The 68,699-nt window shown below is 59.9% G+C and overlaps 4 protein-coding genes across 6 annotated transcripts in view; all 4 read right to left on the bottom strand.

Moving 5' to 3' along the window:
- MIER2 (MIER family member 2) overlaps window positions 1-416 on the bottom strand; it is a gene marked incomplete at its 3' end in the record, with an annotated part of 11,355 nt that extends 10,939 nt beyond the window's left edge. The window contains exon 1 of the mRNA XM_080713073.1: window positions 329-416. The remainder of the gene's footprint in view (window positions 1-328) is intronic.
- Window positions 417-23,746: 23,330 nt separating this feature from the next.
- On the bottom strand, window positions 23,747-25,006 carry C2CD4C (C2 calcium dependent domain containing 4C; the record flags this gene model as incomplete). Its single annotated transcript, XM_080712549.1, has 1 exon — window positions 23,747-25,006. One exon carries the CDS (start codon window positions 25,004-25,006, stop codon window positions 23,747-23,749), a length of 1,260 nt encoding a protein of 419 aa, XP_080568675.1.
- Window positions 25,007-33,425: 8,419 nt separating this feature from the next.
- SHC2 (SHC adaptor protein 2) lies at window positions 33,426-50,400 on the bottom strand (the record flags this gene model as incomplete). Of its 3 annotated transcripts, none has more annotated exons than XM_080712283.1 (12): window positions 33,426-33,554; window positions 33,869-34,191; window positions 36,017-36,214; window positions 38,964-39,027; window positions 39,464-39,602; window positions 40,618-40,744; window positions 40,832-40,883; window positions 41,005-41,058; window positions 42,298-42,417; window positions 42,506-42,566; window positions 44,019-44,089; window positions 50,044-50,400. In XM_080712283.1, 12 exons carry the CDS (start codon window positions 50,398-50,400, stop codon window positions 33,426-33,428), a joined length of 1,695 nt encoding a protein of 564 aa, XP_080568409.1. The 3 variants fall into 3 exon arrangements, with proteins under 3 accessions (XP_080568409.1, XP_080568408.1, XP_080568410.1); XM_080712282.1 differs by having other exon boundaries at window positions 33,869-34,227; window positions 35,996-36,175; XM_080712284.1 differs by having other exon boundaries at window positions 36,017-36,175.
- Window positions 50,401-52,808: 2,408 nt separating this feature from the next.
- CIMAP1D (CIMAP1 family member D) lies at window positions 52,809-57,776 on the bottom strand (the record flags this gene model as incomplete). Its single annotated transcript, XM_080713072.1, has 4 exons — window positions 52,809-53,293; window positions 55,433-55,546; window positions 56,729-56,836; window positions 57,650-57,776. The coding sequence occupies 4 exons, from the start codon at window positions 57,774-57,776 to the stop codon at window positions 52,809-52,811; spliced, it is 834 nt and encodes a 277-aa protein (XP_080569198.1).
- Window positions 57,777-68,699: the final 10,923 nt, after the last annotated feature.

The raw sequence follows: 68,699 nt of genomic DNA, 5'->3' as shown, positions 1-68,699 counted from the left end.
CCGACCGCGCGGGTGGACTTCGGGGCACGCGGTCTTCCTAAACATAGGAGCTGTGAGCGCTGGGGTGGAGCCGGTGGGGGTGCGGGCAGCCACCCGCAGGGCAGGCGAGGCTGGGGCGGGGACATGCTGCGCCCCCCGCGGGACCCGCACTGGACTTGGGTTTTCCCAAAGGACCAGGGTGTGCTCCCCGTTGGCTCCATGCCTGGTCCTCAGTGGGACAGACAGACAGACAGACACAGACACAGACACAGACACACACACACACGAAAGGGAAGTGGGACTAGCCAGGCCCCGGTGCCCCCGTCCAGACCCCGGGTGAGCAAGGTACCTGCGGCCGTCTGCAGGCGCGGCTCCCTGGGGCACAGGCCGTGGGCGAGGCAGGAGACCACGCGAGGGCTCTGCCTCCCCAGCGAGGAGGCCTGCGGAGAGAGGCAGGGTCAGCGCGCCCCCAGAGGAGAGAGGGAGGGTCAGCGCGCCCCCAGCCGAGGGCGGCAGCCACTCCGCACGCCCAAAGCCTCTCATAGGCCTGCGCGGTGGCATGGGCACCACGTGGTGCCCTCTGAACTTCGCCCGGGCAGCCTCGCCACGCCTGAGCCATGCTCAAGGGGCCACCGGTGTGTGGCTCCATGGAGGGGCACGTGCGGGACAGGGGAACGGGCAGGAAGGGATCATGGAGCCCGGGCGGAGGGCGAGGGTCACGGCTCTTGGAATGTTCTGGAGCTAGAGCGCTGTCCGCTAAAAACCCACGGATTCCACAGTGTGTGTGTGTGTGTGTGTGTGTGCGCGCGCGCGCGCACGCACGCGCTACTGGAGATTGAGCATTCTACCTCTCAGCTACACCCCAGCCCTATTTATTTCTTTATTTATTTATTGCGATACTGAGGGTGGAACCCAGGGGCTTTTCTACCTCCGGGCTACACTCCCAGACCTATTTTATATTTTATTTGGAAGCAGGGTCTCACCGAGTTGCTGAGGGCCTCACTACATGCTGAGGCTGGCTTCGAACCTGCGCGATCCTCCTGTCTCGGCCTCCCAAGCGCAGGGATGGCAAGCGTGCCCACCACGCCCGGCTATAGTTTTTGTTTTGAAACGGGACCTCGCTAGGTTGCCGAGAGTGTCGCTAAGTCGCGGAGGCCTCGAGCCTGCGACCCTCCGGCCTCGGCCCCCAGGTTCGCTCAGCACCGTAGGTGGGCACAGCTTGTGGAAGGTCTCGGCTCACGAAAGCGCACGTACAAGACCCACAGCCAGGGCCGGGCGCTCAAGGCTGGGACCCTCCATCCTCAGCCTGACGAGGCTGAGGTGTACTGGCCGGCGCGAGCCTCTGAAATAAACGGAGTCCAGTGGGTCAGGAACAAGACGAGCCCTCTCGTTTTGCTTGGTAACCTGGCCTTGTACATGGAAATTCGAACTAAAAACGATCTGAACTACAAGTTTAGCGAGGCTGCAAGACACTACGTCAACATGAATACATTTTTAAAATTAGTTAATTAATTAAGTTATTTTTTAGTGGTCCTGGGGTTCCTGGAAGCCCTTCTACCTCCGGGCTACACTCCCAGACCAATTTTCTATTTTATTTGGAAACAGGGTCTCACTGAGTTGCCGAGAGCCTCACTAAGTAGTCGAGGCTGGCTTCGAACCTGCGCGATCCTCCTGTCTCTGCCTCCCAAGCGCGGGGATGACAAGCGTGCGCCGCCACGCCCGGCTCTTTTTTTTTTTTTAACTGGTGATTGGGCTCAGGGGTATCCTACCTAGCTCCAAGCAACAACCCCCCCAGTCCTTTTTATTTTGCAACTTAGTGAGACCCTGTTTCAAAATAAAGAATAAAAAATAGAGCTGGGGTGTAGCTTGAAAGTAGAATGCCCCTGGGCTCCAACCCAGTACCGCAAAAATAAATAAATAAATAAATAAATAAATAAATAAATAAATAAATAAATAAATAAAAATAAAAGGGCTGGGAGTGTGTAGTCCCGGGGTAGAATGCCTCTGGGTTCAACTACCTGTACCACAAAAAAAAAAAAAAAAAAAAAAAAAAAAAAAAATTCCAGTGGCTGGGCATGGTGGTATATGACTGCAATCTGAGTATTTGGGAGGCTGAGACAGGAGGATCACAGTTCGCGGCCAGCCTCAGCTACTTAGCGAGGCCCTTTGCAACTCAGTGAGACCCAGCTTCAAAAGAAAGAATAAAAAATAGGGCAGGAGGTGTAGCTCGGAGGTTGAATGCCCGGGGTTCCATCCCCAGACCCGCAAAACAAACAAATAGGTCTGGGGGTGTGGCTCAGAGGTAGAAGGCCCCTAGGTTCCAGCCCCAGTAACACGAAACCAAAAACCAAAAGCCGTCACAGGCAGGCTGGCCGTGACTCCGCGGGAGCACGGAGGCCAGCGCGCGTGGAGGCCAGCACGCACGGCTGCGCAGCAGAGCCGTGGAGGGGAGCGGGCGCGGGTGGCCCTGGCGGGTCTGTGAGAGCCCGAGGTTCCGCGGGGAGGGACCCGCCCGGCCAGCTTGGTCAGGCCTGGGGCCTGGTGGGCACCCGGAGCCTCTCCTGGACCCTGCCTGGGGGCCGTCTGCGCGGGTTCTCTGCCCCCCCACTGCCCCCCGGCGTCCTGTTCCTCCAGCCAAGCGCCCTCAGCCGGCGGCGGGGACGGCAGTGAGCCCCACTTCTTGGAGGCCTGGGGTCCCCAGCAGTGTCTGAGGAGGGCACGGCCCTGCCCGGCTTGCCCGCTAACGGGGGTTCATGGGCGGCAGGAAGAGTGGCCCGGAGGCGACATCCCGCTCCTGGACCCTCGCGGGGTGCAGACGTCCTGGTGCCCCCGCCCCGTCCCACTGTCTGGTTGGCACCCACGCTGAGCGGCACAGCCTCGGCCCCCACTTCCCCCCTCCCCCAGGACTCGGTGGACTCATCCAGTCCTGGGAGGTGGACGGAGGCACCCACAGGGGGAGCAGGAAGGAGACGCCGCACCTCCGAGCGTGACCCCAGAGGAGGGGCAGGCTCCGGTGAGCGGGAAAGCCCGCAGACCCAGGCCCAGGCGCCTGGTCGCCCGATTCCCACGCCCCAACCTGCAGGGCTGACCCGGACGCCACTGCAGCAGACGCCGCGCGGGGGCTGCACCCACGTGTCCCCCCACGGCTCTTCTAGTGCAGCCGCTCCCCGACCCAGGCCAGGTCTGGACCATGGTGGGCGAACGCTCTCTGCCTGCTGAGGCCAATCGCTGAGTGCGATTCAGTTTCCACCTGGCACCTTTTATTTTTATTATTATTTTTTATTTTTGGTGGTACTGGGGGTGGAACCCAGAGGCTTTCTACCTCCGGGCTATACTCCCAGACCTTTTTTATATTTTATTTGGAAACAGGGTCTCACTAGGTTGCTGAGAGCCTCACTAAGTAGCTGAGGCTGGCTTCGAACCTATGTGATCCTCCTGTCTCAGCCTCCCAAGTGCAGATTACAAGTGTGGGTCACTACGCCCGGCTCACCTGGCACCTTTTAAAACAGCCTCTTTCGGAGCGCAGCCGCCATGCTGTGAGGAAGCCCAAGCCGCACGAAGGCGGGGCGCTCCCGTCCTGGCCAACGGCCGGCTGTGAGGGAGGAAGCCTCCGGGCCTGTCCGCAAAACTGCACCCACACGAGGGACCCTGGGCGCCAACTGCCCAGCTGAGCCCGGTCAACCCTGAGAACAAAACGGCTGCCGTGTTCTGGGGTGACCCAGGCCGCGATCTCTGGGCTCAGAGCCCCCCCACCTGCACCCGGGGCGATCCTGGCACTCCAGCTGCCCGCCTCCTCCCCCGGCTGACCTGGGAAACAGGTTCCGCCTGTCTCCACCCACACAGAGTGACCAGTCTAGCCTGCACACAGATGATACACGGACAGTGCCCGGAGGAGAAACCCGGCACAGCCGTGAGGAACGTAAGCTGGGGCCGTGTGCCTGGGGGCCAGAACAGCTCCCAGCCGGCCCCCAGGCGGCCTCAGGGCACAGAGCACCCGAAGACTCCAGCGCCAGGGGCGCGGGTCCATGCCACACCACAGGTAGGGCGCACAGAGCGGGCGTTGCGCCCTAGGGCGGGAAAAGGCCACAGAGGGTCCGCACAGGAGGGAACCATGGCGTGCTAGGTGTTTGGGTATTAATCTAACCTCTTTGAGAGCAGGAGGAAAGGTTCCCGCCTTCTACCGATTGAAGCAAAAATACAGCAACCAAGAGGTTAATTCTGATTCAGTGTTATTAGATTACCATGGCCACTTTTAGGGTCAAAAACAGCTGACCGCCAGCCCTCTTTTTTTTTTTTTTCCTTTTTTTTGTGGTCCTGGGGTACGCTACCTCTGAGCTGCACCCTCCGGCCCTTTTATTCTGAAACAGGGTCTAATTTACCGCAAGTTGGCCTCAAACCCAGGATCCTCCTGTCTCAGCCTCCCAAGTACTGGGATGACAGGTGTGCACCGTTGTGACTGGCTCATGGCACCCAACATCTCTTTTTTTGGCAGGTCTGGGGTGGAGCCCAGGGGCATTTGACCTCTGAGCTACACCCCCTGCCCTATTTTTTATTCTTTATTTGGAAACTGAGTTTCACTGAGTTTCAGAGGGCCTCGCTAAGTAGCTGAGGCTGGCCGCAAGCCGCGATCCTCCTGTCTCAGCCTCCCGAATGCTGGGGTGACAAGCGTGCGTCCCCACGCCCGGCTTTCATAATGCCCAATATCTACCTGCAAGCAAGGGAGCCAAGACCTGGGGTGCCTTTCTGTTGTGGGGGGTCAACCACTGATTTGCACCGGGGCAGGGGCTGGACGCAGCTCAACATTCTTAGCACCTCTGCTGACTCGCGTGCCCCTCTGATCAGCCTCCATCCCTTCCAGAACAGACCTGGTCTGTTCTACTAGTCGCGGGAACCCTGGGCCTAGCATGGAGCCAGGGGCTTGTGTGTGTTTGTGGGGGGGGGTTCCTAAAAAAATCAAATATACTCAACTGGGCTCAACCCAAACTGCAGAACAGCAGGCACGGGGCAAGTGGCTGGAGGACCAGCTCCCAGGAGGGGAGCCAGCCTCGGCCAGCCAGGAGCACCCGGCCACCCGCCCCAGAGGGGCAGCAGCAGGCACCGGGGCTCCCACCAATGCGGACCCCGTTTCTCTGAATGCCCCAAGAAGGGGCACTAGGTCTGTAAGGACCCTCTGGATCTGGCCACCTAGCACAAGGCAGAAACAGACTGTGGAGGTCCAGCCGGGGGGGAAACCGGGGCCACAGCCGCCCCAGAAGGTCGCTGATGAGAAAGAGCGGCCGGTCCCCCCACGCTGGGCCAGGACACCAGCGCTCATCAGCGCCCCCGACCAGGCCAGGTCTCCGGCCGCCGCGCCTCTGGGGCTGGACACCGGGCCGCCGCTCAGGCCAGCCCTCCGTCCGCGGAGCTGCTGCGCCTTCTTGGGGACCCGAGCTCGGCCAGGCGCTGGCTCAGCGCGGCGTCCAGCGGGAGCCCCGCGCGCGGCCCGGCCCTCTCCCCCTCCCCGGGCGCTGCGGCCACAGCAGCCGCGGGTCGGCGCCCCCCCATCAGCAACACGGCCAAAGTTTCCGCTCGGGGCGGCGCAGGGGGCCGGCCTGGTCCTGGGCAGCCCAGGGCAAGTTCGAGCCAGCACCGCGGCCCCAGAGCCCCCAGACCCCTGAAGTCGGAGATGTCCGCGCTCCCCGGGGGCAGCCCGCCCGGGCCGCCCGCGTCCGTCCACCCGGCCCGCGTCCGTCCACCCCGGCCCGCGTCCGTCCACCCGGCCCGCGTCCGTCCACCCCGGCCCGCGTCCGTCCACCCGGCCCGCGTCCGTCCACCCCGGCCCGCGTCCGTCCACCCCCGCCCGCGTCCGTCCACCCGGCCCGCGTCCGTCCACCCCGGCCCGCGTCCGTCCACCCGGCCCGCGTCCGTCCACCCGGCCGCGCCGGCAAAGTTGGCCGCAGCCGAGGCCACGCCCTCCAGAGGCCACGCCCCCGGCCCCGCCCCGCGCTCCCGGCCCGCGCAGGCGCACTGCGGCCGCGATGTGGCAGCCGAGGGGGGGCCGGGCCGGGGGCGGCCGCCGACGGAGCCCCGCGCCGCTCGGGCCCCAGCCGGGCGGGGCGCCCCGGGCCGGCCCCGGAGGTCCAGGGCGGCGGGCTCCACCCCGGGCCCCGGCGAGGCCGCCCGCGGCGGCGGGGACGCGGGCCCGGGGCGGGGGGCCGGCTCCCCCGGCCCGCTCACTCACCTCCGCCATGGCCGTGTGTGCGCGGGAGGCGGCGGCCGCGCCGGGTTCCCCGGATGAGGGGCCGCGCGCTCATTGGCCGGGGCCCCGGAGGGCGTGTCCGGGGCGGGGCGGGGGCGTGGCCGGGCGGGCGCGCGTAGTAGGTCGGGATGTGCGGAGCCCGGCGGTCGGCTCCGCGGGGCTCGGAGTCTGCGCGCGCGCGTGGTCCCGCCGCGGGGAGGCGGGGGCGCCCGGGGGCGGGCCCGGCGGGAACCGCGACCCTCGCGCGCACCGGGAGGCGACCCGGGAGACCCCCAGGCGGCCCCGCCGTCGGCGGCCTCCGAGGGCCTGCTGCCCGGGGGCCATCCTCCCTTCTGCCTAGGCCACCGGGTGCTGGGGCTCGGTCCTCCCTTCTGCCTAGGCCACCGGGTGCGGGGGCTCGGTCCTCCCTTCTGCCTAGGCCACCGGGTGCGGGGGCTCGGTCCTCCCTTCTGCCTAGGCCACCGGGTGCGGGGGCTCGGTCCTCCCTTCTGCCTAGGCCACCGGGTGCGGGGGCTCGGTCCTCCCTTCTGCCTAGGCCACCGGGTGCGGGGGCTCGGTCCTCCCTTCTGCCTAGGCCACCGGGTGCGGGGGCTCGGTCCTCCCTTCTGCCTAGGCCACCGGGTGCGGGGGCTCGGTCCTCCCTTCTGCCTAGGCCACCGGGTGCGGGGGCTCGGTCCTCCCTTCTGCCTAGGCCACCGGGTGCGGGGGCTCGGTCCTCCCTTCTGCCTAGGCCACCGGGTGCTGGGGCTCGGTCCTCCCTTCTGCCTAGGCCACCGGGTGCTGGGGCTCGGTCCTCCCTTCTGCCTAGGCCACCGGGTGCTGGGGCTCGGTCCTCCCTTCTGCCTAGGCCACCGGGTGCGGGGGCTCGGTCCTCCCTTCTGCCTAGGCCACCGGGTGCGGGGGCTCGGTCCTCCCTTCTGCCTAGGCCACCGGGTGCGGGGGCTCGGTCCTCCCTTCTGCCTAGGCCACCGGGTGCGGGGGCTCGGTCCTCCCTTCTGCCTAGGCCACCGGGTGCGGGGGCTCGGTCCTCCCTTCTGCCTAGGCCACCGGGTGCGGGGGCTCGGTCCTCCCTTCTGCCTAGGCCACCGGGTGCGGGGGCTCGGTCCTCCCTTCTGCCTAGGCCACCGGGTGCGGGGGCTCGGTCCTCCCTTCTGCCTAGGCCACCGGGTGCGGGGGCTCGGTCCTCCCTTCTGCCTAGGCCACCGGGTGCTGGGGCTCGGTCCTCCCTTCTGCCTAGGCCACCGGGTGCTGGGGCTCGGTCCTCCCTTCTGCCTAGGCCACCGGGTGCTGGGGCTCGGTCCTCCCTTCTGCCTAGGCCACCGGGTGCTGGGGCTCGGTCCTCCCTTCTGCCTAGGCCACCGGGTGCTGGGGCTCGGTCCTCCCTTCTGCCTAGGCCACCGGGTGCATCTGCGGCGGGGATTAAGCACCGTCGTGTGCAGCCTTCGGCCTCGCTGGGTGGCCGCGGGTTGGGGGAGCAGGGGCGCGCCAGCAGGTCCCCAGCGTCCTGCAGAGAGGGACACTCACCGCGGGAAGGCTGGGCGCGGGGTGGGTGCAAAGGGCATTTGCAGAGCGGGGGCGCCCTGGGCTGACTGCGGGGGGCGGCGGCGGCACCCTGGCAGGTGCCCAGCCTGGGCATCCCGGCGGCTGCTCTTGGGACGCTCCGCAGCGCTCCTTTCCCTGGCCGGGAGGCCGTGACCCCCCCAGGAGGGAGCCGGGCAGAGGCAGAAGACGGCCATTCCATAAACAAGATGGGCCTGGACTCCTCAAAGATAAAACCGTGGCCGCCCTCCAGCCAAGTCCACGAAGCCCAGTGCCTGGTCCGCGGCCGGGCTTGGCAGAGGTATAATTCGGAATGGAGATACCGCCGGGTCTGTTGACAGAATCCGAGTTCACACGCAGGGGCAGGTGTTGGGTCAGCGTGCGGCGTACTGAAATCAGTAATTGTTGGCTTTACTGGAATCGATAATATTCACGTATTCCAATTTATGAACGAGCCACTCAAGTCAGAGGGCCAGGATGTGTCCAACTTATTTTCAAGTCGTTTAGAAAAATGCACCCTACACGTGCAGACACAGGACGCACGCCGTCAGCCCAGGACTTGGGGCTGAGACGAGGACCAGGGGTGAGGACAGCCTCGGCAGAGTGGCTCCCAGGAACCTGGAGAGAGCCTGCCTAAAAAACACCGGGCGCGGCGGGCGCGCTCGTCACCCCAGCACTCGGGAGGCTGAGGCCGGAGGATCGCGGTTCACCCAGCCTCAGCTACTTAGCGAGGCCCTCCGCAACTCAGTGAGACCGTGTTTCAAAATAAAGAATAAAAAATAGGGCTGGGGTGGAGCTTGGAGGTCGAAGCCCTAGAGTTCCAGACCCAAAACAAAATAAAATAAAAAACAAAAGCCAGGCATGGCGGAGCACCGTTGTAATCCCGATACTTGGGAGGCTGAGACAGGGAGGCTCACAGGCTCAAAGCCAGCCTCTGCAATGTAACGAGACCCCGCTTCTAAATAAGACATAAAATCAGGCTATGGGAATAGCCTGGAGGGAGAATGCCTCTGGGTTCAATCCCTAGCACCAAAAAATAAAAATAAAATTGAGCTGGGGGTGTAACTTGGAGGTAGAATGCCCCCGAGTTCAATCCTTAGTACAGAAGAAAGAAAGAAAGAGAAAATAAAAAAGGGCTAGAGGTTTAACTCAGAAGTAGAATGCCCCAGGACCACAAAAATTAATTGATTGATTACGCTTCACACGCCTGATAGCCACGTGTGGCTCGTGCTTTAATCCTGGAGAGCACAGCTTGATTCATTACAGCTGTGGATTCCATTATTAAAAATAAGAATAGTAAACCGGGCGTGGTGGCGCACGCTTGTCATCCCCGCGCTTGGGAGGCTGAGACAGGAGGATCGCGCAGGTTCGAAGCCAGCCTCAGCTACTTAGTGAGGCTCTCAGCAACTCAGTGAGACCCTGTTTCCAAATAAAATAGAAAATAGGGCTGGGAGTATAGCCCGGAGGTAGAAGAGCCCCTGGGTTCCACCCCCAGTGCCACACACACACACATAAAAAAAAATAAATAAGAATAGCAGCCAAGCGAAATGCAGTGGTGCCACCTGTGATCCCAGTACCCGGGAGGCTGAGACCGGAGGATCGCAGGTTCGAGGACGGCCAGAACAACTTAGCAAGACCTTGTTCCTTTTTTGTCTGAGCAAGATAAAAAATGGAGTGGGGGGTAGAACACTGAGTTCAACCCCCAGTGCCGAATAGCCGGATAGTAATAGCGTTTCTGTACTTCCCCAAAACACACACACACACACACGCGCACACACACACACTCTCTCTCCCCTAGATTATAGCATTCTAGTGTTTAGGGTCATAGATATGCTAATTACACTTGATTATTGGAATAATCAGTTGTAAATAACAGTGATTGATGAGGGCGTCTGTGTATTTATTCCGCTTCTCGTTTCCTCTGAATACCCTCAATTTTTTAATTATACTTTTTTTTTGAGGGGCCTGGCTATCAAAATCAGGACACTTTACCTGCAAGCTACACCCCCCCCCCCCGCCTTTACTTTTATTTTATTTATCTTAGTCCTGGGGATTGAACCCAGGGCTGTTCTGCTTCAGGGCTGTATCTTCAGTCCTTTTCATTTTGAAACAGGGTCTCCCTGGGTGGCAGAGGGCCTCACTAAGTAGCTGAGGCCGCCCGCCAAACCGCGATCCTCCGGTCTCAGCCTCCCGAGTGCTGGGATGGCCGGCCTGCCCGCCGCCCTTGGCCAGCGGAGGATTCTCAAATGGAGGAGGCCCACCTCTGGCCTCTGGCCTCGGGGGCGCTGGAGAGGGTCAAGGGAAGTGGCTTCAGGGGAGAAAAAGAAAGGGCTGCACAAATCGCAGGTAGGATGCGAAAATAAACATTATTATTGTCCTCGGCAGCCGCCTCCTCCTCCTCCTCCTCCTCCTCCTCCTCCTCCTCCTCCTCCTCCGCCCCGCGCCCCGCCCAGGCCCGCGCGGAGCACTCAGGAACACGGAGGAGGGTGCACTTGGTGTTTACTGGGAGCCGGCGGGGTCGGGCCCGGCTGCTCATACTTTCTTGGTGATGGTTTTGGGGGTGGCGAGCTCGTAGAGACGCGGGGACGCCTGGGCCGCCAGGGAGGCCGGCGAGATGTAGTAGGGGTCGTAGCCCTCGTTGAGGTTCTGGCGCACCCTGGGCTGCGCCAGGGACACGATCCGCGGGCTGGCCACCGCTTTCTTGGTGACCTCCAGCACTTCCCAGCGGGGGTCTCGGTCAGGGACGCACTTGTCCGACAGGGCCTTGGGCACTGGAGGGCAGAAGAGAGCCACCGCATCGGGGCTCGGCCTCCGCCCTGGCCGCCAGCGCCCAGGGGAGGCAGTGCACCCGGGAATATCACACGGCCCTGAAAAGGGGGCAGAGCTCCGACACACTGCACTGGGGACGGACCCTGAGGACCTGATGGTCATTTGAGAGAGCCAGTCAAAATTTGGGAGTGTCCAGGGCAGGTGCCTGCAGAGACGGGAAGTGGGTTCATCGATTTGGGGTCGAGGGTGACTGCTAATGGGAATGGGCTTTCTTTTGGGGGTGATAGAATGTTCTAGAATTAGAGAAAAGTAATGGTGGCACAACCCCGAGTATATTAAAAATAGCTTTGTATCGGGCATGGTGGCTGGCGCAAGCCTGAAACCCCAGAACTGGGGAGGCTGAGACCGGAGGGTCACAGGCTCGAGGACAGCCTCACCAAGCGGTGAGACTCTCAATCAGCTAGCGAGACCCAGTTCCAAAATAAAAATAAATAATAAGGAGTTGGGAGGCCGGGCGTGGGGGGCGCACGCTCGTCATCCCGGCATTGGGGAGGCTGAGACCGGAGGATCGCGGTTCGCGGCCAGCCTCAGCTACTTAGCGACACCTTCCGCAACTCAGTGAGACCCTGTTTCAAAATAAAGAATAAAAAATAGGGCAGGGGGTGTGGCTCGGAGGTCAAATGCCCCTGGGTTCCACCCCCAGACCCGCAAAAAGGAGAAAAGGAAGATGGGGGCACGGGTTAGCAGAAAAGGATGTCAAACCCAGACCTTCCAGCCCCCGCCCCAGTGCGGTAGGACGCCCTGGGGTCGGCGCCCGGGCGGACTCACTGGCCAGCTGCAGGAGGCGGTTGTAGTCGGACACGCGGGGCTTGGGCTTCGGCATGGGGTCCCACTCTGCCGCGAGCGTGGCCGGGGGCCTGGGCCTCGCCAGCCGGAGGATGCGTGAGCTGGGCACTGCCGTCCGGGCCGCCCTGGACACCTGGGACACCTGGGCACAGGAACAGAGGGGGAGCCGCGTGCTTCTCCACGAGCCCCGGGGCACATAGGCGCCCAGTGCAAAGGACTGACGGCTGTCATATATAAAGAGCTCCTTCAGACCAACAACAAACCCAGCAGGTGCTGGCGCGGTGGCGCACGCCTGTAATCCCAGTGCTCGGGAGGCCGAGACAAGAGGGTCGCAGGCTTGAGGACGGCCTCGGCAAGCAGCGAGACTCTGCAACCTCTCCAGACTCTCTTTTGTTTATTTATTTATTTATTTATTTATTTATTATTATTTTTTTTTTGGTGGTACTGGGGTTCCTGGAAGCCCTTCTACCTCCGGGCTACCCTCCCAGACCTATTTTTACATTTTTATTTGGAAACAGGGTCTCCTAAGCCAGCGCGCGCGGCTGGCTTCGAACCCGCGCGATCCTCCTGTCTCCGCCTCCCAAGCGCGGGGATGACAAGCGTGCGCCACCACGCCCGGCCTATTTTATTTTTTATTTCAAAACAGGAGCTCACTAAATTCTGGAGGTCGTCACTAAGTAGCTGAGGCTGGCCTCAGACCCGTGATCCTCCTGCCACAGCCTCCCAAGTCCTGGGAGGAAGGGTTGCCGGCCACCACGGCCGTCTTGGGTTGAAACTTTGAATACCTGAGCTTGCTTTTAGACCGAGTGTGAACAGAACATGGTTTTGGAGGTGCGTCAAAGCATCTGCAGTACCATTTGAGAGGAAAACAGATCTTTCTGGAGGAACCGGTGACCCCATCCGCCATGGCGCGCCGGCCCGCACCCCCGCGTCCCGGGGCCCCTCCCAGCGCGCCCCCCGCGCCTGGCCGGCTCCCTACCTCTGACATGCTTATACTCCAGATATTGTTTCGGACCTTGGGGACGGCCAACTCCTTCAGACGGCTGGATGCTTGGTAATCCAGGGTGGACCGCGGGATGGGCCAGATGGGGGTGGTCCTGAGGGGTGCCACATTTTGGCATTTGACCTCCGAGCTCCATCCCCGGCCCTATTTTTCATTCTTTATTTGAAACAGGGTCTCACTGAGTTGCAGAGGGCCCCGCTAAGTAGCTGAGGCCGGCGGCAAATCGCGACCCTCCTGTCTCAGCCTCCCAAGCGCGGGGATGATAAGCGTGCGCCACCACGCCTGGCACTGATTTTCTTCTTTATTTAAAAACAGGGTCAGCCGGGAGTGGGGGCGCACGCTTGTCATCCCCGCGCTTGGGAGGCTGAGACAGGAGGATCGCGCAGGTTCGAAGCCAGCCTCGGCTACTTAGTGAGGCTCTCGGCAACTTAGTGAGACCCTGTTTCCAAATAAAGTATAAAATAGGTCTGGGAGTGTAGCTTAGAGGTAAAAAGCCTCTGGATTCCACCCCCAGTACCACCAAAAAAAAAAAAAAAAAAGAAAGAAAGAAAGAAAACAGGGTCTCACGCCGGGCGTGGGGGCGCACGCTTGTAATCCCACGCTTGGGAGGCCGAGACCGGAGGATCGCGGTTCGCGGCCAGCCTCAGCTACTCAGCGAGGCCCTGTTTCCAAATAAAGAATAAAAAATAGGGCTGAGGGTGTAGGCTGGAGGTAGAATGCCCCTGGGTTCCGTCCCCAGTACCACGATAAAATAAGATAATAAAATAAAAGAGGAGAGCGTCTCCCCGCAGAGCCTGTCCAGGGAAGGCCCGCCCTCGGCCCTCACCTGTTGTTGTTATAATATTCCAGGTAGAACCTCCGGGGCCGGGCCAGCTCCTCCATCCGGCGCGACACGGCTACGCAGAACAGGGAATAGCCCAGGGGCCAAAATGAAGTCGCGGCCCCTCCCGGCCTCGTGACCCCCAGGCGGGAGGGACGGGCTGGGCGCTCGTGGGGGCCGTGGGGGCCGGAGCCACCGCTCGCACCCTCGCTCCTGCCAGCTCTGCCCCGAGGCCAACACCCCCGGGCTGGGAAACTGGGTTCTGGTCCGCGGTTAGCGCAGGCCTAGGGTTTTCGGGCTTTGGGGAGCACTGTGGCTGGGAGTCCGGAGCCTTGGGGGAAGCCTGTATGACTTCCCTCCCAAGGCAAGGGTTCATTTGAAGGGATCCCCGCTCTGAAAGAAGCGCGCTCCCCGGTGCGGGAGGCCCGGGGTCTTTTTTCTTTCTTTTCCTGCTACTGGGGATTGAACCCAGTGGGGTTCTACCTCTGAGCTACACCCCAGCCTCTTTTCGCTTGACTCAGGGCCTCGCTGAGTTGCTGAGGCTGGCCTCGAACTCGTGATCCTCCTGTCTCAGCCTCTCAAATACTGGGATTACAGGTGTGCACGATCCCTCCGTCCCAATTTTTTGAGCGGGGTGGGCGTGAGTTACTGGGGTTTGAGCCACATCCTATCTCTGAGCTATATCCCCAGCTCTTTTGATTTTTTTATTTATATAATTAACCTATTAATTTATTTATTTTGCAGTACTGAGGCTGGAACCTAGGGCATTCTACCTCCCAGCTATATCCCCCAGCCCCGTTTTTTTATTCTTTATTTAAAACGGTCTCACTGAGTCGCAGAGGCCTCACTAAGTAGTAGCTGAGGTTGTCCGCGAACCGCGATCCTCCTGTCTCAGCCTCCCGTGTACTGGGATTACAGGCACGGTGGATCAGGGGGTTTTGCCAAAGCCAATCCTGGCCCCATTTCTGATTTGTTCTAAAGAGAACGTCACCCCAGAACCGGTCTCCGGGGATCGGGCCGTGCGGGGGACACAGTCCCAAGAGAGGGAGGCCCGGGGCCGTCACCCCAGCCCCAGGAGGCCAGCGGTGGACGCACGGACGCGTGTGCAGCCGGGCCCCGGGCCGGGCAGAGGCCGCACCTACCGGGCACGGTGATGGTGAGCGTGGTGTCTTCCACAAAGCGCTCCGTCCAGTACACGGAAGGCCTGAAAATCGGTGCGCAGCTCAGGCCGGCGAGGGGGACCCCATCCAGCTCTGGGGGGCGCCAGGGCCAGGAGGCCCGAGGGGGGGGCGTTCAGAGAAGGGGAGCAGGAAGAGAGGCCGCGCCAGCCCCATCGCGAGCCTCCCCTCCCTGCGCCCCGACGCGGGCAGGAGCGGGAGAGGCGGCGCCCGGCGGACTCACCAGTAGAGGCAGAACTGCAGGTTGGTCTGGCGAGGGGCAATCCAGGCATAACCCGCGCAGCCGCACCCCCTCCTGCGACGCGATGGGTCCCGGCCCCGCCTCCGGCCCCCAGACTTCGCGCCCCCTTTTTTGGTACTGGGGATAAAACCCAGGGACATTCTACCGCCGAGCTGCACCCTCCGCCCTAATCTTTATTTTTATTTTCTGCAGTACCGGGGATGGAACCCTGGGGCATCCCGCCTCCGAGCGACACCCCCAGTTTGACTTTTTTATTCTTTATTCTGAAACAGGGTCCCACTGAGTCGCAGAGGCCTCGCTAAGTAGCTGAGGCTGGCCGCGAACCGCGATCCTCCCGTCTCGGCCTCCCAAGCTCTGGGATGACAAGCGTGCGCCCCCACGCCCGGCTTGTTTTATTTTTCTTTTGAAACAGGGTCTGGTCAGGTTGAGGCGACTCTCACCACTTGCTGAGACCGGCCTCGAGCCTGCGATCCTCCCGTCTCAGCCTCCCAAGTAGTACTGGGATGACAGGCCTGAGCCTCTGCGCCCGGCTCCCGACTCCTTAGGGCCGGGGGAGGACCACCATGCCCTGTGGTCCTCAGCCCTGGTGCCCTGGCCTGTCCCGGCCCTTCCGCTGCCCACGGGGGGCACGGGGGCAGGAGCCGCGCCGGCCCCGGGCCTCACCTGTTCCTCAGGACTTGCCAGTCTGTCTTGGGCTTTGCCAGCTCCAGCAGCCGCCGCTGCCGCTGCCGGCCCCTGCCCCCGGGGGAGGAGAGGCTGGGCGACTTCTGGGTGATGGCCAGCTGGCTGGAGGAGAGCTCGGTGTTGGCCGAGGCCGCGCACCCGCGGCCTCCTCTCCGGCGCCTTCCAGCTCTTCTGCCTCTAGCGCGGCTGCTCTCCCGCTCCGGGGCCTCCTGGGGGACCCTGGCTCCTCCGGCCCGCGCTCACCGCCCTGGCCGAGCCCCCACCCCGCCGCCCCGGCCTCCTCCCTCCGGCTCCATCTCGCTGTGGGCCCCGGCGGAGGAGGCCGCCGAGCGGGAGGCCGAGGGCCTCACCTCATTTCAGGGATGTCGTCGTCCAGCTCCGGCTCCGGCACCTCCAGCTTCAGGAGGGTCTCCCCCGGGTCCCGGCCCTCCGGGGGCTCCTCCCCGGCCATCTCCTCCGGGGGAATCTCCTCCTCTTGGTCGTCCACGCCCGGCTCCCCTCCATAGGGCTCTGAGGAGGCCCGGGGCGCCTTCAGCCGCTGACTGTCGTACACAGAACTCTGGACGGCCGGGGCGCCGCCATCGTCCGCCTCCTTCTCGGGCCCGCGGCCCGCCTCCTGGTTACTGAGGGGTTCCTGCCATTGTTCCCCCATGCGCCAGCCCCCCTCGGACCCTGCTGCCTCGCTCCCTGGACACCCAAATGAGTCTGTGGTCACCGTGACGACGGGAGAATGTCCGGCCCCGGCCCCACGTTCCACCAAAGAAAGCCGGGGTGGGGAGGAGGCCCAGATGTGCGGGCTTCCTCTGCCTCCAGGGTCTCCTCTCTGCGACATCTGCCTGGAGACCTGGGGCGGTGGGTGGGCGCCGCTTTCATGAGACCTTAGGGTGGGCGGGGAGGGATCTGCAGGGGCTTCCAGGCTCCGCCATTCTCTCTCTGTAAAAGGGGACACGAACCTGACTCGGTGGCCCACTCGCACAAGTCCCGCCTGCTCAGGAGGCTGAGGCAGGAGGATCGCGGGTTCAAGGCCAGCCTCTGCGACTTAGGGAGACTCTGTCTCAAAATAAAGATAAAGCCGGGCGCGGCGGTACCAGCCCTTGGGAGATAGGTTGGCGGCCAGTCTCAGCAACTTCAGCGTCGAGACCCTCAGAAACTTAGTGAGACCCTGTTTCAAAATAAAAATAAAAGAAAATAGGTCTCTGGGGGGTGTAGCTCGGAGGTAGAATACCGCTGGGCTCGATCCCAAAACCAGACAGTAACAAACACCACTTATTCACTTATGAGCTGACAGATCTCAGGGCCTGATGGGGCTCACCGGGCTCAGTCAAGGTGCTGGGGTGGCTGGTTCCCCGTGGGGGCCCCGTGTTCCTCGTGTGCCCGTCCTGGGCAGAATTCAGAGCCTGCCACCGAGTCGGCGGGGACCTTGCCAGCTCCCGAAGGCCCCAGTCCCTGTGGCTGAGGCCAGAAGCCACTCTCCTCTCCCCTCTTACTCTCTGACCGGAGCAGATGGGGTCTCAGGCCCTATTTTTTAATCTTTATTTTATTTATTTATTTTTGGTGGTACTGGAGGTGGAACCCAGAGGCTTTCTACCTCCGGGCTATACTCCCAGGCCTATTTTATACTTTTATTTGGAAACAGGGTCTCGCTAAGTTGCCGAGAGCCTCACTAAGTAGCTGAGGCTGGCTTCGAACCGCCATCCTCCTGTCTCAGCCTCCCAAGTACTGGGATTACAAGCGTGCGCCACCACGCCCGGCTCTTTTTTTTTTAATTATTCCGAGGCAAGGTCTTGTTAACTTGCCGAGGGCCTTACTAAATTGCTGAGGCTGGGCTGGCGCCCGCCTCCCCCCTGTCCCAACCTCCCAAGTACCAGGTGTGTACCACCGAGGACTTCGATGCCAGGAGAAGGCGGCGATATCACACCTCGACCACAAGGTGGCGCCCCGCCCAAGGGCATGTCGCCTCGCCGCGGAGGGCGGCAGGGCTGGACCAAGGCTCCTGGAAGATGGAACCCGGGTGACCGCGCACCGCACAGAGGGCAACCCGGCTCCGAGGGGGAGACCCTGCTGAGATGGGCCAGGCCACCTCCAGCTGGGGCCGCATTTGCAAAACTGAGCAAAAGACGCCAAGAAGTCAGAGTTGAACCAAGAGAAGGGCGGAGCCCAGGTGTGGGGGAGCACCCTTGTCATACCAGTACTTGGGAGGCTGGGACAGGAGGATCACGGGTTCGAGGTCAGCCTCAGCAACTTGGGAGGCCCTCTGCAATTTAGTGAAACTCTGTTTCAAAATAACAAATAAGCCTGGCAGTTTGGTGGTGCTTGTAATCCCAGTATTTGGGAGGCTGCTGAGACAGGAGGATGGCATAGGTTCGAAGCCAGCCTCAGCTACTTAGTGAGGCTCTCAGCAACTCAGTGAGACCCTGTTTCCAACTAAAAATATGAAAATAGGTCTGGAAGTGTAGCCCAGAGGTGGAAAAGCTCCTGGGTTCCATTACCAGTACGCCAAAAAATAAATAAATAAAAATAAAATAAATAAAAAATAGAATAGGGCCAGGCTGGGGTATAAATCAGAAGTAGAATGCCCCTGGGTACCATCCCCAGTGCTACTAAAATAATAATCAGCCGGGCGTGGTGGCGCACGCTTGTCATCCCCGCGCTTGGGAGGCAGAGACAGGAGGATGGCGCAGGTTCGAAGCCAGCCGCGCGCGCTGGTTTAGGAGACCCTGTTTCCAAAATGAAAATGTAAAAAATAGGTCTGGGAGTGTAGCCCGGAGGTAGAAGGGCTTCCAGGAACCCCAGTACCACCAAAAAAAAAAAATAAAAAATAATAATCATCATCATCATCATCATCATCACCATTATCATCCCAGTACTTGGGAGGCTGACACAGGATAATCACAGGTTTAAAGTCAACCTCAGATACTTACTGAGGCCTTCTGCACCCTAGTGAGACCCTGTTTCAAAATTAAAAAAAAAAAAAACAAGCCAGCGTGGGGCCGCACGCTTGTAACCCCAGCATTCGGGGGGCTGAGACAGGAGGATGGTGGTTCGCAGACAGCCTCAGCTACTTAGTGAGGCCCTCTGCAATTCAGTGAGACCCTGTTTCAAAGTAAAGAATAAAAAATAGGGCTGGAGGTGTAGATCGGAGGTAGAATGCCCCAGGTTCCATCCCCAGTACTGAAAAAAAGGAAAAGAAAAGAAAATTCCAGTCCTTGGGAGGCTGAGACAGGAGGACAGGCTGGAGGACAGGAACAGCAAATAGGGAGATTCCCACCAACCTCACAAGACCCAGTTTCAAAATAAAAATTACAAAATAGGTCTGGAGCCAGGTGCGGTGGCTCCCACTTGTAATCTCAGTACTTGGAAAGCTAAAACAGGAGGATCGCAGGTTCGCGGCCAGCCTCAGCTGCTTAGTGAGGCCCTCCGCAACTTAGTGAGACCCTGTTTCAAAATAAAGAATAAACCGGGTGTGGCGGGGCACGCTTGTCATCCCAGCATTCCGGAGGCTGAGACAGGAGGATCGCGGTTCGCGGCCAGCCTCAGCTACCTAGTGAGGCCCTCTGCAACTCAGTGAGACCTTGTTTCAAAGTAAAGAATAAAAAATAGGGTAGGGGGTGTAGCTCGGAGGTCGAATGCCCCTGGGTTCCATTTCCAGACCCGCAAAATAAATAAATAAATAAAAATAAAATAAAACTGTGTGCGGCTCAGCGGTAGAATGTCCCTGGGTTCAATCCCCAGCACCGGCCCACCCCCACTATTTTGGATTTAACCCAGCCGTGTAATTAAAGTTCTCACTGAAGTGTCGCCAGGCCCCTGGCACACGCTGCAGCCGTTTCCTGGGTCTGAGACAGTCCGGTTCTGGGGTTTGAAGTCAGACTCACTGGGCTTAACTCGGGGTTATGGAGGGGTCTTGTCGGGGAGTCTGTCCCGGATCCCCGGGCGGCACCCGGAGGGGCCCCGACCCCCGGCCCAGGAGCATCCCGAGCCCCTGCGCCCGGGCCGTGGCCCGCGGAGCCGCCGGTGGGCACTTGGCCAGGTCGGGGCCCCGCGGCTGCGGGAGCTGCAGACGGTCAGAGGTTGTCTTTGTATCTGGCAAGGTTTGGGGTGCGCAGAGCCCGGCACCAGGAGCCAGCACCCCAGACCTGCAGCCTTCTTCCAGAGGGGCTTTGCATCCCAGGCTCCTGTGCGTGTGTTGACACGTGTGCGCGTGTGCTCCTGGGGTTTGCACCCAGGGGTCTCGCTAAATTGCTGAGGCTGGCCTCAGACCAGCCATCCTCCCGCCTCGACCTCCCGAGTGACCGGATGACAGGTGTGTGTCAGGGCTGCGGAGCCCCCCGAGGTCCTCCCCCCAGATGCCCTGCGCGGGCGCTGGCCTCCGGAGGAGGCAGAGGAGGCTGCGCATCCAAATCCTCTGGCGATTCCGTCAAGCAGTCCAGTTCCCATGGAGATGGTGCGGGAGGGAGACTTGAATGACTCTCTCGCCCTGAGGCTAAATTAAGTCCCCAGTGGGGGAGGCGGAAGGAGGGAGGCGAGCGTGAGACAGCGGGGTGGGGGCTGAGAAGGGAGGCCGGGCTCCCGCCACCCAGGACCGCGTTCCTGGGGGACAGGGGAGGAGTGCGGAGGTGGCTTGGGGCTCACCGGTCTGCTGCTTTTTTTTTTTTTTTTTGGTGGCACTGGGGTTCCTGGAAGCCCTTCTACCTCCGGGCTACGTTCCCAGACCTATTTTTACATTTTTATTTGGAAACAGGGTCTCCTAGGCCAGCGCGCGCGGCTGGCTTCGAACCCGCGCGATCCTCCTGTCTCCGCCTCCCAAGCGCGGGGATGACAAGCGTGCCCACCACGCCCGGCTGTCTGCTGCTTTTTGTGTGTGTGTGTGCGCGGTACTGGGGATGGAACCCAGGGGCATCTACCTCCGAGCTCCACCCCCTGCCCTATTTTTATTCTTTCTTTGGAAACCAGGTCTCACTGAGTTGCCGAGGGCCTCGCTAAGCAGCTGAGGCTGTCCGCGAACCGCGATCCCCCCGTCTCAGCCTCCCGAATGCTGGGGTTCCAAGCGTGCGCCCCCGCGCCCGGCTGGCGTTGACATTTTCCTGACTGGAGGTGTCTGCGGCGGGCGGTGACCTCGCTGCCCGCCGTCCGCTGGACGCGGTTCCCTGAGGAGGACGGAGCCTGCCGCCGGCGCGGGGCCGTTTGCCCGGCTCCTCTGGAGACGCGTCTATCTGACGCTCTGCCCCTTTGTAAGCCGGGACTTTGGTCATCTTGTTCTGAGCGGTAATAATGTTTTGTTGTCTGGTGCCTGGCCCCTCGGAGCTCAGGGACAGCCATAAATAAACTCATTTCCTGGACGACGGGCAGTCCCCCCCGGCGGGTTCTTCCCGACACATGCTGAGCGCTTACTGTATGCGGCCAGCGTGTGATGAGCACTTACTGGGTACAGTTAACACTGCGGCCAACGTGGTTTGAGTGCCTGCTGTATGCAGCCAGTACGTATTGAGCTCTCACTGTGTACTGCCAGCGTGCTAAGCCGTGTACAAGTGCGTCCCAGCGCTCGGGAGGCCGAGGCAGGAGGATCGCGCAGGTTCGCAGCCAGCCTCAGCTACTAAGTGAGGCTCCAGCAACTTAGTGAGACCCTGTTTCCAAGTGAAATATAAAAATAGGTCTGGGAGTATAGCCCGGAGGTAGAAAGCCCCTGGGTTCCACCCCCAGTACCACAAAAAAAAAAAAATGGTGGGATCTGGGCGGTTAAGCTTCACAAGATGCCTAGGTACCAGCTAGCTCGCCTACAGAAGACGTCTCGTGAGAGCTGCTTAAGCCACGGGGCAAAACTCCCTTCAGCCAGCACGGGAGAAAACCGTGCCCTGGCGTCACTCCCGGGACCAGCCTGACCATCCCCACCAGAAGCCAAGGCAAGAGAGTGGTCTTCCTGAAGCGTCTGTAGCACACACCAGCAATTTGTCATTGCCACTACCACAGAAATCGATATTGGCAAGGTGAGAAAATCTCCCCAACACCTCACTGAGGCCTGCGTCCGGAAGCGGCAGCTGAGGCCGGGCGCGGGGCGCACGCCTGGAACCCCAGCACTCGGGAGGCTGAGGCCGGAGGATCGCGGTCCAGACCAGCCTCAGCTGCTTAGCGAGGCCCTCTGCAACTCAGTGAGACCCTGACTCAAAATAAAGAATAAAAAATAGGGCTGGGGTGTCGCTCGGAGGTCGAATGGCCCTGGGCTCCATCCCAGTACCGTAAACATACACACACGCACAGAATGCTCGCCGGTAATACACGCGATTGCGTGCACTGTGGTACACACGCCGTCACTCTCCGGTGCACACGTGCGTGTGGCCGGGCTGCGCGGGCCTCCCCGCACACGCACCGCAGCGGGCGCTCACACTGCGGGGAGAGAGCTGCCCGCGGCTGGCCGGCGGCAGAGGCGCGAAGGCGCCGGTTGCCCTGGCAACGCATCAGCCTGGACCAGGCCTGGTGGCTGCTGCTCGCTAGCTCATCTTCCCAGGCGGCGGGCCGTGGGAGGGGCCGCTCGGGACCCTGACTGCACAGGCTCCTGGAGGCTTCTCGAGGCCGACATCTGCGCCCCTGGGGATCAGTGAGCAGAAACAGCCATGGGGGGCGGGGGGACATCCTGGGGGTCAAAGGGGAGCGTCGGTGGGGGGCGGTTAGAGGCACACAGGGCCCTGGGAGGACAGTCAGGATCACAGCCTGCCATAAGGGGGCTCAGCCTGGGGTTGGGGGGATAGGGACTTGCTCTGGGGTCAGAGGGCGGAGACAGGACCCAGCTGGGGTCAGCGGGGAGGGGGGGAGACAGGACCCTGTCCTGGAATTCAGAGGCTGAGACCGGAGGTTCGCGGTTCGCGGTCAGCCTCAGGTCCTTAGCGAGGCCCTTTGCAACTCAGCGAGACCCTGCTTCAAAATAAGGAATAAAAAGTCGGCTGGGGCTGTAGCTCGGAGGTAGAATGCCCCTGGGCTCCATCCCCAGGACTGCAAAAGAGAAAATGAAAGAAAAAATAAGAAAAGAAAAAATAAGGAAAAAGTGGCGAGCCGTCTCACATCGGAGCCCGGGAACACCCCTGTCTCCGGCCTAAGGGATAGCGGGGGCGAAATGTCTACAGGGGTGAGAAGGGACTTCCGGGATCCCGGGATCCCCGCCACCCTCCCTGGAATCCGAGGCAAACTGCTCTTACTGAACAGCCAGGCGAGGAGGCCTCCACCCCCGCGTTCCCGAAACACCTTTATTGCATTAAAAACAGCATGTATAAACAAACACGTTGGGGGGAGGCGTCTGAGTCACCCACAGTCACTTCACGCACGAAGGTATCAAACGGTGCAGGAGTTAGAAAACAGGGACGTCCCCGGGGGGACAGGGGGTGGAGGGGTTTGCCAGAACCGGAGAGGATGCGCTTTACAGGGGGAATTCTGAGAGGCGGCGGGCGTCCAGGGGGCCCCTCTTGCCACCGGAGCCAGGATGCTCCCGGCTGCAGAGAGAAGGGGCCAAGCGCAGAAAGCGGCCCTCCGCCCACCTTGCCCAGGGCGCAGAGTCCCCTCGTGGAGACCCGACAGGGCGCACAGAAGCAGGCAGAAAGGGGGTGACAGCCAAAGACGGGGGACCCCTGGACCCGCCCTGGCCCACCCTGACAGAGCGTGTACAAAGCCCTGCAGAAATCACTGGAGGGGACCCAATGTAACCGGCAACCCTCGGCCACTTAAAAATCCTGGGAAAGTCACCCCACGGCCTGCTGCTGGCGGGGCCGGGGGCCTGGCCCTGCGGCGTGGGGAAGTGGCCACGGGGGCCATCGGATGGCCCACATGCAAAATTATGGACAGAGGGGGGCCGGGTCCTCCCCACCCCAAGCTGAATCCTCGGGCTTCTAGACTCAACAGGCAACTCTGATCCTGCAGCCCAGGGGGGCGGCCGGGGTGGGGGGAGCTGCCCAGAGCCAGCCTGTCCTGGAAGTGGGGGTGCCCCCACAGCCTGTCCTGGGAGTGCCCCCACAGCCTGGAGGGGCACCGCGGGCAGAGCGTGGCATCACAGACCGACAGACAGACAAGTCCTTCTCCAGGGTGTCTGGGCAGAGCCCAGAGGCAGCAGGTCAAGGTGGGGGTGGGCGGGGGGAGGGGAGAGATAGCATTTTGAGAAGAAAACAGAAGGTCCAGCTCAGCTCCGGGAACTAGCGCCCAGCTCTAGGTCCCCGTGGCCAGGGCACCTCGCAATCCCCACACCCACCCCTCTTTCTGGGACTCTGCCTGCAAGGACCGGGGCAGGGTTGATGGTGCCATTTTTTTTTTTAGCCTGGGAGGGGGCTTCCCCAGAAGAAACCATCCTGTGGTCACCATCAAGGGCACCAGCGACAAGCCCAGAGTGTGCTTTGGAGCCCACCTCCCCATCCCAGCGCCCCGGAGCCGAGCTGCGCCCCAGCGGGCAGCGGGGAGGCGGGGGGAGGGGGCTTCACAGGAAGGGGAGCAGGTAGGTGAGCGGCAGCTCCTTCTCCCCCAGCAGCGTGTCCCGCTTGAGGCTACTGCCTTTGTTGACCACCTTGATCCGGAGGGCCAGTTTCCGGACGCTGGCGGGCCCCAGGCCGTCGAAGAAGAAATCCTCGTTGAAGATGGGGTGGCGGCTGTTCTTGATAATTGTGCTCCGCTGCTTCTGGAGTTTGCCGGGCACCAGGCACAGGCCCACACAGCAGTTGATGCTGCGGGCATCGCAGGGCCGGTCGAAGAGGCCCTCGGCGGCCAGCAGGCGCACCCGCAGGCGGGCCTGGGCCGGCTCGTACTCGGCCAGCAGCCGCACGGTGCCCCTCTGGCCCATGCGGACGGTGTGCTCCCCGCGGGGCGCCGGACCCGACTCGGGGCCCGGCTCCGGGGTGGCCCGGCGGGTGAGGCGGCGCCGGACGCCCGGGCTGGTGTCCGGGGTGCTGTCGTCGGCCGACAGGGAGCCGTGCCGGCCCACGGAGTGTTTGAGCTGGCTCACCTTGGCCTGGCCGTCCTGGGCAAAGCCCTTGAGCAGCGACACGGAGCGGGACAGCAGAGGGGACCCGAACGGGGAGGATTCGGCCGAGGACCCCGTGTCGCTCTCCCCGCCGCTGAAGTAGCGGCTGGGGCTCATCAGGGCCCCCCCGGCCTCCCGGGGCCCCCCGTCGCCCCCGTTGGCCCTGGCACCTGCCCGCCGGCGCCCCGCGCCCGGGGAACCCACCTGGGCCAGCGCCCCGTGCTCACTGTGGAAGAGGGACTCTTTGCGCCGGGTGTGGGGGCTCTCGGCCAGCGTGGCGAAGCCGTAGGAGGTCTGAGCCTTGGGCACCGAGGGCAGGGACATGGCGCCCTGGGCCTGGGGGTCGGCGTTGGTGTTCTCCTCGGCCGGCCAGTCCTCGGCGCTCTCGATCTGGATGACATGCCGCGTGGCCGCCTTCAGCAGATTCTTGCTCTCGGCCGCCAGCTTGGCCGGGAGCCGGGGGCTGCGGGGCGCGCGGCGGGGGCCCAGGCTCTGCTCCGACGTGGCGGGGCCCAGCTCGGCCTGGCCCTCCGCCTCTGCGGGGCCCGAGGGCAGCTTCGGGGGGATGAAGAAGTCGGGGATCTTGTCGGGCGTCAGCACGTTGCTGTACAGGGGCCCCTTGCTGGCCTTGTCGCCCGCCTCGCCCCCCGCGCCCCGGGCGGCGCCGTTCTCCCCGGACCCGCGGAGCCGCTCCAGGAACCACATGTTGGTCTTCCTCATGGGGGCGGCGAGGCCGGGAGGGCGGCGTCTGCGGAGGGGCGGGGGTCAGGCCGCGCACCTGGGCACGGGGCCACCTGTCGGCCCTGGGGGTGCCCCAGCACTGCGGCCGGAGCTGGGGTGCAGGCCCCCCCATGGCTGGCGTAACTTCTGAGCCCCGCAGGGAGGCAGGCGCGGGGGCTCCAGCCCCTCCGGGGGCCGGGCGTCGGAAGCCCCCCCCCCAGCCCACCCCTTGGAGGGTCGGGGCGCGCGGTCCCGGGGGAGGGCGCCCCGGCTGGGCGGCCCCGCCCCCGGCCCCCCCACCTGTGGCTTCGCCCGCGACGGCGGGGGCGGGGGCCGGCGGGCTGTGGGACCCCCGCCAGCCCGCGCCCGCCCGCCCCGGGGGTCCCGGCTCACCTGCGGCGGCCGAGGCGGCTCCGGGCTCGCAGGCCCCGGCGCAGCTCGAGAGCGCCGGCGGGTCCGCCCACCGCGCCGTATTCCTCCGAGTGCGGCCGCGAGAGGCGGGGCCTCGGGCGGGGGGCGGGGCCTCGGGCCGGGGGCGGAGTCTCCCGGCACCGGACCGTCCTGTCCCTTAGACAGAGGGTCACCCCGGGCCGAGGCCGGGGGCTGCAGGCGACGCTCCGGACGCGGCGCGGCCGCTCCCATCAGCAGGTGGCCCCATTAATAATAGTAGCGCCGGGCGTGGTGGCGCACGCTCGTCATCCCAGCATTGGGGAGGCTGAGACTGGAGGATCGCGGTTCGCGGGCAGCCTCAGCTACTTAGCGAGGCCCTCTGCAACTCAGTGAGACCCGGTTTCCAAATAAAGAATAAAAAATAGGGCTGGGGGCAGAGCTCGGAGGTAGGATGCCCCTGGGTTCCATCCCCAGTACCGAAAATAATCGTGATAATGATGATAATAATAACTGCAGTAACAGCAGGTCTCCCTCCCTGCCGGTCTTGAAGGACTGTCTCTTCTCCCCGACTTTCACGGCTCCCCTGCAACAGGTGGTCCCATGATGGAACCCAGCTGGCAGATGGTGAACATTTCCCCTCCAGGAATAAGGACCAAGCCCAGCAGCGCGGATCGCTGCTAAATGGGCATCTTAGTGCAGCCCCAGAGCGGAGGGCCCCCTCCAGTGTTTGCTGAGCGCCGAGCCCGGGGTGCTGGCACACCGTGGACGGGAGCCCCCAGCTCTCCAGATGTGCGGGGGAGGCGCAGGTGCCCAGGGAGACGTGTGCGGAAACGGTATGATCGTGGGTGTGACGGGTGGGTGGGCTGTGTCTGTGGAAAGAGAAGGCCCCAGCCAGCCATGCCAGCCGTAGGTGGAGAGATGTTGGCGTCCCCGCCAGGGCTCGGCCCAGGCCGCAGGGCCCCGGAGCCCAGGCGCCTCCTGCCGCTGGAAGAAACCAGAGCACCGGCCGAGCTGGAGCTGTCAGCTGATGTGGGGGCCTATTCAATCGTTGCTTCTCGGGGGCCTCCCATGTTCCAGGGGTGCCCCCAAGTCACGTGGTGACCCCAACACCTGTGGTGCAGTGGGAACAGGGAGGTCCCGGGTGCTCTGTCCCGCGTCCCGGGTGCTCTGTCCCGCAGCAGGTACCTCGGCCTGAGACGGGCTCGCCCTCGGCACCGCACAGATGGGGCCGGAGGGACAGGACCCTGTTGCTACCGTCTCCCCCTCCTCCTCCTTCCCCTCCTCCTCCTCTTTGCGTTACTGAGGATGAAACCCAGGGTCATTGAACCTCCAAGTGACACCCCCAATCCTATTTTTTAGTCTTTATTTTTTCAAAACAGGGTCTCACTGAGTTGCAGAGGGCCTTACTAAGTAGCTGAGGCTGTCCGCGAACCTTCAATCTTCCTGTCTCAACCTCCCAAGTACTGGGATTACAAGTGTGCGCCACCACACCTGGCTTATTTATTTATTTATTTATTTATTTATTATTTATTCTTTGAAACAGGGTCTCACTAAGTTGCTGAGGCCAGCCTCGAACCTGTTATCCTCCTGTCTCATTCTCCCAAGTACTGAGATTGCAGGTATGTGCCACCATGCCAGTTTTTTATTTGCTACTTTATTTATTTATTTTTAGTGGTACTAGGGGTGGAACCCAGGGGCTTTTCTACCTCCGGGCTACACTCCCAGACCTATTTTATGCTTTATTTGGGAACAGGGTCTCACTAAGTTGCTGAGGCCAGCCTCGAACCTGAGATCCTGTCTCAGCGTCCCACGTCCTGGGGAGACAGGCACACACAACCACACTGGACTTCAAACCATTATTTTTGGCAGACGCTTCTGCTGGGAAGCAGAGGGCCTCAGCCCGGGTGGTGGGTGAGGGCCGGGAGCCCTGTCTCCACCAGCCTAGCTCAGCCAGAGGCCGGGCCTGTCCCCTGCATCTGGGAGTTTGGGTACTGAGGCCCAAGGAGCACGGTCCCAGCACTGCCCTGCCGTTAGGTGGAGCCACCCTGGGGGGGCAGGGAGCTCCGCCCTTCTCTCTGGCTAGTGCCCCCCCCCTTCAGCAAACAGGAGCCTGGGCTGGTGCGGGCGGGGGCGGCAACCCCCAGCACAGCCCACCGGCATTCAGCTGCTAGAGAGGGCCAGAGCCGCCATCGACCGGCCCGGGTCCTCCCGAACCCCAACTAGGCGCCATTAGGAAGGAGGTCGCGGCTCCCACGCTCCTCTCCCGGCCTGCCGCAGGGGGCACCCGCCTGCCCTCTCTGTGGCTGCGGCCAGCAGAGTTTGCGGATTGAATAGGTAAAAGGTAAAAGGGGGCACAGATGGGGAAGCCGGGCATTCTGAGCCATCAGGGCACCCCAGATGCTTCTGACTCAGCAGGCGGGATTGGGGCAGGAGGATGGGGCTGGCGGGCTCTGCTACCTCCCGGGGTGTGGTCCTGGGCGGCTGGTTTTGCTCACCCCGAGCCTTCTCCGGTGTCTAGTCTGGAAAGTGGGGAGAATCTGAGCACCCCGTTTCATGCAGTTCTTAGCGCCTGTGCCAGGAGGCCACCAGGCAGTCCCAGGGACCTCAGAGAGTGGAACTTGGGAGGCTGAGATAGGAGGCCAGCAGAGGCCAGCCTCAGCAAATTAGCAATAGCCTCAGCTTGTCATCCCTGCATGCGGGAGGCTGAGACAGGAGGGTCGCTTTTTCGTGGACAGCCTCAGCTACTTAGGCCCTCTGCAACTCAACGAGACACTGTTTCAAAATAAAGAATAAAAAATAGGGCTGGAGATGTAGGTCAGAGGTAGAAGGTCTCTGGGTTCCATTCCCAGGGCCCAAAACAAAACAAAACAAAACCCACGCCAATAGACGTGGTAGCAGAACCCTGTCATCCCAGTACTTACTGAGGAGGCTGAGATGGAGGACTGCAGGTTGGAGGCCAGCCTCAGCAACTTAGTGAGACCCTGTTTCAAAATAAAAAATAAAAATAAAAATAAAAAGGGCTGGGGATGTGCCTCAATGGTGGAATGTGCCTGGGTTCCATTTCCCTGTACCCAAAACAAAATAAGAAAATTTTTAAAAATGAAGAGGGCTGGGGGTGTAAGCCAGAGATGGAAGATGTGCCCCCTCCCCCTGGAATCCCCAGTAACCAAACTAAAACCAAGTAAGAGTGGGGGGTCTCAGGAGGAAACCAGGTCCTGGAGAGCCCAGGGCTGTGAACGAATGAAGCACATCCGGGGGCCTCTCTGACCGGCCTCGACACTGCCCTGGCCTCCCCCCAGCCCCGCCCGCCCCACGCCCTCCCGTCATGGCGGCGTCCGGATGGTGGGGGGTTAATGACGGACGAGCGGGTGGTGGGGCCGTCAGATCCCCGTCTCCAAGTCTGAAATGTGACGTGGTACCACGGTCCCCCCTAACTCTGCTCTTGGGGGCTTCACGGCTTCAGAGCCGAGCAGAGTGGCTTCTAGTCCCCACACCTGTATCGGATGCCTCCCCCCAGGCCGTGGGGCAGGGCCCGCCGCCCACAGAGAAGGCAGCCCCTCCCCAAGAGCCCCCGGCGCCCTCTGCCCCCGAGCCTTGGCAGCTGGGCCCCGGCTGGGCTGTGCCCAGGGCCAGAGGTCCCTCTGAAAGGTGGTGACCTGTGTGAAGTCAGCCGAGGGTCCTGGGGCACACAGGCTCCTCCTGGGGGGCCGAGGCTCAGAAATCAACGAGGGAAAGTCGAAGGCACAGAAGTTGGGGTGCTTGAGGAAAAAATCTGGAGCTGTAGTGTGGATTTGAGGGGGGCCGGGTGCCTGACGGGGGCTGGGATACTGGGCCGCGCTCAGGGGAAAGTCGGGGGCGTCTTGGGCATTCGGAGACCCGGTGGGTCTGCCACCGCTGGAGGTAAAGCAGGGAAGGGTCCCCCGAGGGGAGCTGAGTGCAACTTAACAGAGAAGGTGGACCACGCTTTACCATGGATTAAAAATAGAGGCGTCTAGCCGGGCATGGCGGCACATGCCTGTAATCCCAGTAACCCGGGAGGCTGAGACAGGGGGATCGCAGATTTGAGGCCAGCCTCGCCACTCAGTGAGAGTCTCAGAAACTTAGCGAGACCCTGTTTCAAAATAAAAATTACAGTTCCGGGCGCGATGGCGCACGCTTGTCATCCCCGCGCTCGGGAGGCAGAGACGGGAGGATCGCGCTGGTTCGGAGCCAGCCGCGTGCGCTGGCTTAGGAGACCGTTTCCAATAAAAAAAAATATATATAAAATAGGTCTGGGAGTGTAGCCTGGAGGTAGAAGGGCTTCCAGGAACCCCAGTACCACCAAAAAAATAAGTGAACAAACAAAATAAAAATTATAAAAAGGGCCAGGGGCATAGCCGGGAGGGAGAACACCCCTGGGTTTGATCCACGCACCTCAAAAGAAGAGGTGTCTGAGTTGGGGGGATTCTGGGAGCCACTGGCCCCCCCAGGGAGACCATAGCCCTCGGCCTCCTACCGTGCCTCCAGCTCCAGTATGGACCCCGTGGCACCCCTTCTTGGCTGCCTACCTGGGAGCCTCATTCTGGCCCCTCAAGCCCACGTCAATGCAGCGGTCTTCCCAGGTTTAATTACAAACAGATTCAATCATCCCGTCCAGGTTGCCAGCGGGGGTTGGAGGTTGGGGGTTGGAGTCAGCCATGGGGCGCAGCCCGCCAGGCAGCCGGTCCCCTTTCTTCCCGTTCCCATGGCGGGGGGCAGCGTCCTCGCCCCCACCATCCCTGATGAACCCCAAAGCTGGCCCCCTGCTTCAGCGTCAGCCTGTGCCACGCCTGACTCCCCCAAAGCACCTTAATTCTTCCCATCCCCCCCAAAGACAACTTGCTAAACAATTCTCAGCTAGAAAAATGGAGGCTGCCCGGGCCGGGAAGGGCACCGTGGGCCGCACACCCCCCGACGAGGAGGGGCGGCCAGGGTCCGCTCGCGGGGGCCCAACGCTGGGACGTTTGCAGAGAAGGCTAGACCGGTTCCGTCTTTGGTATAAACACCCTGCGGGGCGGCGGCAGGCGGGAGAGCGGCCGGGGCCTGTCCCACCTCCAGGGCCGGCTGGAGGCAGGAGGGTCCCAGGGACTCATGCGGAGGAAGGAGAGGGACCGCGGCGTCCGTGGTGTCGGTTCTGAGAGAAAGGCTGAGCGTCGCAAGGCCACTGGGGGTTTCTGGGGACAGGAATCAGGCCTGGAAATAAGGACCTGCGAACAGAAAGAGAAGGGGAGACAGGGTGGTGGAGACAGCGGCCACACACCGGGGTCCAGCGCTGTGTTTAAACAACGGCCTCTGTCTCCAGGCGCTCAGCCGTCCGAGCTCTGCGGCTGTGTGACCCAGGGCCGCACCTTAACTTCTCTGAGCCCTCATCTTCTTTTTTTATTTTCGGTACTGGGGATGGAGCCAGGGGCGTTCTACCTCCAAGCTCCACCCTCAGCCCTATTTTTTTATTCTTTATTCTGAAACAGGGTCTCACTGAGTTGCAGGGGGCCTCGCTAAGTGGCTGAGGCTGTCCGCGAACCGCGATCCTCCAGTCTCAGCCTCCCGAATGCTGGGATGACAAGCGTGCGCCACCACGCCCGGTTTAGCTGACTCCTCTTTTGTAAAAATCAGAATGCTGAATTAGAGGACCTGTCTCAGAATGGTGAGGGTGTGACTTCTCGGCTCTCCGCCTCAGGCCCCCAGCCAGGGACAGAATGGGCCTGGAATCCTCGGGGCCACACAGAACGCACTGGTGCGTGGGGCGCACGCTTGTCACCCAGGCATTCGGGAGGCGGAGACAGGAGGATCAGCGTTCTCAGACAGCCTCAGCTACTGAGTGAGGCCCTCTGCAACTCAGTGAGACCCGGTTTTAAAATAAAAAATAGGGGCTGGGCGTGGTGGCGCACGCTTGTCATCCCCGCGCTTGGGAGGCTGAGACAGGAGGATCGCACAGGTTGGAAGCCAGCCTCAGCTACTGAGTGAGATTCTCGGCAACTTAGTGAGACCCTGTTTCCAAATAAAATATAAAGCCGGGCGTGGTGGCGCACGCTTGTCATCCCCGCGCTTGGGAGGCAGAGACAGGAGGATCGCGCAGGTTCGAAGCCAGCCGCGCGCGCTGGCTTAGGAGACCCTGTTTCCAAATAAAAAATGTAAAAATAGGTCTGGGAGTGTAGCCCGGAGGTAGAAGGGCTTCCAGGAACCCCAGTACCACCAAAAAAAAAAAAAAAATATATATATATATATATATATATATATATATATATATATATGAGTCTGGGAGTGTAGCCCAGAGGTAGAAAAGTCCCTGGGTTCCACCTCAGTACCACCAAAATTAAAAAATAATAATAACAAATTTTAAAATAATAATAATAAAAATAGGAAGCTGGCTGTGGTGGCGTATACTTGTAATCCCAGCATTTGGGGAGGCTGAGACAGGAGGATCGCGGTTTGCGGACAGCCTCAGCTACTTAGTGAGCCCCTCTGCAACTCAGTGAGACCCTGTTTCAAAATAAAGAATAAAAATTAGGGCTGGGGGTATAACTCGGAGGTAGATGCCCCTGGGTTCCATCTCTTAATACCACACACACACAAAAAAAAGAAACAAAGAAAAAGATGCCCAGAGGGTGGCAGGTATCTCCGCGGGTCCATCAGGGCCACCCTGGGGCCCTGTGTCCCTTCCCCTGCGCAGCCCTGGCCCTCGAGGGAGGGGGCGGCCCTGTGGGGTGGGGGGGAGGGTGCCCTCCCCCACGGGGCTGGCCGGAAGGAGAGGGGCCAGAAGGAGACTGTTGTCATGGGGACAGGAAAGCGGTCTGACCTGGCCAGCTGCTCAGCTGGGAAAATTCCACAGCCCCCTGCTGGCCCCTCCGGCCCTGCCCAGCTCCCAACTTACCCGGCACTGGCCTTTCCCTCCCCCGGCAGCCCCCATCACAGCCATAGCCCCCCCATTGCAGCCGCGTCCCCTCCTGCCCAGCCCCAACCTCACCTCCAGAGACCCTGGAATTACCAGACCACCCGGGCCAGGCCCCCAGGTCCCAGCACCCAAAGCCCCACCTAACTCTGCCCAGGACCCGCCATTATCCCCGCCCCGGCCCAGGCCCACCCCACCTCTCCTCCGCAGCAGAAGCCCGCCTTCCCCAGGGCGGCCACCTCAGAAGGAAGCCTGGCCTCTGCACCCCAGCGGCATCCAGGCAGCACGGGCCGCCATCGCAGGACTCCGGGGGGCTGGGACAGGAGGACTGAGCAAAGGGTGAGGCTCCCCTCCACCTACTGGGACTTTGTTCAAATAAAAATGAAAACAAAACAAAAGGCCTGGGAATGTAGCTCAGAGGCAGACCCCCCACCCCATTTAATTCCCATTAAAAAAACAATAAGCCAGGCTTGTCGGTGCACGCTTGTCATTCCAGTGCTTGTGGGGACGGAGTTCCTTTTTGGGGTGATGGAATGTTCTGGAATCAAGCTGTGCTGATCGCTGATCTCTGAGAATGTGCTAAAAGCCGCCTCGCAGTGTTAAACAGGTGGACCGTACGGCACGTGAAACTTTACCCTACGTGAACTGTGCCCGATTTTTTTGGTACTGGGGATGGAACCCAGATGTATTCTCCCTCCGAGCGTGTTACACCCCTAACCCTGTTTTATTTGTTTATTTCATTTTTTTTTAGCGGGTCTGGGGATGGAACTCAGGGCCATTCTACCTCCGAGCTACACCCCCAGCCCTATTTTTTATTCTTTATTTGAAACAGGGTCTCACTGAGTTGCACAGGGCCTAAGTAGCCGAGGCCGGCCGCGAACCGAGATCCTCCTGCCTCAGCCTCCCGAATGCGTGCGCCCCCATGCCCGGCTCTCTATTTTTTTAAATTTTAAATAGGGCCCCACTAAATTGCTGAGGCCGGCCTCAGACCCGCGCGCCTCCCGTCCCAGCCTCCCAAGTGCTGGGATCACAGGCACGCGCCGCGGGCGCCGGGCTTGGCTCCATTTTTAAACCCGCGAACGGAAAACCGGCAGGAGGGGGGGAGGGGGGGCACGCACCTGCTCAGGGCTCCCGCGGGACGGCGCCGCGCAGGTGCAGCTCGCTGTCGGCGGCCATGATGGGCTGCCCGTTCTGCAGGTGGTAGGCGATGAGGTGGCTAATGCTTTCGAACAGCACGTCCTTGGTCCGCACCTGGGCCGGGGGCCTCGCATCAGCGCCCTGGGGGCCTCAGGGGCCAGCCCCGGCCCACCCGGACCCGCCCGTTCCCCGAGCCGGGGCACCGTCCAGTCCCCGGGAGTTCAAACGGGGCGCCAGGCCGGGCGCGGGGCCCACGCCTGTCCTCCCTGCGCTTGGGAGGCTGAGACAGGAGGCTGGAGGCCAGCCTCAGTGCAACTTAGGGAGACCCTTCTCGAAATAAATAATTAAATAGGGCTGGGGGTGCAGCTCGGAGGTAGATGCCCCCGGTCCCTCCCTCAGTACAGGAAAATCAGCAGCCGCCGTCTCACCACGCCCTCGGGGTCCACGAGCAGCAGGTGCTTGGGCTGGCCGGCGTGCATGCCGGTGAGCACGTACTGCCCCGGGTTGGTGACGCTGTCCCTCACGAGGAAATCGCCATCGGCGCGCAGCAGCCGCTCGGCCGCGCGGCGGCTCATCCTGCCGTGGTACCAGGGCTCCTGCCGCAGCTGCTCCTCCGTGGGGGCGATGGGCGCCCTGCGCGTGGGGGGGCTGGGCCACTGGTCCTCCAGGGCCATCGGGGCTGCCGCCGCGCCTGCCGCCGCGCCTGCGGCCGCCGAGCACTCATGCAGCTTCAGGGCGTCCTCGAAGGGCCCTGTAACGGAGGGCAGGACTGCTGGGGGGGGGGGGCCTGAGCGGCCACCGGACCGGTCACCGCACCACTGGTGGGTCGCCATCGCGGGCTTGCGCGGAAATCCTCTGGCCCCGGGCGCCCCCAGGTGCCGGCGAGACTCCAGGCCAGCCCTCCCCCGCGGGGCTCCGGCTCCGGCCCAGAAATAAAGGCGGGAAGACGCGGACCGGCCCGCGAGCGCCCCGCGTCTGAAGCTTCGCACCTCCGCCGCCCGCATTTCCCGGGGCCCGCCTCCCTGCCGCCTGGCCAATCAGCACGTTCCTCTTGCCTTTCCGGCTAGAGATTGGCTCAGGGATAAACACACCCCCTGTGCGGGCCAATCAGAACACTCGCTATTCTTACTTCCCGGGACCCACCTCCCTGCTTCCTAGCCAATCAGCATGTCCCTTCTGCCCTCCCGGCCAGGGATTGGCTCAGGGATGAACACACCCCCTGTGTGGGCCAATCAGAGCATTGGCCGCTCATCGCGGGAGACCCTGTGCTGGACTGCGGGGTTGCAGTCAGCCTCAGCGATGGTCAGCGGGCAGTGGACCTCCGGTTCCGCCCGGGGCCCGGGGAGAACAGCTATTGGCCTGCTGCCTGGCACACAGTAGGCACTCAGCAGGTGCTGGGACACAGTAGGCACTCAGCAGGTGCTGGGACACGCCCTTTTTATATTAAGAATTGATGGTGGAGGGAAGGGGGCTTTGCCAACTTCTTTTGTGTGTGGAGAGGTCTTGGGGGTACTGGGAATTGAACCTAGGGACATTATACCTCTGAGCTACACTCCCAGCCCTTTTTATTTTTATTTTATATGTAAATATTATATATGAGCCGGGCGTGGCGGCGCACGCTTGTCATCCCCGCGCCTGGGAGGCTGAGACAGGAGGATCGCACGGGTTCGAAGCCAGCCTCGGCTACTTAGTGAGGCTCTCGGCAACTTAGCGAGACTGTGTTTCCAAATAAAATAGAAAAAGGTCTGGGAGTGTAGCCCGGAGGTAGAAAGCCTCTGGGTTCCACCCCCAGTACTACTAAATAAATAAATAAATACATACTATATATAATATAAAGATGTTATATATAAATAATATGTGTTTTATATATATATATATGTGTGTGTGTGTGTGTGTGTGTGTGTGTGTAATATATATATATTGTGGTACTGGGGATGGAACCCAGGGGCATCTACCTCTGAGCGACACCCCCAGCCCTGTTTTTTATTCTTTATTTGGAAACAGGGTCTCACTGAGTTGCAAAGGGCCTAAGTAGCTGAGGCTGTCAGCCAATTGCAATCCTCCCGTCTCAGCCTCCTGAATGCTGGTTTACAAGCGTGCACCACCAGGCCCAGCTACAGGGTTTCAAACACCTGCTAAGTTGCAGAGGCTGGCCTTGAACCTGCAATCCTCTTGTCTCAGTCTCCCAAGTACTGGGGTGACAGGCCTGAGCCACCACACCGTAAGAAAGCAGACGGGGTGTGCTATCAGATTCGTCCCTACCACGCTGTGAACCAAGCCCCTTCTTCAGGCTGGGGCTTCCTTGGGAGCTACGTACGGTGCCTTGATCCTTCGGATAGAGTCTGGGCCTCCGTCCTCAGACCCCGGAGTCATAAGATACCTCAGCAAGGGGATACCTAGAGGAGGGTGCCACCGGTGCCCCTGTGCCTGGAGACCAAGCCTTCCCCCTAGACTGTGAGATCTGGGGGGGCAGGATCAGCTTCCCCCATTACACTGGCCCCCGGGGAGGAGAAAGCTGAGCCTCCCCCTCCGACGGCAGGGCGGCCTCAGGGTACCTCCCGGGAGCCCCCACGTACGCATGTCGAACAGATCCTTCTTGGGGCTGTCCTTGGGCTGCAGGGCCACCGTGCCGTCGAGCTCCGTGGCGTCCAGACCCTGGGTGTTGACGTACAGGTGGTCCTCGTAATCCCGAGGTCCCCGCGTGTCCGCTTGGACGTAGCCGTCCCCCGGCGGGGCTGGAGAGGTAAGGAGGGACGGGGTCGGGGGAAGAGGCGCTGGCAGCTTCTGCGCACGGACAGCCAGAACCCAGCCAGGGGAGCGGGGCGCTAATGTGCCCGAGGGCTTCCGGTCTCCAAGACAGCCCTGGTGTTTATGTTACCGCTCCACATTAAAAAAATAATAATAGCAATAGCTCTGTTCCCCGTAATTATGTTATCAGCATGATGTATGGTTAGGGCTCTGTTCTATTTTCGGATCTGATTTCCTTTCTTCCCGTTTAATTCTGTCTCTGAACGCGTGAAGCGTTCACACGGTTCAAAAGCCACCACTGAAGCCGGGCTCCGAGGCGCACGCCCGTGCTCCCGGCACGCTAAGGCAGGAGGACCGTAGGTTCAAGGCCAGCCCCTGCCACTCAGTGAGACCCTGTTTGGAAATTAAAAATAAAAACAGGGCTGGGGGGTTAGCTCAGAGGCAGAAAGCTCCTGGGTTCAGCCCGGCATGGTGGCGCACACCTGGAATCCCTGTACTCGGGGTGCTGAGAGGGGAGGATCACAGGTTTGAGGTCAGACTCGGCAAGGAGTGACAGTCTCATCAACCTAGCGAGACCCTGTTTTTTTATGTGTTGAAAATACTTAGCCGGGCGCGGTGGCGCGCACTTGGAATCCCAGTACCTGGGAGGCTGAGACAGGAGGATCGCGCAGGTTCGAAGCCAGCCTCAGCTACTTAGTGAGGCTTTCAGCAACTTACTGAGACCCTGTTTCCAAAAAAATATATAAAAATAGGTCTAGGGGTAAAGCCTGGAGGTAGAAAGCCCCTGGGTTCCATCCCCAGAACTACAAAAAAAAAAAAAAAAAAAAAAAACAAAAAAAAGGAAAAAGAAAAGAAAAAGAAAAAGAAAAGAAAGTATTTTATGAGTCAGGCATGGTGGTGCACACTTGTAAGCCCAGCATCTGGGAAGCTGAAACAGGAGGATTGCACTTTGCAACTCGGTGAGACCCTGTTTCAAAATAAAGAATTTTAAAAAATAGGGCTGGGGGTATAGCTCAGAGGTAAAATGCCCCTGAGTTCAATCCCCAGTACTGCAAAAAAAAAAAAAAAAAAAAAAAAAAAAAAAGTTTATAATCAAATTTCTAGCATCCTACTAGTCATCCAGTATAGTAAAAAAAAAAAAAGTATATATATATATATATATATGTATATATGTATATATGTATATATGTATATATATGAGAAACTTTAAAAAAAAATAGGACTGGGGGTGTAGCTTGGAGGTAGAATGCCCCTGGGTTGATACACACACACACACACACACACACACACACACACACACACACACACACACACGTCCCTCCCCGGCCACTCGGGGCCCTGGATGGGAGCGGGTCCTGACCGCGCGAACACGCCTGGCGCCCTGGCCTCGGCGCCGCGGCGTTACCAGGCTGCTAGACTTTTGTCAACCGACCAGATGGTGGGCAGCGGGGCCTGGGCGGTTTGACTCATCCTCCTGTTTGAGGGCGGCTTGAGCGTCTTTCTTGGCTCACAGGACACCGCACCCCACTTCTCCTCAGAATATAATCCTGGCCAGGAAGTCACCGTCCAATCACGCGCTGGACGGCCGCCTCCTGCCTGGGGCTCGTCGGTGGTGCTGCTGCTGGACGGGCCACCCCTGACCCTCAGGGACAGCGGGGCTCTTCTCTGGGCTCTGCCCCTTCCTCTGCTGCTTGGGCTCAGCTCATCGGCCTCTCTGTGCCCCCACTGCGTGCTCTGTAAAATGGGTGAGCGCCGCCTCATAGGATAGTTCAGAGAACTAAAAGTTAGGACAGCCGGTTCGAAGCCAGGTTCACGCAGGTTCGAAGCCAGCCTCAGCTACTTAGTGAGGCTCTCAGCAACTTAGTGAGACCCTGTTTCCAAATAAAGTATAAAATAGGTCTGGGAGTATAGCCTGGAGGTAGAAAAAAACAAGAAAGAAAGAAAAGAAAAGAGAAGAAAAAAGAAAAAAAAAGAAAAGAAAAGAAAAAAATTCTGGGGAAATCCCCGAGGAGCCCTCTGTCTGCTAAGAGTCAGTACAGGATCCAGGAGACAGGGCCGGCAGGTGGGGAGAGCCCCCCATCTCCCTGCCAATTTGCAGGGCTGAGGACGGAACCCGGGGTGCTCTACCACTGAGCTCCACCCCAGCCCTATTTTTTATTCTTTATTTGGAAACAGGGTCTCACTGAGTTGCAGAGGGCCTCACTAAGTAGCTGAGGCCGTCCGCGAACCGCAATCCTCCTGTCTCAGCCTCCCGAATGCCGGGATGACCAGCGTGCCCACCACGCCCGGCCTCCATTAGCCCTTTTTTTTTTTTTTTTTTTTTTTTTTGGTGGTACTGGGGTTCCTGGAAGCCCTTCTACCTCCGGGCTACGCTCCCAGACCTATTTTTATATTTTTGAAACAGGGTCTTTTACGCCAGCGCGGCTGGCTTCGAACCTGCGCGATCCTCCTGTCTCCGCCTCCCAAGCGCGGGGATTACAAGCGTGCGCCACCACGCCCGGCCCTCTAGCCCTTTTTATTATTATTTTTTTTTTGAGGCAGGGTCTCGCTAAGCCCCCAGGCTGTCCTCCAGCTCGCGAGCCCCCTGCCTCCGCCTGCTGGGTGATGCAGACTCCATCCCGGAGCAACAAAACCAGTCTGCACAAAAGAGGAACAGATGACTCACACCCCAGAGGAGCGCACGGCGCCAACGTGACGCGGGGCGGGAGGTTAGAGGGGGAGGGACAGGCTCTGGGGGCCCCGCGAACCCCTACAAGAGGCAGGGTCCAGTCCTACCCGAGCCAGAGGGACCCAGGTCCCACTGCGGGCCGCAGGCGCCTCTTCGCGCAGGAGACGAGCCCTGGAAGAGAGGCGGGGGCCCGAGTGTGCGCGAGCCCCTCTCCCCGACAGCCGCCCCCACGGTCCCCCGACGGCTGCAGACCTGAGTGCGATGGAGCCCCCCCAGGCCCCTCCCGGCTCCTGCTCCACCCAGTGGCACCTGCCCCTCGCACATTCCAGTCCCACCGCCCAGATGCTCCGATTCACCCTCCGAGGCCCAGCCTGACACCGCTTCCTACAGGAAGCCCCCCGGTCGCCCTGCAGGGCCAGCCCCCCACCCTTGGCATCATATCCGCTATCCCCAGCCCAGCACAGACCCTGCAGACAGACAGACAGGCAGGCAGGCAGGGTGCGTCTGTGTGAATATCTGCAAGCAAGGGTTGGCGAGGGGTGAATGAGGAAGGCCGGGGCGCAGAGACGCCACCCCAGGACTGCGGGGCAGGACGGATCAGACCTACCTGGCCGAGGGCGCCCATCGCCAGCCTGGAGTCCACCAGGCCGCCCGGCGGCGGCTCCTTCCCGGGCACGCTGTTGTAGTAATCGTGGTCCTCCAGCTCCTCCTCGTCCCCCCACGCCGACTCCTCCAGCCCCGCCGGCCTGGGAGCCGGACAGAGCGGTGGGCGCGGGGACCGGGACGCGCCCTGGCCGCCAGTCCTTCCGACGGCTTGAATCGCTTAACCTGCTTCCGTGTGTGTGTGTGTGTGTGTGTGTGTGTGTGTGTGTAAAACCAGGGGCCTTATACCTCCAAACTATAACTTTGCCCCTTTCTACTTTATTATTATTATTATTATTATTATTATTATTATTATTATTATTTGAGGGTCTGAGGATAGAACCCAGGGGCATTCTACTTCCGGGCTACATCCCCAGACCTATTCTTTTATATTTTTATTTGGAAACAGGGTCTCTTAAGGCCAGAGCGGCTGGCTTCGAACTTGCGCCATCCTCCTGTCTCCGCCTCCCAAGCGTGGGGATGACAAGCGTGCGCCACCACGCCCAGACCCCAGACCTATTTTTAACTCTCTGTCTTGAAACAGGGTCTCGCTGAGTTGCAAAGGGCCTCACTAAGTAGCTGAGATTGACCGCAAGTTCGGGTCCTCCTGTCTCAGCCTCCCGAGTCCTGGGATGACAGGTGTGCACCACTGCACCAGACTCCTAACAGCTATTTGAAGGGCTGACTCCTCTTCCCCTAGAGCCGGGGACAGCAGCAAACACCACCCAGGGCCAGATCCAGCCCGCCGATGCCCACGCTGGGAGAGCTGAGAATGGTTTTCACACTTCCAAATCACAAAACTTAAACTAAGTTTCTAAAGGAGAATGTTTTGCAACACTGGGAAAATGATTCGAAATTCAAATTTCAGTGTCTCTGCACCTCCTCGTCGTTACTACGGGCTCTCCGCCAGGACGATCCATCTACGTGTCCTGTGGCAAGGCAGACAGTGTGCAGCCTACAGCGCTGAGGACGCTGACTGTCCGGCCCCATGCAGGAGCAATGGCAGCCGGGCTGCGCCGGGAGGACCGGGCATTTGGGGGCACTCACGGCCTCCTCCTCTGATAATTGGGGAGGGAGGCAGAGGACTTGGGGCCCCCCTGGAGCCTCGCGGCTGGTTACCTTTCCGGGGGCGCGACCGCCTTCGGGGGGCTGTGCAGGTACTGCTTGAAGCGCAGCTCGAAGGCTTGGCCCACGGTGCTGATGATGCCCTGTGCGAGCCCTTCGCAGCACTCCAGGATGTGACAGGCTGGGGACAGGGGCGTGGCCAGGGTCCGCGTGCCGCCCCGCCCCACCCACGGACACTGCCGGAGACCCCGCCGCCCCCGCGGCTCACCTCTCTGGTTGATGGGGTCCTTGGCGACGTAGGCCACGTAATCCGTCATGTCCTGGGGAGAGGGCCGGAGGGCGGTCAGGCGGGGACCGGGGAAGGCGGGAGGACCTCCAGGCTGGGGACAGCAGTGTGGCCGGCGTCCAGCCCGCCCCGGCCCGGCCCTGGCTCCAGCTCACCGTGTCGCCGCCCGACGCGAAGGAGATGGACTGCATGTGGTGGTTGGCGATGATCTGTGGGGAGGAAGAAGAGGAGGAGGAGGAGGAGGAGGAGGAGGAGAGGAGGAGGAGGAGGAGGAGAGGAGGAGGAGGAGAGGAGGAGGAGGAGGAGAGGAGGAGGAGGAGGAGAGGAGGAGGAGGAGGAGGAGGAGGAGGAGGAGGAGAGGAGGAGAGGAGGAGAGGAGGAGGAGGAGGAGGAGAGGAGGAGGAGAGGAGGAGGAGGAGGAGGAGAGGAGGAGAGGAGGAGAGGAGGAGGAGGAGGAGGAGAGGAGGAGAGGAGGAGAGGAGGAGGAGGAGGAGGAGAGGAGGAGGAGAGGAGGAGGAGGAGGAGAGGAGGAGAGGAGGAGAGGAGGAGGAGGAGGAGGAGGAGGAGGAGAGGAGGAGGAGAGGAGGAGGAGGAGGAGAGGAGGAGGAGAGGAGGAGAGGAGGAGGAGGAGGACAGGAGGAGGAGAGGAGGAGGAGGAGGAGGAGAGGAGGAGGAGGAGGAGGAGGAGAGGAGGAGGAGAGGAGGAGAGGAGGAGGAGGAGGACAGGAGGAGGAGAGGAGGAGGCGGTGGCCCGTCACCAGGCTGCGCCCAGGGCCGCCGGCGGTGTGCCCAGCCCCGCCCCAGGCCGCAGCGGGGCAGGCAGAGGAATGGGGACGAGGTGTCCCTTGGCCGGGCGCCTGCCACTGCTAGATCTGGGTCCATCCAGATGACAGCCAGGCCACCAGGCCCCAGGGCCGACCTCAGGCCAGGACACTCGGCTGCCCACGGTGGCCGCCCCTACGCACTCACACACAGGCACCCAGAGGCACTGCGCCCACCCCCCACACACAGAGGACCTCCCAAGCCCTCATTTGCATTTTTTTTTTTTTTTTTGCAGTACTGGGGATGGAATCCAGGGGCATTCTACCCATGAGCTACACCCCAGCCCTATTTTTTATTCTTTTTTTTTAAATTTTTTTTGGCAGGTCTGGGGATGGAACCCAGGGGCATTCGACCTCCGAGCTCCACCCCCTGCCCTATTTTCTATTTTATTTGGAAACAGGGTCTCACTGAGTTGCAGAGGGCCTCACTAAGCAGCTGAGGCTGGGATGACAAGCGTGCGCCCCACGCCCGGCTATCCTGGACACATTTTCCTGGACCCATCTCAGGATGCACTCACAGTGATGGCGGGGCCCCACACGCGCTCTGTGCCCTCCCTCCCGGCTCCACCTGGTGCGATCCGATGGCTCCCGGACACCTAAGGGAGCAGGGGCCGGGGCAGCACCCACCTGGCGTGTGGCTGGCACCGAGAGGTTGAGCCCGTCGATGGATATGTTGACCGAGATGCTCATACCCGCAAAGCGCAGGTTGCTGTCACCCAGGATGGAGGCCAGGGCCTTGTTGGGGGTCTGGGGGCAGAGCACAGTGTGGGGCTGCCGCCACCGGGAGGGTCACAAACGGGCACCCCCCAGAGTCGGGGCCTCACTTATCACCCACCTTCTTCTTCCAGGAGCCGCGGACGCCAGGCACAGCCTCGTGCAGCCGATTGATGGCTTCCCTGTGGGCGGGCGAGGGCTTAGAGGAAGGGGACGCAGGAGGGACGGTGCTCCTCTTGGGATGCGAGGAGGGTGGGGCCCCGGACTGGAAATGGCGGTCTCACTGAGTTGCAAAGGCCTCACTAAGTAGCCGAGGCTGGCCGTGAACCGCGATCCTCCTGTCTCAACCTCCAGAATGCTGGGATAACCAGCATGCACCACCACGCCTGGCTCTTCAGTAGTTTTATTAAGCCCAAAATGATGGAGGGAATTGGTTTCCACATTTAAAAAAAGATGTGGTCCAGCTGGGCGAGGTGGCGCACGCTTGTCATCCCAGCATTCGGGAGGCTGAGACAGGAGAATCGCGGTTCGAGGACAGCCTCAGCTACTTAGTGAGGCCCTTTGCAACTCAGTGAGACCCGGTTTCAAAATAAAGAGTAAAAAATAGGGCAGGAGGTGTCTCTCAGAGGTAGAATGCCCCTGGGTTCCATCCCCAGTACCGAAAAAGAAAAATTAAAAAAAAAAAAAGAAGAGGGCAGGTGTGGTGGCGCACGCTTGTCATCCCAGCACTCGGGAGGCTGAGACAGGAGGATCGCGGTTCCCAGACAGCCTCAGCTACTTAGTGAGGCCTCTGCAACTCAGTGAGACCCGGTTTACAAATAAAGAATAAAACATAGGGCTGGGGGTGTAGCTCAGAGGCAGAATGCCCCTGGATTCCATCCCCAGTATAAAAAAAAAATTAACTGGCTTCTCTTTTTCATTTTGTACTGAGGAAAGAGCCCTGATACAGTGTAACAAATATGTCCAGAGCGTTTACACTGTATCTGTAATGAGTATGTACAGCGTTTACATTGTATTTGTAACAAGTATGTACACAGCGTTTACATTGTATCCAGTATTACAAATCTTACAAATTGCCCCAAAGCCTGGCAATTTGTAATCCTAGTACTTGGGAGGCTGAGACAGGAGGATCCCGGTTCGAGGACAGCCTCGGCTGCTTAGCGAGGCCCTCTGCAACTCAGTGAGACCCGGTTTCAAAATAAAGAATAAAATATAGGGCTGGGGGTGGAGCTCGGAGGCAGAATGTCCCTGGGTTCCAACCCCAAACCCGCAAAAAAAAAAAAAAAAAAAAAAAAAGATGTTGTCCGTCCCTGGGTCCCCAGGACCTCCATGGCTGCCTCTGCAGCTCAGAGCTCCGGAGGACCTCCCGGCTTCTCTGCAGTGCCTGCCCTGACGGGTTGAGGGGTGCCTCCTTAAAGCCCCCTGAAACCGCCCAACACGTACTGGGACAGGCTGGTCGCTCCCTCCCACGGGGAAACCGAGTCAGGGCATCTGGGTGACGGTCTGCCAGGCGCCGCTACAGATCTGGGATGCTGACCGCAGGTGCCACCGGGACCCCATGCCCAGCAAGGGCCCCGGACGCCGGGGAAGGACGAGAACCTCGCCCCGCCGCCCCGCGCCGGGCACCGGCTCACCTGGTCACCTGTGTTCGCGTGTTGAAGTCCAGAGAGCGCATGGAGCGGAGCACCTCGATGCAGCCCATGTACTGGGGAGAGGAGAAGGCGTCAGGAGGCGGAGCCAGCCGGGGCCTCCTTCACCCTGCCCCAGCACCACACCCAGCGCCATATATATATACATATATATATATATAGTGTGTATGTATGTATGTATGTGTGTGTGCATATATATATATATATATATATATATATTTTTTTTTTTTTTTTTTTTTTAGTACTGAGGATGGAACAACCCCCAGGGGCATTCTACTTCTACCTTGGAGCGGCACACCCAACCCTATATATTTTTTTTTGGTGGTACTGGGGGTGGAACCCAGAGGCTTTCTACCTCCGGGCTATACTCCCAGACCTTTTTTATATTTTATTTGGAAACAGGGTCTCACTAGGTTGCCGAGAGCCTCACTAAGTAGCTGAGGCTGGCTTCGAACCCGTGTGATCCTCCTGTCTCAGCCTCCCAAGCGCAGGGATTACAAGCGTGCGCCACCACGCCCGGCCCAGCCCTATTTTTTATTCTTTCTTTTGAAACAGGGTCTCACTGAGTTGCACAGGGCCTCACTAGGGACCTTAGGCTGGCCTCGAACCTGCGATCCTCCTGTCTCAGTCTCCCAAATGATGGGATTCAAGTGTGCACCACCACGCCCGGCTTTATCTCCGTTTTTTAAAGATGATAAGCAAAGCTTCGTGGTAAGTGTCTGTCATCTTGGGAGCTGGGAGCCTGAGACAGAAGGACTTTATTTTGAGGTCAGTGTGTAAGACTGTTTCTTTTCTTTTTGTTTATTCATTTGTTGTGGTACTAATTATACCCCCAGTCCTATTTTCTATTCTTTATTTTGAAACAAAGTCTCACTAGGTTGCAGAGGGCCTCACTAAGTAGCTGAGGCTGGTCTCCGCCTTCGAGGTAGGTACTGGGATTACAAGTGTGGACCACCAGCCGTGGACCACCAGCCGGGAGCCGGAAACTCTGTTTCTTTTTTCTTTTCTTTTTTCCTTTGCAGTCTCCTTCCTGTCTGCTCTGCCCTCCTCACTCTCTTACTAAGGATTGAAACCAGAGGCATTCTATCTCTGGGCTCCACTCCCAACCCTTTAAATTTTTTTTAAAATTTTTTATTGTTTGTTTGCTTGTTTTTGGTGGTACGAGGGTTCCTGGAGACCCTTCTACCTCCGGGCTACATTCCCAGAACATACATACATACATACATACATACATATATATATGTATATATATATATATATATATATATATATATATATGGCTTCAAACCTGCCCAATCCTCCTGTCTCCGCCTCCCAAGTGCAGGGATTACAAGCGTGCGCCACCGCTCCCAGCAAAAAATTTTTTATTTTTGGAACGGGATCTCCCCAAATTGCTGACGGCCTCACTAAGTTGCTGAGGCTGACTTCAAACCTGTGATCCTCCAGTCTCAGCCTCCCAAGTACTGGGATGACAGGCAGGCGTGCGACACCATGCCTAGTGAGACCCCATTTTTTTTTTTTTTTTGCAGTAATGGGGGTGGAACCCAGGGGCATTTGACCTCCGAGCTACACCCCCAGCCCTATATTTTATTCTTTATTTTGAATCAGGGTCTCAGTGAGTTGCAGAGGGCCTCATTAAGTAGCTGAGGCTGGCCACAAACCGCAATCCTCCTGCCTCAGCCTCCCAAGTACTGGGATGACAGGCAGGCGTGCGACACCTTGCCTGGCTTGGGAGACCCCATTTCAAACTAAAAAATAAAAAGGCTGGGTGAGCTGGGTGAGGTTGGGTGGACCTGTTATCCCAGTCTAGGAAGCCAAGACAGGAGGATTGCAGGTTTGAGGTTAGCCTCAACAACTTAGCAAGACCGTGCTTCAAAGTAAGAAATAAATAAAAAGGGCCTGGGAGTATAAATCAGAGGTAGAATGCCCTTGGGTTCAATCTCCAGGACCCAAAGCTCCCTCCCAAGAAAATAAGGGGGTGAGGTGCAGATTGGCACTGGGGTACAATACCTGAGAGGCTGAGACAGGAGGATGGCAGGTTTGAGGCCAGCCTTAGTAACTTAGTGAGTCCCTGTTTCTAAATAAACAATAAAAAGGGCTGGGGGTATAGCTTGGAAATGCTGTGCCCCTGGGTTCAGTCCTCAGCACCAAAAAGGGGGTGAACGCCAGGTGAGACTCGCACCAACCCACTGAGACTCTTGTTTCAAAATAAAACTAAAAGAGGGCTGGGGTGGGGGGTGTCTTAGAGTAAGACTGCCTTGGATTCAATCCCCAGTACCACAAAAAAAGGAGGTGAGAATTATTTGGGTACGTGGACATGTACAGTACACACACACACACACACACACACACACACGCGCGCGCGCGGTCACGCATATTTGCATATAAGTGAATTAAGCAGGTTGGGCACTGTCCCCAGATGCTCCGTGCAGACGACAGTGGACCAGACGCTGTTGGTAGACAGTACAAATGGCCCCAAGTCCTCCTCGCCTTCCATCTGCCCTTGGGCCGGCCATACCGCCCTTTTCTGTCCAGGGAATGTAACACACAGAACCTGAGAAGTGTGTGTGCCCCTCGCCGCCCCAGGCCGCCGGCCACCCGCTTGAAGAGATGCCCGTCTATGGGTCTCAGCTGCCAGCGGCCCGTGGGCATGCGAACCTGAGCCTCACCCACCCACAGGACCCACGGAACCGCAAGCAACCGCCCCGCGCAGCCATGGGCGGGGGTGGCCTGCAAGAGTCTGCAGCCAAGGTGGGGCGGCCTCATGGCGGGCTAGGCCGAGGGCTCAGCGAGGGCCGGGGCCAGCACGAGAGGCCGCACTCACCCCGAGGAGGCCGGCAGAGAGGAGAGGCTGCAGGCGGAGGCCGCAGGACCAGGAGGGGCGGGGAGGTGGGTTCATTCTGAGCACATTGAGCCAGCGAGAGCTGATGCAGGGAGCGGCCTGCAGTGCCTGCTGGGCACGCAGGACTGGGGGGACGAGGGAGGGAGGGAGGGTGAAGAGTGCGTGGGTCAACGGATGGATGGATGGACTGATGGACAGATCAGCAGGCGGGTGAGTAGATGTATCAGTGGGTAGACTGGATGGGTGGACGGGTGGGTGGATGGATAACTACATGGGTGGATAGATGGACAGATGGATAGATGGATGAATGGATAGATGGATGGATGAATGGATGGATGGATGGATAGATAGGTGGATGGATGGATGGATGGATAGGTGGATGGATGGATGGATGGATGGATGGATGGATGGATGGATGGATGGATGGATAGGTGGGTGGATGGATGGATGGATGGATAGATAGGTGGATGGATGGATGGATGGATGGATAGGTGGATGGATGGATGGATGGATGGATAGGTGGATGGATGGATGGATGGATGGATGGATAGGTGGATGGATGGATGGATGGATGGATGGATGGGTGGATGAATGGATGGATGGATGGATAGATAGGTGGATGGATGGATGGATGGATAGGTGGATGGATGGATGGATGGATGGATAGGTGGGTGGATGGATGGATGGATGGATAGGTGGGTGGATGGATGGATGGATGGATGGATGGATAGGTGGGTGGATGGATGGATGGATGGATAGGTGGGTGGATGGATGGGTGGGTGGATGGATGGATGGATGGGTGGGTGGATGGATAGATAGGTGGGTGGGTAGATGAGTGGATGGATGGATGGATGGGAGCATGAGTGGGTGGTGGATGATGGGTAGATGGATGGATACATGGATAGATGGGTGGATGGATACGTGGGTGGTTGGATGATGGATGGCTGATGGATGAAAGATGAATATTTGGCGGATGGCTAGGAGGCAGGTATATGGATGCAGCATGGATGAATGAATGGGTGGAGATGGATGGATGGATGGACAGGTGGGTGGGTGGATGAGCAGGTGGGTGGGTGGATGGATAGGGGGATGAATGGATAAATGGGAAAGTGGATGGACAGGTGGATGGGTAAGTGGATGGTTGGATGGATGGGCGACTGGATGGATGGATGGATGGATGGATGGATGGATGGATGGATGGATTCATGGGTGGATGGATAGACAGATGGGTGGGTGGATGAATAGATGGATGAAAGGATGGGTGGGTGGATATGTGGATGGACAGGTGGGTAGGTGGGTGGATGGATGAGTGAATAGGTAGATGGATGAATAGATGGGCGGATAGATGGACAAGTGGGTGGTGGTTGGATAGATGGAGGATAGGTGGGTGGATGGGTAGATGAGTGGACAGGTGGGTGGGTGGATGGATGGTTAATGAACAGATAGAGGACACGTGGATGGATGGAAGGATGGATGGGTAGCTGATGAACAAGTAGAGGGTAGGTGGATAGATGGGCAGGTAGGTGGGTGGATGGGTGGATAAATGGGAGATAGAGGGTGGAATGAAAGATGAGTGGACTGGCATGGACTGTCTGCTGGGCGTTTATCAGGCAGGGCATTGGGTTCCCTGTCACCAGGACCGAAGTGGGCAGGTCTGGAGAGGAGCCAGCTGCTCAGCGCACACCCCCTGCCCCTCAGGCAGGGCCCATGGTGGGGTGGGGTCCATGCCAGTGTCTGGTGGGCCATAGGGGGAGAAATGTTGCTTCTGGTGCTGGTCTGGGAGCCCACACGCTGCTCCCCATTGATATAAGGAGGAAGAGGTTGCCCAGGGAAGGGATGGTCTTCTCTTCTCCCAGGCGAGAGACAGAGATCGGACCCACAAGCAATGCCTGGCGCTGAGGCTGCCACCTGGTGACTCTGAGGAAAGCTGAGCCAGCAACACCAAAGATAGCCATGTAGGAAGACAGAAAGAACCTGGCTCTTCAGGGAATCTGCCATGTTGCGGAATCCATCCACCCCAGAGCCACAAGGACCACCACGCCTGGCCTCCCTGGGTAAGCCTGCGCGGACCTCAGGTGGGGCCGAGATGCCCCAGCCTGTCTTCTCCTCTGTCCCCGAGAGTCCCTCTTCCCACAAGGGACAGGTCATCACATTCGAGGCCCCCCAATCCAGGGCACAGCCTCTTGGCTTGTCCACACCCGCAACAACAGACTCCCAAACAAGCGCCATGCACGTGTCCAACAGACAGAAAACTTGGGGAGGGGGACACTGCTTAACTCAGTGCTGGGGGAGGGGGCCAGTGGTGTGGGGAACTGTCCCCCAAGTGTTGGACACACGCTCTCAGGATCCTAGTTCCCAAAGGAGAGCGGAGAGACTGGGTGTCGGGGCCATGTCCCACGACAACTTGGAATGGATGGGTTCATGACGGCGTTGTGCAGAGCGCCTCGCCTAGCAGACCAGGTGGGCTGCTGAGGACAGCCACACACCTGCAGCCTGTTTTTGTTTTGTTTTGTTTTTTAAGTAATTTATCAGCCGGGCATGGTGGCGCACGCTTGTCATCCCCGCGCTTGGGAGGCCGAGACAGGAGGATCGCGCAGGTTCGAAGCCAGCCTCAGCTACTGAGTGAGGCTCTCTGCAACTTAGTGAGACCCTGTTTCCAAATAAAATATAAAAAAGGTCTGGGAGTGTAGCCCAGAGGTAGTAAGCCCCTGGGTTCCACCCTCAGTACCACACAAAAAATAAAGTAATTTATCAAAACTGTGCCCACACAGGGACAGGTGCATCGCGGATCCTAGCGGGCTGAAGCGCAGGATGCCGGGGCGGAGGTGTAAGAGACCTCTCCCTCCCACCCCAATCTTCCTGAATGTCTGAAAAAGATACTTAGTTAAAAAAAAAACACCCGGGATAAACAAACAAAGGCGGGTCTCTCCGGCCACATCCCAGGCCTGTGGTCCCGCATCCAGAGCCCGGGTCCGGGCGCAGAGCTTCCCAAACGCCCCTTCCCAGGGGGGCTGCGGACCCCACTCCCTCCCCGGGGTCCCTCCCGGGGGGTGGGGGGGGCTCCTCCAGGTCTCCACCCGGGGGGGGGGGGTGCCGAGCCCGCGCATGCGCACCACCCACGTGACGCCGTGGGAACCCGGTGGGGGCGGGGGTCCCGCGGGCACTCACCCGGACGATGTAGGAGACCCCGGGCCCCAGGACCCTGGCGTCGGGGTGCAGCCAGCCGTGCGCCGGCTTGTGGATGAAGCCCCCCCCGCGCCACTCGGCCGCGCCGTCGGGGGGCCCGGCCGCGCCCCCCCCGCCCCGCCGGGCCCGCCGCGCCCCCGCCCCGCAGCGGCCGAGCGCGGGCAGCGGGCAGGGGGCGGCGCAGCGCGGCTCGCAGGCGCCCAGCACGGCGGCCAGCGGCCCCCCCGGCGCCCCCGCCCGCGCCCCCGAGCGCCACGGCGGCCTGCGCGGCAGCAGCGCGCAGAAGGTGGTGGGCGCCTCGGGCTCGGGCGCCGCGCGCGCCCCGGGGCCCTGCGTCATGGCCGCGGACCCCGGCCCGCCGCCCCGCCCCGTGACGTCACGCCCGGGCGGGGCGGGGCGACAGGCGGGCGGGCGGGGCGAGCTCGAGGGGAAACTGAGGCTGGGGGCGGGGCGGGGCCCGGGCTCGGTGGGGGGTGGGCTGCGGGCCTCCTGCGCCGTCCGTCTGACCCGGCTGCAGGTCACAGGCTGGACAGAGCCTTTTTTTTTTTTTTTTGGTGGCGCTGGGGAGCATTCTAATTCCAAGCTGCACCCCTTCCTTGTCCCTGTTTCTTATTTATTTATTTATTTATTATTTTGTGGGCCTGGGGATGGAACCCAGGGGCATTTGACCTCCGAGCTACCCCCCCCAGCCCTATTTTTTATTTATTTTTTTTTTTTTTTGCGGGTCTGGGGATGGAACCCAGGGGCATTTGACCTCCGAGCTACACCCCCTGCCCTAGTTTTTATTCTTTATTTTGAAACAGGGTCTCACTGAGCTGCAAAGGGCCTCACTAAGTAGCTGAGACTGGCCGCGAACCGCGATCCTGCTGTCTCAGCCTCCGGAATGCTGGGGCGATCTCAGCCTCCGGAATGCTGGGATTACGAGCATGCGCCACCACGCCCGGCTCTGTTTTTGTTTGTTTTGTTTTGTTTTGTTTAAAACGATCAGCGCACGCTGGTCATTCCAGCGCTTGGGAGGCTGAGACAGGAGGATCGCAAGTTCGCAGCCAGCCTCAGCTACTTAGTGAGGTCCCCTGCAACTTAGACCTTGTTTCAAAATAAAGAAGTAGGGGGAAAGAATAGGGCTGGGGGGAGTGTAGCTCGGAGGCGGAATGTCCCTGGGTTCCATCCCCAGTACCGCAAAAAAAAAAAAAAAAAAAAAAGAGTAATAGATAAACAAAAATAGGTCTGGGGCTGTGGCTCAGAATGCCCCTGGGTTCAATCCCCAGTACCGCACACACTAAATAAATGAATAAATAAGTAAATAAAATAACAAAGATTAAAAAATAGGGCTGAGAATGTAGCCCAGAGGTAGACTGCGCTTGGATTCAATCCCACAAAATAAATACGTAAATAAGTAAATAAATAACCACACAAGATAAATTAAAAACAAAATCAAACAGGGTCTTGCTAAGTTGCTGAGGACTTCGCTAAGTTTCCGAGGCTGGCCTGGAGCCTGCGATCCTCCCGGCTCAGCCTCTCCGGGACGGGGATGACAGGCTCGTGGCCGCCACGCCCGGCTGAGCCTGGTCCATGGTGGGGAGCGCTGTCCTGCCTCGGCCTCCCCGGCCACCACCCTTGGGCCTCGGCTCTGCTGGGGGCTGGGCTGCCGTCAAGGTCGCCCCCACACCCGGGTGCGCACCCTCGCCCCGCCCGGCCGGGCCAGCTGCAGTTGAACAAAAGCAGGGCGGGCGCCGCAGGTGGATCGAAGCATCCATCCGAGATGAGGTCACCGCCGCGGGGCCGGGAGGAAGGCGCCGCTGCGATTGGCCGGCCGGGTGGGCGTGGCTGTCACGGCGGGGGCGTGGCCTCGCGTCTGCGCCGGGGCCCTGGACCACCCCTGGCTGGTGGATGGGTCGCCCGGTGTGTAACTCTCAGGCGGGGTCTCTGGTTGAGAGGTTTGCGGGGGCTGGGCAGGGCGCCCTGGCAGGGGCACGTGACCCCACTGATGTTTTATTTCTGTCTCTAGGAAAGGGTGGCAGGGCTAGGCCTCACAGGCCAGGGTCCAAACCCTTCCTCTGATGTGAATGTCAAATAAACCAGCACGTGTTGTTGCTGGCACCCTCGGTGCCGAGGAGTTTTATTGGCAAGCGATTCTACAGGACAGAGGCCTGGGGCCGCCCCTCCGTGAGACCCAAACCGCAGCGGGAGTCCAGGCCCTCGCGGGTGCGGACACCGAGTTCTAGGTCACGGGAAGTGTCATCTCCGGCCAGGGAATGGGACACTTTCCCTGCTTGACCTGGCCCGGCCTGACCAGGAGAGAAGCCGCTGGAGCCCTAGAAGGAAACTGGCCGCACCCTGTCACCCTGCCTGGAGCCTCGGCCACGGTCCCGGCCCAAAGGTGGCCTAGAAGGCTCCTGCCTCTGCCACATAGACAAAGAAGCCCAGGCCGGGAGGGGGGGGGGCACACGCTTGTCATCCCAGCACTCGGGAGGCTGAGATGGGGGGGATCGCGGTTCGCGGACAGCCTCAGCTACTTAGCGAGGCCCTCTGCAACTCAGTGAGACCCTGTTTCCAAATAAAGACTAAAAAATAGGGCTGGGGTGGAGCTCGGAGGTAGAATGCCCCTGGGTTCCATCCCCAGTACGGCAAAGAAAGAAAGAAAGAAAGAAAGAAAGAAAGAAAGAAAGAAAAGAAAGGAAGGGAGAGAAAGGAAGGAAGGAAGGCAGGCAGGCAGGCCCCGGGGGCGTCCTGTGCCCCGCAGGCAGTCAGGGTGTGGTGGCCGCGGCCAGGGCGACCACCGGCTTGGGGAGGCGGGGGCCCATGGTGTAGGCCGGCGCCCTGGCTCTGTGCGCGGTGACCCGCTCGGGGCTGTGGGTGCCGGGGCCGGGGGTCTCCTCCAGGGGCCGCGGGGCGCGGGGCCGGCCGAGCATCGTGAAGGCGGGCAGGCGCTGGCGGTAGGCGTTGGGGTCCGGGCTGTCGTACTGACCAGGGCCCGGGATCTCCGCGGGGTCCTGCGGGGGCCGGGCCGGGGGCGTGCGGCCGGCCGCGGTGTAGCTGGGGCTCCGGGGCTTGGTGAGGATCTGTGAGCCCCAGAGGGCCGGCATGGTGTAGGCGTTGGGGGCCGGGGCTGAGGTGTCCGGGGGCCTCCGGCAGAGGCGGGGGCCCAGGGTGAAGGCTGGGGGGTTCCGCTGACCCACGGGGGGCACCTTTTCTGGGCTGTAGGCCCCGGGTCCTGGTGTCACCTCCTTACCTGTGAAAAGAGAGATGAAGGGTTGGGCCTCTCCTGCTCTAAGACCTCCCATGGCTCCCCACTACCTGCAAGTATTCCTGGGGCTCAAACAAGAGATCCTGCAGTCTCATACATATGTGTTCTGGTTTCTTTTTATTATTATTATTACTATTATTATTATTATTAATATTATTATTTTGCAGTACTGGGGACGGAACCCAGGGGCATTCTACCTCCAAGCTACACCCCAGCCCTATTTCCCTATTTTTTTAGTCTCTCTCTCTCTCTCTCTCTCTTTCTCTACACACACACACACACACACACACAATGTGTGTGTGTGTGTGTGTGTGTGTGTGTGTGTGTGTGTGTGTAGTTCTGGGAATGGAACCCAGAGGCTTTCTACCTCGGGCTATACTCCCAGACCTATTTTATATTTTATTCCTATTTTATATTTTATTTGGAAACAGGCTCTCACTAAGTTGCTGAGAGCCTCACTAAGTAGCTAAGGCTGGCTTTGAACCCGTGCGATCCTCCTGTCTCAGCCTCCCAAGTACTGGGATTAAAACTGTGGACCATCACGCCCGGCTAGTCTTTATATTTTTTGAAACAGGGTCTCACTGAGTTGCAGAGGGCCTCACTGAGTAGCCGAGGCTGGCCTGGAACTGCGATCCTCCCGTCTCAGCCTCCCAGATGCTGGGATCACAAGGTGCCCCCACGCCCGGCTGCATTCTGGTTTCCTAGCAGCCAGACCTTCAGTTTCCCGCCCTTCCTCTCCAGAGCTCCAGCAAGCCGGCTGTCCCCTCCTCTCTGGCTGTGCCCTCACCCCGCCTGGACAGGGCCATCACGGTCCCCCTGGGCCACACGCCTCAGTGGCCCCCGCCTGGGTCTTGTCCACAGCCAGACTCGTCCATCATCCGCCATCCACCATGAAGGGACGGCGTGAAAGCCAGGGCGCGTCCAGTCTGCTTCAACTGCCTGTAAGAGGCTCAACATGGTTGTGGGACTGATGGACTGGCGGGGAGGGGAGCGAGGCCAGGAGGGGAGAGAGAGATGGTGGCATGGGTGGATCCATGAAAGGAAGGCCCACAGATGGGTGGATGGATGGACAGACGGGTGGGCGGGGGGGGCGATGGTAGGTGGGTGGAGAGGTAAATGGAGGGATGAATAGGTGGGTGGGTGGGTGGATGGATGGGTGGATGGATGAGCGGGTGGGTAGATGGATGGGTGGATGGATAGGAGGATGGGTGGATGGATGAGTGGGTGGGTGGATGGGTGGATGGGTGGATGGATGGACAGATGGGTGGGTGGGTGGGTAGATGGATGGATGTTTGTGGGATGAATGGATAGATGGGTGGATGGATAGACGGATGGATGGATGGATGGAAGGATGGATGGGTAGATGCCTAACAGATGGGTAGGTATGAGTGGTAAAGAGTAGATTGGTGAACAATAGATAGATGGCTGGGTGGATGCGTGTACAGTTAAATGGCTGAATGCATTGTGGGTGGGTGGGTGGGTCAGTGGATGGATGGGCAGAATTTGAGTGGATGTGTGGGTTGATTGATGAATTGGTGGAAGGAAGAGGATGGATGGATGGATGGATGGATGGATGGATGGATGGAACTCTGGTGGGTGTGTGAGGATGTCTTGATGGGAGGATGGCATAAGGGACAGACGTGTTGAAAGATGGACTTGTAGGTGGACAAGTGGACCGTGGGTGGGCGGGTGGCTGGGGCGGCGAGGGTGAGTGGGTCCACTCATGTCCCGGTGGGTGCCCTCGAACTTATCTCTTGGGATCTGTGTGGCCCCTCTGATTGATTCCCTTCTATCTTGTCATTCCAAAGACACAGAACTTCTCAGGACCCCGAGGATGGGCCGGAGGGGTGGGCAGAGGCGCCAAGACCCCGAAAAGGCCCCCGCGTTTTTTTTTTTGTTTTTTTTTTGGTGGTACTGGGGTTCCTGGAAGCCCTTCTTCTACCTCTGGGTTACACTCCCAGACCTATTTTATATTTTTATTTGGAAACAGGGTCTCTTAAGCCAGCGTGGCTGGCTTCGAACCTGTGCGATCCTCCTGTCTCTGCCTCCCAAGCGCGGGGATTACAAGCGTGCGCCACCATGCCAGGCCCCTGGCGCCTTTTGACCACAAGTAGAGACACTTACCCCGAGTCTTGCCCCGGCCCTGCATGGAATAGGCCGGGGCGGAGCTGCGGCCAAAGCGGGTGACCTTCGGGTCCAGGAAGTAGATGGGCCCTGGGCTGGCGTCCTGAAGAGGCGCTGGGGAGAGAAGCCAGTCCCGGGACACCTGCTGAGGGTGACAGGGCCCCCACACGCCCAGGTTGTGTCTCGGCTGAAGCCCATCCCGGCTGCCTGCCGTGGGGAGCCCTGACCCCGGAGGCCGGAGGCTGAGGGGTCTGCCCGGTTCCTTCTGCCCCTGCTGTGCAGCTACCCCGCCCCGCAGACGTCTCTGTTCTCTGGGCCGAGGAAGGGGCCGGTGGTCAGAGGGGGGTCTGGAGCAGACACTGGGCCCCTCGAAGCCTCTTGGGAGTCTGCCCCCCTCGGGCAAGCGTTTATCTCCCCTGAGCCTCAGTATCCTCACCGGTCTACCGAAGTCAGATCGGAAGGTGGCCTCGCTCTGGCTCCGGTAACCAGAACCAACGCAAGTCACCAATTCTATGCTGAGTTGCTGAGGCTGGCCTCCATCCTGTGCTCCTCCAAGCTCAGCCTCCCAAGTACCATGAGGCTACTTAAAAAAAACAACAACAACTTTTCTTTGGTGCTGAAGATTGAACCCAGGGTAGCTCTACCTCCGAGCCACACCCCCCAGCCTTATTTTTTTTAATTTTTATTTGGAAGCAGGGTCTCCTTCGGTTGCTGAGAATCTCACTACTTGCTGAAACTGCCCGTGAAACCTGCCATCCTCCTGTCTCAGCCTCCTGAACGCTGGGATGGCAGCATCCACCTCCACGCCTGGTTCTTTTTCTTCTCTTTACCGTTAGAAAATAGAAGCCGGGCGTGGTGGGCACGCTTGTAATCCCAGCACTCGGGAGGCTGAGACAGGAGGATCGCGGTTCGCGGACAGCCTCAGCTACTTAGCGAGGCCCTCTGCCATTCAGTGAGACCCTGATTCCAAATAAAGAATCAAAAATAGGGCTGGGGGTGGAGCTCGGAGGTAAAATGCCCCTGGGTTCATTCCCAGTACTGCAAGAAAGGAAGGAAGAGAAGGAGGGAGGGAGGGAGAAAGAAAAGAAAGAAAGAGGGAGGGAGGAAGGAAGGAAGGAAGGAAGAGAAAGAGAAAATTAAAAAGAAAAGAAAATAGAGACCAGAGACGGCTGCGGCCGACCTCAGGACACACAGACAGTAGGCTTCGGCCCAGCTGCTTTCCCGACTCGGCTCGGAGGCCGGGGGTCTAAGGGGCAGAAACGCTCGGGGGGCGTCTGGAGGCCACAGCGGCCTTACCTTCACTGGGCCTGCGGGTCAGCGAGTAGGCAGGCCCAGCCGCCCGGGTGCGGTCGTGGTTGACGTAGCCCACGGTGGACGGCAGGACGTACAAGCCTGGCCCGGAGCCTGAAACCCAAACCCACAGGTCAAAGGCCGGAGGCTGGCACCCCAGAAGGTTGGGGAGGAGCCCTGGACCCGACTCCTGGGCCCCAGAACCGGAGCCGGGAACCTGCAGCTGCACCCCCGGCCCTATTTTTTATTCTTTATTTTGAAACAGGGTCTCACTGAGTTGCGAAGGGCCTCACTAAGCAGCTGAGGCTGGCCTCGAACCACCATCCTCCTGTCTCAGCCTCCCGAATGCTGGGATGACAAGCGTGCGTCTCCACGCCCGGCTCGCTCTTTTGTCATAGACAGGGAAACTGAGGCAGGGTTGTCGTTGTAGCACCACAGGGTCACGGCCCAGCCTGGCCCTCCGCGCCCCGCTCCACTCCACTCGGGCCAACCCGCATTACTCAGTACTTTGTATCGGCCTCCCTTTCGGGCCTCCCTCTCAGGCCTCCCACTTTTATATAAATTATTATTATTATTTGCAGTACTGGGGATGAAAGCCAGGGCCATTCTACCTCTGAGCTACACACCCAGCCCTATATATATACTTTTTATTCTTTATTTGGAAACAGAGTCTTACTGAGTTCCAGAGGGCCTCACTAAGTAGCTAGGCTGGCCGTGAACCTGGATCCTCCTGTCTCAGCCTCCCAAATGCTGGGACGACAAGTGTGTGCCAGCAGACCCGGTTCAGACCTCCCTCTCGGGCCTCCCTCTCGGGCTGAGTACAGGCCGCAGCAGCCCTGTGCCCCTCCCTACTGCTGCAGAACCGTCCAGAACGGGGCAGAGGAGGGTCCCCCGCCGGCGGCCACCCTCCCCGGGGCCCGCACGCACCGTTCTCCAGGGCGACCATCCCGCAGGACCTCCGGAGGCCGGTCTCCGGGACCTGGCCCTCAGCCAGGCGCTGGGCCAGGGGCGCCGTGGCCTGTCTCGCAGCCGGGTCGCAGCTGAGGGTCCCCATGGCGGGCGGCGGGCGAGGGGCCGAAGCAGCCCGCTGGGCAGTGTCCCCAGCCCTCGCAGCTCGGCCTGAGCTGGCGGAGCCCCGGCCCCGCCACTCCCTCCGGCCACCGCACAGACGGCCCCTTGTCCCTCGGCAGGGCGTCTCGGAGCCCGGGCCCGAGCCAGGCTGGCCGGCCGGACGCCGGCCTGGAAGTGGGGCTGGGATCGGGTGTCGGCCCAGAGGCTACACGATCCGGGAAAGAATCCGGTGTCCTCCAGGCCCCCGGGGACCGCAGCCTCAACCAGGACGCCCGCGGCCGCGGCCGCCAGCAGGCCGGTCACGGGCACGGCCACTTCCACAGCAGCCCAAGGGCGTCACGGCCCACCAGCTTCACCCATTCATTCATCCATCCCAGCGCGCACTTATTGGGCACCTACTGTGTACCAGCTGTGTTTGGGCGGGGACTGTAGGGGCAAGAACAAAGGCTGGCTGATGTGCAAAGCCCCTGGGGCAGGGATGAAGACAGAGAAGGGACAGCTGGGATTCTTCAGGACGCCCTACTGAACCCAGGGGCTTTCTACCTCCGATCTACACCCCCAGACCTTTTTTTTTTTTTTCCCCTTGCGGTAGTGGGGATGGAACCCAGGGGCATTCTACCTCCAAGCTCCAACCCCAGACTATTTTTTATAATTTATTTTGAAACAGGGTCTCACTGGGTTGCAAAGGGTCTCGCTAAGTAGCTGAGGCTGGCCGCGAACTGTGATCCTCCCGTCTCAGCCTCCCAGATGCAGGGATTACAAGCGTGCGCCACCACGCCCGGCAGCCCTAGCCCTTTTTATTTTTTATTTTTTTGGTGGTACTGGGGTTTCTGGAAGCCCTTCTACCTCCGGGCTACACTCCCAGACCTATTTTATTTTTGGAAAGAGGGTCTCTTAAGCCAGCGCAGCTGACTTCGAACCTGCGCGATCCTCCTGTCTCCGCCTCCCAAGCGCGGGGATTACAAGCGTGCGCCACCACGCCCGGCAGCCCTTTTTATTTTTAAATATGAACACCAGCTACCAGCCTTCTCCAGAGCAGCTCATGGCAGAGGGGGAATGAGGAAGGGGAGGGTCCTTTGCCAGCCAGTGCCTCCCATTGGCCAAAATTGTCCAGAAGGCAGAAGCCCAGGTGTCTCAGACCCTCAGCCGGACAGAGGCCCCGAAGGTGTCCCCCACCCTAAGACCAGGTTCCATGTCAGGCCACCTCAGACAGCCACAGAGTACGGACAGCCTGGTCGCAGCCCCAGCGGCCTCAGTTTCCCCGTTGTGACGTGGGAGGGAGTCAAGGGCTGATACAGGGGAAGATGGGGTGCCAATGGCCGGCTGAGCCTGCAGGGGCAGCTCTGGGGAGGGCAGCCTGAGCGCGGGCGCCGCAGCCCCCCGCGGGGCTCTTCATCCAGCCTCTCCGTTTGCAAATTCACCCACAACACACGCGACCCCGCCGCAGATTCAATCCAGTCGGATTAACTCACTGGCGAGAGCGGGCTGGGCTGGGCTGGGCTCCGGCCGGCTCCGTGGCGCCACCTGCAGGCCACCGAGGAAACTCAAGGCGAAGGGGCCCTGGAGGAGGAGGAGGAGCACCCAGCGCCTTCCCGCGGGAGACTTGCCTCTGACCCGAGGGGAGGGGAGTGCGCAGGCCGAGGACGGAGCGGGGACGCGCCCGGCTGGGCGCTCGAGGCTCAAGGAGTTATTGAGGAGAACAGACAGCGGGCAACTTGGAGATGCCATGGTGGAGGCCACTGTGCAGGTCCAGAGGCGGGTGCTCTGGAAGGATGAGGGAGGACGCTGGGACAGACGCCGGGAGGGATGAGGTGGGAGGATGCTGCGGGAGGACACCCGGAGGGACGATGGAGAGGGACGATGGAGAGGGACGATGGAGAGGGATGATGGAGAGGGGTCATGGGGGATCATGGAAGGGGATGGGAGGAGGATGAGAGGATGATGGAATATGGTGGAGGATGGTGGAGGATGATGGGGAGGATGGAGGATGGGGGAGGGTGGTGGAGGACGATGGGAGATGGTGGAGGATGGAGGAGGATGGGGATGATGGGGGATGATAGAGGATGATGGGGGATGATGAAGGATAGTGGAGGAGGATGGGGGATGATGGGAGGAGGATGGAGGATGGTGGAGGATGGTGGGGGATGATGGGGTTGGTGGAGGAGGATGGAGGATGATGGAGGATAGTGGAGGAGGATGGGGGATGGTGGAGGATAGTGAAGGAGAATGGGGGATGGTGGAGGATGATGGGGGATGGTGGAGGATGATGGAGGGTGGTGGAGGATGATGGAGGAGGATGGGAGGAGGATGGGGAATGATGGGGGTGGTGGAGGAGGATGGAGGATGGTGGGGGATGATGGAGGATGGAGGATGGTGGAGGAGGATGGGGATGGTGGAGGAGGATGGAGGAGGATGGAGGAGGATGGAGGATGGGAGGAGGCTGGAGAATGATGGGGGATGGTGGAGGATGATGGGAGGACGATGAGAATGATGATGGAAGGATGATGGAGGATATTAGGGAGGATGCTGGAGGATGGTGGAAGGATGATTGAGGATGGTGGAGGAGGATGGAGGATGATGGAGGATGATGGGAGGATGATGGAGGATGGGAAGAGGATGGAGGATGATAGGGGTGGTGGAGGAGGATGGAAGAGGATGGAGGATGATAGGGGTGGTGGAGGAGGATGGGGGAGGATGGAGGATGATGGGAAGATGATGGAGGAGGATGGAGAGGATGGGAGGAGGCTGGGGGATGATGGGGGATGGTGAAGTATGATGGAGGATGATGAGGATGATGATGGGAAGATGATGGGGGATGATGGGAGGAGGATGAGGATGATGGGAGAATGCTGGAGGATGGTAGGAGGATGATGGGAGAATGGTGGGAGGATGATGGGAGGATGATGGAAAATGATTGAGGATGATGGGGAATATTAGGGAGGATGCTGGAGGATGATGAGGATGATGATGGGAGGATGATGGGGATGATGGGAGGATGATGAGGATGATGGAGGATATTAGGGAGGATGATGGAGGATATTAGGGAGGATGATGGAGGATGCTGGAGGATGGTGGGAGGATGATGGGGATGATGAGAGGATGATGGAGGATATTAGGGAGGATGTTGGAGGATGCTGGAGGATGGTGGGAGGATGATGGAAGGATGCTAGAGGATGGTGGGAGGATGATGGGAGGATGATGAGGATGATGGGAGGATGATGGGAGGATGATGGGAGGATGGCGGGGATGATGGAGGATGATGGGGGATGGGAGAATGCCAATTTAAAAAAAAAGCTGGGCAAGCCAGCTCATGCCTGTAATCTCAGCACTTGGGAGGGTGACATAGGAGGATCGCAGGTTTAAGGCCAGCCTCAGCCACTTAGTGAGACCCTGTTTCAAAATAAAAAATAAAATCAGGCTGGGTTTGTATCTGAGAAATAGAATACCCCTGAGCTCAAACCCCAGTAAAACACACACACACACATACACACACAGCTTCTCCAAACCAGCTGCCCACTAAAGCCAGTGTCCAGGCTAGAAGAAAACGCACTCTGGAGGCAGCCACATGTGGTCAGGGCAGGACCCCTGTGCCTGTCAGCCATTTTCCTAGGAACCTGTGTGCGTGCACTGGGTCTCACTGGGACTTGCATTTCTTGCTATGGGGCTCAACAAAGTGGCAAACCTGGTCAAGCACAAGGATCTGATGCTGCATCAGCACCCTCTGCTTGGAGTGGGTATTTACAGCCGTAAAAAATCACCACGCTACAAACTTACCAGCTTAAAGACACACAAATCTATTCATTTATGGGCCTGAGGGGCCAGGATCTGACGCAGGCCTCACTGGGCTAAGCCCAGGTGTGGGTAGGGCTAGTACCTGCAAGAGGCTCCAGGGAGACCTCCGAGGGGCACTCACAGCCCTCGGCTCACAGCCCCTTTCTCCATGTTCAGGGCCAGTATCTCCCAGTCTCTCTCTCCTTCTGACCCTGACCTCCCTGACGCTGAACCTTTCAGGTTCAAGTCTTTCCTACAGCCTCCCAGAGGCGGGCAAGGAAGCAGCCCGGGCTCCGGGCACCTTCTGGGAGGCTTGTTTCTTGGGTGACTCGTATTTTCTGTGTCCCTGGCACACGGTGGCAGGAAGACAGGGGAGGAGGGGGAGGTCAGGTGTTCACGAGTGCCGCTGCCCACATCCAGGGCCAGCTCACACTCTGCCCTGCCAGCCGCCAGGATCTGTCGCTGCCCCGTTCCCAGAGGACTACTTGTCCTTGTCCTCTGTCCCGCGGCCAGCACCCTGAACCAGACTCATGTGCCTCTGGGGCCGCCTGCCCCGGGTCCCACGGGGACTCTAACAAGGGAGTCTTGTTCTTTTCTCTTTCACAAGACGCTGAGGTCCAGAGGAAGGAAGGGCTCACGTGCTGAAGATTTAGGGGGCAGGGGCTAGAAAGAGGGGTCCCCGCTGGGTCCATCATACTTACGAAACCCTACACAAACAGCTCCTTCCTCCCCAGCACCCCCGTTCTTCCAGAACACCAGCGATTCCAGCCCTAGACTTGGCGGTAATGGCGCCTTGTATCTGACACCCCTATCACACGCAGTGACTTGCGAGGTCCCTCCCGCCCTGTGAGCCTCTGTCCACCCTTTATCCATCCAAACAGCCTTCTCCTGAGCACAGGCTCCACTCCAGGATGCCGATCCCCCTCCTCTGGTCTTCTCTCTTCTGGGCAGGCCTTCTCACCAGTTAAGATGGCACCGAGCCAGGAGTGGGGGCACACACTCGTCATCCCCGCATACGGGAGGCTGAGACAGGAGGATTGCGGTTCACGGCCAGCCTCAGCTGCTGAGCGAGGCCCTCTGCAACTCAGTGAGACCCTGTTTCAAAATAAAGAATACAAAATAGGGCTGGGGGTGTAGTTCAGAGGTAGAATGTCCCTGGTTTCCATCCTTGTACCGCAAAAAGAAAAAAGGAACCAGGATGTAGCTCAGAGAAAGACTATTCTGGGGTTCAACCCCCAGCACCAAAAAGATAATAGTAAAATCTAAAAGGGCGTTAGTATAGTTCAGAGGTAGAAGACTCCCGGGTTTAATCTCCAGTATCAAAAAAAAAAAAAAAAGTGGAGCCTGGTGGTAAGTGTTTGTGTCATGGGGGTGCAACAAAGGGGACTGTGGGACCCCGGTCTCTTTTTCTTTCCTCCCCCCCTTTTGCTTCCTGGCTATGATGTCAGTAGTTTCTTCCCTCCTGCACCCCACCATCCTGTGCTGACTGGTCACGGGCCCCAAAGCAACAGGGCCGACAGATCCTCCACAACCGAGCCATTAAATAAACCTTTTTTCTTCATAAGCTGAGTGCCTTGGGTATGTGTTACAGTAATGAAAGGCTAATGCAGGTTTCACGTCCTCCGCATTAGAACGTAAGCTCTGTGGAGGAGGGCTCTGTCATCGCCCCGGCTGCTGCAACACTGCTCAGCATACAGGCGACGCTCAATAAATATGCGAGGAATTAATGAATGGCTTGGTCCTAGTGGCTGCTCTGGGACTCCATGACGTCAGGGCCCTCGCTGCCAAGTCCTCGCCTCAGACAGGGCTCTGACCACTGGCAGCGTTATGGCAGTTCCCAGAAACGCCCTCCAAATCCCCAGTAATAAACCACTGAGTTCCTCCAACACCTTCACCCGGGAAGGACGATAAGGCCAGCCCAAGTCCTGCCCCCATCCCCCAGCGCCAAGGGGCCACGCCAGCCTTTAGCCACAGGACCTTTGTGGTCACAATCCCACCCTTAGCAACAGGACTCTGCCCCGATTCTCGCTCTTCAGCGGCAGGACTTTCATCAGAATCCCAGCCCCTGGCCAGAAGACTCAGCCCCCTAACAACAGAACCCCAGCCTTGGCACAGGACTCAGCCCAAAGCAAGAGCTTCCTAGCTATGGGCCCCTGACTTACCATAGGATCCCATCCCCTAGCAACGGGGCCCCAGCCTTGGCAACATGGTCCCAGCCCCTAGCAACAGGGCCCCAGCCATGGCAACATGATCCCATTCCCTAGCAACAGGACCCAAACCTTAGCAACAGAACCTAGCCCCTAGCCACTGGACCTCGGCCTTGGTAACAGGGTCCCAGCCCCTAGCAACTGGGCCCTAGTCATGGCAACCTGATCCCAGTTCATGCAGACAGGACCCCAGCCTTGGCAACAGACCCTACCCCCTAGCAACAGGATCCCAGCCTTGGCAACATGGTCCCAGCCTTGGCAACAGAACCCGACCCCTAGCAACAGGATCCCAGCCTTGGCAACATGGCTCCATCCCCTAGCAACAGGACCCTAGCCTTGGCAACAGACCTCGTCTCCTAGCAACAAGAGCCCAACACGGTCCCAGTCCCTAGCCCCGCAGTGCCAGCTCCCCAGTCCCTGCTGCAGAGACACCGTCGGCATGTGGTGCGCGGTTCTGGTCCCTGGTGACGCCATTGGTGTGTGCATTCAGCAGGCACCTAGGGCCTCCAGGTCCAGCACCGGGGTCTTAGTTTCTGTGCAAAGATGGCCAGAGCTCTCCAAGGTGAAATTTGGGGTGCAGGGCGGGGGGCTGCCCTGTAGCCAGAAGGACCCCGCGGTCTCCTGCAAGCCCAAGTGCACCTTCCTTTCGGCCGGCGAGTGCGGCGGACTAAGTGCTAGAGCGGCCCCTGCCTGGTGGACGACCGCCCTGGATGCCCGGGATTGACAGGAGTCTTGCGGTGGCGCGGCGCGAGGGCTGTCGGGAGTTGGGGGCGGGGCCGACAGCGGTGGGCGGAGCCGGGAGCTGCGGGTGGGGCCTGGGCCTGTGGGCGGAGCCTGGGTTTGTGAGCGGGGCCAGGAGGTGTGCGCAGGGCCGGGTGGGTGGGGTCTGGCGTTGTGGGCGGGGCCAGAAGTCGTGGACCCGGCGGGACGCGAATGGACCGGGCTTGTGGAGGAGCCGGACCAAGCCGACCGCGCCCCAGACCCGGAGGAGGCTCAGGAGGCCCGCGGGGCTCACCCCACGCTAGGAACCCAACCTGAGGTCCTGTGTCCCGCAACCGCGTGGAAAAGACGAGAAATGCGTGCCGCAAATAGAACGGATCTTGTGAAATATTAAACAGCCTGTAGTTAAGAAAAAAAGTAGTAAACCCGACCCCATCTCAGCCTCTCACATGTAATGTATAACACACATGCTAAGCAACACATAATTGTATTTAACGCTGTATGTCCAAAATATTATCAATTACAATCGATACATTTGTGTGTGTTACTGATTTATTTATTATTTTTCTGGTACTGGGGATGGGACCCAGGAGCATTCTATCTCTAAGATACAACCCCAGACCTTTTTAAGTGTGTGTGTGTGCGTGTGTGCGTGTGTGTGTGTGCGCGCGTGTGTTGGAACTGGGGATCGAATCCACGGGTGCACTATCTCAAAGCTATACCCCCAAAGCCGGGCGTGGCGGCGCACGCTTGTAACCCCTGCGCTTGGGAGGCTGAGACAGGAGGATCGCACGGGTTCGAAGCCAGCCTCAGCTACTTAGTGAGGCTCTCAGCAACTTAGTGAGACCCTGTTTCCAAATAAAATATAAAATAGGTCTGGGAGTATAGCCCGGAGGTAGAAGGCCTCTGGGTTCCACCCCCAGTACCACACACACACACAAAAGCTATACCCCCAGATGTTTTTTTTTTTTGAAGATTTAAAGAAGTTTATTAGGAAGATAGAAATACAGACAATAGAAATACAGCCCCATGCCAAGATGGCATGGGGGTGACTCGAAATGAATACACCCAGCTGTTTTTATTTTTATTTGGAAATAGGGTCTTATTAAAGTTGCTGAGGGTCACACTAAATTGCTGAGATCCTCCTGTCTTAGCCTCCTCCCAAGTATTGGGAGGCTCAAGCGTGTGTGTGTGTGTGTGTGTGTGTGTGTGTGTGTGTGTGTGTTGTTTTGTGGGGGGGGAGGGTCCTACCTCTGAGCTACACCCCAGACCTATTTAATTTTTATATGAAAACAGCGTCTCACTAAGCTGCTAAGACCCTCACTAAGTTCTTGAGGCTGGCTTCAAAGCAGAGATTCACCGGGCGTGGTGGCGCACGCTTGTCATCCCCGCGCTTGGGAGGCGGAGACGGGAGGATCGCGCAGGTTCGAAGCCAGCCTCACTGGCTTAGGAGACGCTGTTTCCAAATAAAAATATAAAACAGGTCTGGGAGTGTAGCCTGGAGGTAGAAGGGTTCCATCCCAGTACCATAAAAAATAAAACAGAGATCCTCCTGTCTCAGCCTCCCAAGATGACGTGTGCCATCATGCCCGGCTTATTTGAAACACAGTCTATGATGCTAAGGCTGACCTTGAAACTATGATCCTCCCGTCCCAGCCTCCCAAGCACTGGCATTACAGCTATGCCCCCCACCCCCGGCTTCCTCTCAATCCCTGTCACCTGGAGGAACTCAGTGGGGTCCCCTCTTGCCCCGAGGGCCTGCTGGTGTCTGTCTCCCATGCTGTGAGCCTCACCGTGAACCCCCACCTCAGCTGCGCCTCCCCCAGGTGCTGGGCACCTCTGCCCCCAGCCTGATGACCAGGAACACGTGGCCATTGTCGGCTGGAGGTGCCCAAGCCACAGCCTGAGGGCTGGTGGCCATGTCTGGGGCCCCTACTCCTGGGGCAGGGCCAGCCCTTCTCAGTACGCTCGCCATCCCCTAAGGGCCCCGAGGGCCAGGCGAGGTGGACAAGCAAGGTGGCCTCTGCCAACCCCGATGGCGCCACGCGGACGGGGCAACAGGGTCCCCTTAGAAGCAGATCCTTGGAATCTCTGCCGCCATGTGACGCTGGCCAAACCCAGACATGCAGGGAAGAATAAACGGACGTGGAAAGCTACGGCCCCCCCACGGGTCCCTGAAGGTCCCCAAGCTGCCCCCAGCCCCCACCAGAGAGGCCCTGGCGGCAGAGTGGCCAGGTGTGGGGCCTAGGGCCAGGGCCGGCAGGGCCGCAGGTCTGAGGGGGCCCTAAGGAACCTGGGCTCCTGGCCCCCGGTGCATCGCTCCCTCTGTGGCCCTTCCCGAAAGGAGCAAAGCTGTCTTCTGGAACGTTCTTCTGATGCTGGGGGGGGGGGGTGACCAGGATGCAGGGTCTCGGGGGAGGGCTGGGACCCTCTGCGGGAAGGAGGCTTCCTGCCGAGCTAAGAGGACTTCCGCCCAGCGGGCACAATGCTGGGAAGGGGGTCCAGCCTGGGGGCTGCAGGAAGCCCAGCCCCAGGACGGGGCCCCGGGGGGGCAGGAAACAGCCCTTGCTCCCCGAGGAGGGGACGTGACAGGGGGGCCCCTGCCCGCCCTGCTCCCCGAGGGCACACCCAGGCCCACCCCGTGTCTGTCCCTGTGTCTGTCTCTGTCTGTCCCTGCCCCCTCCCATGTCCGGCCCCTGGCCAGCACTGTCCCCTCTGCCCACCTGTCCTTCCTGCCCCTGCGCCCGCGGGAGGCTCCAGCGCCCCAGTAGAATCCCAGGGGGCCCGGGGCCGGGGCTCGCCCGCTCCCAGCCTGGGCCGTGCTGGCTGGGCCGGCAGGAAGCGGGGTCAGGGGCTGGGAAGCTGCCCCTCGCCCTTGCCGGCCGCCACCCCACCCAGGTTAAGGGCCCAGCTTCCCGGGGAGGACCTGCGTCTTGGAGCGCCTTCCTGCTGAGCATTCCCGGCACCATCAGAGCTGGGGGGTGGGGGGCGAGGGAGCCACTGGGGCCTCAGACGGCCCCTCTCCTGGCCTCAGTTTCCCCATTCTGTTCCCAACCGCCCCAGGCCTCAGTTTCTGCATCTGACATGTCCTCGATCCTTTCTGCTTCTCTTCCTCCGCAGCCAGGGAGACGGAAGCCGGACCCCGAGGTCAGCCCGGGACACGCCAGGACACTGGGGTCTTCCTTCCCTGGGCCTGCTGGGCATGGGGGGGGGCATGGCAGACAGGGTCTGCCCCCCAGGCCCAGGGAGATGGACTTCACCCAGGGATTCGAGGAGAACACACCTGGAGAGGAGGTAGAGAGGCCCCGAGCACTGTGGGCAGAGAGGGAGCAGGAACGGTCGTGCAAAGGCCCCGTGGTGCCTGAGAGGGGCCAGACCTCACAGGGCTCGGAAGTTTTCTCCTTTATGTCAAGGCAGCCCTAGGGGTGTGCGCGTGCGCCAAAGGGTGCTTCAATGTCCCCCCTCAGTGCTAGCTGAGGGACAGGTCATCAGGGGCCAGCAAGGAGGGAGGGACAGCGTGCCGAGCTCAACAGAAAGGGGTGAAATCAGGAGGGGTGGAAGGTATTCCCAGGACTTGGTCATGGTGGCAGCCGTGAGCCCGGCTTGTGGACCCCAATACTAGGTCCCCGGACAGACAGGGGAGAGAGGCAGCCCCCACTGGGGCCCCCACCTCCTGTCAGGTGGCCGGGTAGATTGTCCCTGCCCCTGTGATGGAGGGGGACACGGTCAGGGTAACTGGACACCTCCTCAGGTACCCGCCGGCCTCCAGCTCCGTGAGGGCCAAGGAGCCCCAGCCTCGGAGAGCCCGGGCCGGAGCCTCGCCCTGGACACATGTGTTCTGCAAGAGACCTGGAGCCTCGGCTAGACATGGTGGCGCCCGCTTGTCATCCCAGTGTTCAGGAGGCCGAGGCAGAAGGATCTGGGTTCACGGGCAGCCTCGGCTACTTAGCGAGGCCCTTTGCAACTCGGTGAGACTCTGTTTCTAAATAAAAAATAGAAAATAGGGCTGGGGGTGTAGCCTGGAGGTCGAATGGCCCTGGGTTCCAGCCCCAATATCCTAAAAAAATAAAAAATGCAGCCTGCTCTCCGTCGCGGATGGCCGACGGGGCGGGAGGGTTTCCAGGCCCTCGGCCTCCGCCGGACCGCTCGCGCCGGCCTCTTGGCCTTCCCGTCCAAGGAGCCGAGGCCCCCCCGGAGCCGGCCCAGGC

The sequence above is a fragment of the Muscardinus avellanarius genome, assembly GCF_963383645.1.
Source record: "Muscardinus avellanarius genome assembly, chromosome: 16".
Lineage (NCBI taxonomy): Eukaryota > Metazoa > Chordata > Mammalia > Rodentia > Gliridae > Muscardinus > Muscardinus avellanarius.
The sequence above is the reverse complement of the archived record's forward strand: the minus strand, read 5'-3'. Positions and strand labels throughout refer to the sequence as shown.